This window comes from Clupea harengus, chromosome 20 (genome assembly GCF_900700415.2).
Source record: "Clupea harengus chromosome 20, Ch_v2.0.2, whole genome shotgun sequence".
NCBI classification, from domain to species: domain Eukaryota; kingdom Metazoa; phylum Chordata; class Actinopteri; order Clupeiformes; family Clupeidae; genus Clupea; species Clupea harengus.
This window is the reverse complement of record NC_045171.1, coordinates 9,182,909-9,254,997: the sequence shown is the minus strand read 5'-3', so window position 1 is coordinate 9,254,997 and position 72,089 is coordinate 9,182,909. Positions and strand designations below refer to the sequence as shown.

At 45.6% G+C, this 72,089-nt stretch overlaps 2 protein-coding genes across 2 annotated transcripts; both read right to left on the bottom strand.

Moving 5' to 3' along the window:
* Positions 1-15,393: 15,393 nt before the first annotated feature.
* Positions 15,394-33,988, bottom strand: tspan17 (tetraspanin 17). Its single transcript, XM_012830736.3, has 8 exons — positions 33,407-33,988; positions 28,017-28,067; positions 26,537-26,683; positions 21,200-21,370; positions 20,487-20,612; positions 19,433-19,480; positions 17,001-17,117; positions 15,394-16,297 (listed from the first exon to the last, which is right to left on the bottom strand). Exons 1-8 carry the CDS (start codon positions 33,491-33,493, stop codon positions 16,232-16,234), a joined length of 813 nt encoding a protein of 270 aa, XP_012686190.1. The 5' UTR covers positions 33,494-33,988; the 3' UTR covers positions 15,394-16,231.
* A 1,234-nt stretch (positions 33,989-35,222) lies between these two features.
* LOC105903028 (synaptopodin) lies at positions 35,223-53,900 on the bottom strand. The gene is made up of 4 exons (XM_031557936.2): positions 53,466-53,900; positions 48,365-49,894; positions 40,167-42,259; positions 35,223-38,082 (listed from the first exon to the last, which is right to left on the bottom strand). The coding sequence occupies exons 2-4, from the start codon at positions 48,609-48,611 to the stop codon at positions 37,459-37,461; spliced, it is 2,964 nt and encodes a 987-aa protein (XP_031413796.1). The 5' UTR covers positions 48,612-49,894; positions 53,466-53,900; the 3' UTR covers positions 35,223-37,458.
* Positions 53,901-72,089: the final 18,189 nt, after the last annotated feature.

Genomic DNA, 72,089 nt, shown 5'->3' with positions numbered 1-72,089 from the left:
GATCTTCCCCCAGCGACAAGGCAAGCTCAGTCAGGAGCTTTGCCTGGTAGCGCTGTAGCAATGCAGCCGTATTGGTCGTGCAGGCAGCCTGCCCTGCAGCCAAGTAGGACTACTCCGCCCGCTGAGCCTGGTGTCTGCCCGCGTGGGCAGGAGAGGCTTCTGGCCGAGACGCATCGTGGGGGATGCGGGCGAGAGGTAGCCCGCTACTGCATCCTCCACCTGAGGAAAGGAGAGGTAGCCCCTCTCCTTAGCCATGTGGAGCTGCATGTAGGGCGCGAACCCCGGCAGTAGGGTATCGCCCATGTCGCCTGCAGTTCCTCGTGCACCTCCTCAAAGAAGGGGATGCTGGAGGGAACTGACGTGGCGGAGCCAGCATAGAACTCCCCGTCCAGCAGCGAGGACCGCACACTGGGAGGGGGAGGGAGAGGGAGCCTGAGGCAGCTGGCTGCTCTCAGCACAACCTCGTGGAGCTGCTGGCCCAGGAGCTGAGACGAGGTAGGAGGTGTCTCCACCCGCAACCTGACGTCATGGCTCGTCTGCATTGTTTCCGCGATTGAGCCGTGCTCATCGGAGAAGTCTAGCAGACTATCATCATCCAGGCTGATGTCCAGCTCGAGCGCATCGTGGGGGATGTGCTGGACACCGCTTGGTTGAAGCTCCTCAGCCTCGCTGCCCGCAGCCCCAGGGCTGACAGGCGGGGGAGACGGGGAGAGACCCGGGAGCGGAGCTGCCGCCGCAGGGCGACTGCTCACGCTCACCAAGTCCAAGGCTGAAGACGCACTCATTCCTACGGGGGCGTCAGCCCCGGATGGAACTAGTGCCGCCTCCTCGGCGTCTTTGCGCTTCCAGAACGCAAGGCGCCTGGTAGCCTTAGCTAGCGGGAGGCTAGCACAGATGGGACAGACAGGGGCTTCGCCTAGGCAGGTCACGCACCGACGGTGGCGGTCGCCCTTGGGACGGACGTGACCGCAGTCGGGGTAGTGTCTGGCCATCTTTTATCAATCTGAAAGTAGAGAAGAATGTTAAAACACAAGCACACTATCTGCAACGAACACGTTGTTAGCAAGCTAGCAGGCTAGTCAGAGACTTAGCCGGCCAGGCAGCAAGGATAGCAGCCACTACTTTCAAAATGAAATTAAGCCAATGAATTTCGTAGCGCCCTGAGCTAGTGAGGGTTAAGGAACCCGATAACTCACCAACCCGTAGAGACCGAAAAGCACACAAAACTCTTTTGACTGTGGTAGAGCGTTTGAGATATACTCAGAGATGTTCACTCCGTCTTGCGAAGTTTCAAAAGAAGAAGATCTGAGGGCGCGTAATGATATTATAGAGCTCCTGGAAGGCGGGGCCAGGAGCGCGCGCTGACAGATCTCGCGGCCTTTCAGGCGTGAATAGATAAATGCTTCGATTTGTAGCCATGACTTGACGTCATGTACCATTGTGTTATATCGCAGTGAACTGCGATAAGGAACTATGTGTATGTAGACGCAGAGGGTCTGTGTGTTGTTGTGTTAGCACTGCCACAGAGCCAAGAGCTCCATCGTATTGATCAAAGAGCCGGGGGAGACCACAGGGACGACTTCCTGCCTCTGCCTCTCATCAGGATGCCAGCACATGGTTTCAGTGTGCCATTTCAGAGACAATGGCAACCGTGACAACCGAGATGATAATAAAATGCTGATAATAAACAAGGACAACAAAGCAAATCAGCGGCATTAAAAACAACTAACAACAACAGCAAAAAGCACAAGGATTTAAAGGTGAGGTCCTTGATCCGGGCGGAGGATTGTTGACATTTGAACTCATCAGCCAACCAAATTACAACACTACCCTGGGGGCACAAGGATTTAAAGGTGAGGTCCTTGTGTTGCCAATTGGCTGGAATAGTTTACGGAGCCAGGACTGCGCACGAACATCTGCATTCTTTTGAGCGCACACACACCGAACAGACTGCTAGAGGATTATGAGGAGCCATTCGTGTGCACACACCTTGAGTACAGAGCTGTGTTTCTGGTGCTTTCCTGCCTGACATGGAGTAATAACTGAATAAAAATGAAAATAAAAATAAAAAAAGATACTAACATCATGTGCAGCACTCGTAATTCTCTTCCAGCATTTCCTTTAGCATGACAGAGCATATTTTCTTTTGTCTTCCTTTCTTTTTTTTGCGCTGACATTACTCGACATGTTCTGGACTGTGCATGTGTTTGTATCTGTATCCCAATATGGGCCAGCCACTGTTTTTGGCATTAAAAACAGGCTCTGTGTGTGTGTGTGTGTGTGTGTTTATGTGTGTGTGTGTGTGTGTGTGTGTGTGTGTGTGTGTGTGTGTGTGTGTGTGTTTATGTGTGTGTGTGTGTGTGTGTGCCCCTCAGTGCTTCCCGCTATGCGTGATGCTCTCATGCCCTTGTGCCAGCCTGATGTGATCATGTGATCTGATATGGATACTATGAGCAGAGCGGCTTGGCCGGCCGCTAATAAGGCAGCCCAGGAGGCCTCTCGGCATTGATCGCGGTGGCCACTAGACTGGTACCCAGATGATAAATCATGTGAAAAACGTTTGTGGGTGGCAAGAGACACAATTAAATTGGAAGTTTGCGGAGCAATCTGTAAACAGGAAAGGGCAATGGCTCCCCCGAGGGCCTAGTACGGAAGTCTCTCACAGAGGCCTGGGCGAAATGTGTTGGAAAGCGAAATACTGTTTGGTCAAAAAGAAGGGGAGGAGGGAATGTGTGTGTGTGTGTGTGTGTGTGTGTGTGTGTGTGTGTGTGTGTGTGTGTGTGTGTGTGTGTGTGTAGGGGGGGGGTGGACGGACATGAAAGGCAAGTCTTGGAGTGTTTAATCTACACGAGCACCGAGAGTGATCATCAGTCTGTGGACATGGCCCAGAGGATGCTTCTCAATTTGCTGGCGCAGAAGTGGGGCAGTCAATGGAGAAACCTGAGGTCAACAGCAGGCCGGGCAGGTAGCGGGGCTATTGACGGAGGCAGACTACGCTTGCAGACATTCAGAAGAAAAATAGCGAACAGAATACTTCAACATGTAGATGTGTAAATGTCAGTGTGAGAGAGGGAAGGTGCAGAGGAAGACTCTGATATTGCACTGGAGAAATATATATGAAATTGAAATCAACAGATAAAATCAGTCAGATAAAAAAAAATCTGGCCAGGAATATAAGCATCCTGGAAAGTGAAGAATATATTCATAATATATGTTATTATTATTACTTATATTACTAATGATATATGTTATCATATTTTCACCACTATTCAACACTAAGTGCAAATCTACCACATAACTGGCATTATCACCAAAGAAAAGGAAATAGATAGATAGAAATGGAGCAGAACAGAATATAAACAGAAAATGTTGTGTTATCAAGCGATTTAAAAGCCATCACAACTCATTACCAGTCTATCCCTGTATGGTTTGGTATTTTGGAGTTGTTTAAATGTCAGAGGAGAGGGGACAAATGCTGCATGTGTACTGCCCAGTGTTAGCTCACACAGGAGCTATATCTTCTGGTTCATGGTTTCTTCATGCACCTATACTCTTTAAAGGACTCCAGCGAAACCCTCACCTGCCCACTGCCTAGACCCCCAGAGAGACCACCCCACCCCGGAGCATTCTAGGGTTGCTTTAGCAACCTGACTGGACAAGATCACAAACATTTCAAAGTGCATTAAAATTGACAGGAGCAGGACTGAAACCGTTCCAGGGTGTTTAAAACGCCCTGTACATCCAGAGGGCCGTACGACTCTAATAAACAGCAATAGCAGCTACACAGCTCATGAAGACGTTACTATGCTATCCATATGGAAGATTCTCGCAAAGAGGCGAGTAAGCAAGTGTTTATTATCCGCCCTCAATCAGATTTATGGATAGTGCTAGAAGTATGCCTGCACACGTGAACCTTAATACGCATTGAAATGCATGTTTATCTCATACCCGCATCATGTGGTTGTTTTGTTTCTTGTAAAGGTGTCATGTGGTGAGTATGTATTTATATATTTATTTGCAGCTTTGTATGTTTTGTAGAAAGAATGTGGAGGCACGTGCATTTCATTGGATTTTAATGGTATGTGGTTGGAGTGCCTATGAAAGTGAAAGAAGTCATTCAAAGTAAATTCACTTAGCAAAATCCAAAAAAGCGTCCCAGTTACGCAATGCATTGATCTGGCAACAGAATAGGTTTAACAAGCACTTGTTTATCTTTTTTGAGGGTTTACTAGTAGTATTGAGAGCATCATGTTTTTCATTACACATTTAGTCGCTGGTTCCTTCCCAGGAAAAAATAAAATGACGGGGGGAAAAAAATTACCGTTTGCCCAGACAAATACGACTACAAAAAGCAGGTTGAAAAATCTTATCTATGTGTAATCCTATTTAAACTTGATCATCTGATACGCTACCTCGCAAATGCAGGCAGTGAATATAATAATAGAGAATAATATGGATCACTCCAACTCAGCTTTAGGGTCTGCTCATAATTCACGACCAGACGTTCCTTGATTGAGTAGCCTCGATAGGCAAACCATTTAATAATAAATAACTTCCATTTCACGCCCTGCAAGGTTAGTTACCTCAGATTTATGAATATATAACCATTCCAGTGAAAGAGGTAAAATCTGTTAACAATCAGTAGGCATCCTGTTTTTGTTCTGGTTTTTATGTATTGTTATTCTTTCAAAGACAGGTCTGTCAAAACAGGCCAAAAGGTCTTTAAAGCTTATCATGTAGGTTCACAGTGTAAACATCACCATCGGCTAGAGAAATGACACCTGTCAACTAAATAGTGGTGTACAGCTGTGCCATGTAACAAGAGAGATTTTCTTTTGACTTTGACTTTGTTTTAACCTCTTGGCTCCAAATAAATCTTTTTTTCGCCTCTCTGTTCCAGAGCAGAAGCATCGCTCTGTTGTGTGCTGTAAATAAAAAGTGGTCAAAAATTAGACCCGAAACCCAGACCAGGCAACGTTCAGGTTCAGGAAATCAACCAAAAGCCCAAACCCTGAGAAACCCCAAGTTACTTGTTTGCATTTCAATCTGTCTCATCCAACTTTATTTTAAATTGCCTGAAAAAAGCAGAAAATCTGAAACATTCCTCTCAGGCCGAGACCCTTTGGTGCCAGAATACAACCTTCCTCTGCTTTAAAGTAGGAACCACTGGTGGTAGGCTTTGTTGTTGCTACATTGTATTTTGCCCTTTAGACTGTTTTGCAAAACATTATTTTTAAAATGTCCTTCGTGATTGTTTATATTTCTCTCACCAAAGCTGTAGAGGTTTGACAGGCTTCTCATGAACCTGCACACACATGGTCATTTGTGAGCTTTGTGGGGACTCCCCAAGTCTTGCATTACTAAACCAATTGGCTTTCCTGTGGAAATATTTACGGGTGTTTTCAATTGACTACAGAAGCTAACAGGCTTACAACGGCATTACACAGGGGAGGTTGAAACTTTAACAACATCAGCACAAATGCATCAGAAACACGTGGCAGTGACTGTATTTAGGTGATGCGATTCCATAGATTTGCCAGACCGTGTTGATTGCGACTTGTGGCAATACTTTTTGAGCCGGAGTGAATCGCATTAGCTCATCTTCCCATTAATTGAAGAGCACTGTGATTCAATTGATTAAAGCTTCCTGGCAAAGGGATTGGAAATCCAATTCAATTATGCAATCATCCAATCAGTCCATTAGAGTCCATAAATGCCATGAACTCTGTCTCTAGCATCATCTCACACGGTGGCGGACAGTCAACTGCTGTCAGATGCAGCGGCGTGTGGAGATGGAGCAGACAGAAGAGGGGGCGTTGGTGGTGTGTGTGTGTGTGTGTGTGTGTGTGTGTGTGTGTTTGGGGGTGGGATGTGCATCAAAGCTCTTTCAGGTCAGTGACGGTGAGGGTCCACCACGGAGGGCTGTAACGCGGTGGGATGCGCTCAGGAGTCATGCAGGGGGTCACAGGGGGGCACAGGAGAAGCCAGCTACCTCCTGTAGAGTCCCATCTATTCACAGCCAGGATTAAAGCTCTGTACACTCAACACACACACACACACACACACACACACACACACACACAGAAAATCATATACACAGACTTACACGCACAGTCACACACACACACATAGAAAATCATATACACAGACTTACACACACACACACACAGACACAGATACAAACACACACACGCCCAGACAATCATATACACAGACTTCCACACTGACTCACAGACTTACAGACACACAGACACACAATCATACACACAACCTTTCCTGACCCCATCACTACCTCCGAGGGCTGAGTGATCTTGGCTTCCAACTGGATCCCTGTATAGTCCTAAGTTCCTTCAATGGGTCTGAGCAAAACAATCCTATTTCAGCGTGCCCTTCATAAGAGAGAGGGTGACTGAGTACATTCTGTCTTTTTTCCAAAAGCGTTTTTTTTTTTTTTTTTTTAAGACTCGGGGGTAAAGTTGAAGAAAATTGTTTTGTTTACTGTGACTGTCACCCTGCAAAATCCAAGTGTTCTCTGCCCGCCCGCCACCCCCACCCCATCCCTTAACTTTTTTTTCTTCCTTTCCTTTTCTGCCTTTGACTGCACGACTGTTGTTGCTGTGAAAGAAGCTCTCAGTTAGCACCCACATGAAAAGGAGAGGGGCTGAGCACCGTCATGTGATGGGCCTGTTACTTCCAGTGAAATGACGCAGTTGTGACCACCCGACACACTCAATGAAGGCCTTTCAGAGCGTGTGAGCCAGGATAGGTTCACGCAGCTCATAAATACAAACCCATCCCTCCCGGTGGATAACTGCGAGATCAATGGAATGATCGCTGTGATATGTATGTGCGCGCGCGTGTGTGTGTGTGTGTACTTGCAGACGTTGTCTACCCATGACATTACCGTGTCACACTGAATTGAATTAATTTTTAATTCACTTTTAGGTGAACGCTGAATCCTTCAGAGAAAGCTGGGTGAACTGAGCTACTTCCAAAGTGGCGGGCTTTCCTGCCAGCCATTTATTTCATGTGTGCACAACGCATGTACGTGAGGTGGGTAGACTCTTACACTCCCGCACTGACTAAATCTGACAACAGTTAGCAGGGTATATTACCTTTGCATTCAATACGTGTCATTTAACAAGCAGTGAGAGGTTTATTAAATTAGCTATTTCATAACCACCTGCTTTCATTGAGCTAAGGGGGTAAAAAAGCCTCCGTGAAAGAAGCACAATTATGAGAGAGGCACCACACCAATCAGCTAGAGGCTGACGTTTATAGTGTTTTAGAAGACATTATGCACTGTCATGAACACATGCTGTCAATGGAGTCATCTGTAATGTCATGACTTTGTAATACATGTATTATAAATGCTACTTTGTGCCTTCTATTCTTAGTTTTACTGGTATTATAATCATTTGATTACAATTAATATGTCATCCTTACTGAAATATTGGTGTGACTACCACTTCATCTTTCAGTTTACTAGTCTTTGGAAAATGAGAAATCCCTTCAAATATAGTTTGGAAGTTTTAAGTCTTTACAGCCAGTGAGGATACTTGGAGGAATAAAGACACTGTGGTGCTCTGTAATCCAATTGTCCGCCAGGCAGGACATTCGCCTTGTGTTCACTGAATTAAACAAAAAACAAAACAACAAAAAAATATATTGCAGATGACCGCAAAGGGATTTAAGACATGCATGTAATTCCTTAGAGCATGATGTCATTTCATGAACAACATTTATTATAATACAAAATCACATTATCCAGCCCCATATGACACAGAGAAAGGCATTGCTATCCAGCCGGCAGCGATGCTCTCTGTGATTTAAGCAATTCAAAATGGTGTACGACAGTATAAAAAAAAAAAAGGAAAGAGAAAGGAAAAACACAGAGAGCACACTAACAGACCCACAGAATGGATACTACAGCGCTGGGCAAGAGAGCTGGCGACATATTATATAACGGGGCTTACATGGAAAGAGCAGCAAGGCAGCACATGGGTTTCTTAAGGCCCTTCTTATCTCTCCGTTAAGGTTAGCTCCCTTCGGTGGATTGTTGGGAGAGCGTCTGGAAAGTCCAGCTAAGGCGGCGGGGAAATGCCACAGAGCAAACCCTGGGCACGTAATGATACCTGGGATCGTCTGCCCGCTCAAAGGGCACAGAGGATGTCTCACAGCCAGGGCCATGTGCCAGATACTGTAGATAGAGAGGATGGGGGAGAGAGAGAGAGAGGGGGGAAAGAGAGATGGACTGAGAGAGAGGGAGGGAGGGAGAGTGAGTGAGAGAGCAGGATAGAAGGAGAGATAAATTAAGAGAAGAGAAAAAGAGAGAAAGAAAGAAGGAGGAAGGAAGGGAGAGAACAGTTGAGAAGAGGGGGGAGAGAGAGAGAGAGCAGGAGTAGGCTTCATCCTCCAGGATGGCTGAAACGCCACCGCTCTGGTGATCTTTATCAGCCCAAACATTTCATAGACAAGCTTCAAAACAGCAATCTGAGGAGAGATAGTCAGCGATAAAGTCAAGGTTCTTCGCAGAATGCTATCAGGGCTTAATCCAGCCTCCAGATTATTAGATTTGGAGGCAAATGACTAGAATGGAAGATACACAACATTTGTCGTGCCCGTGGTCACTGCCATGATGTAACCGCGATGAAACGCTACTTTGACCTGCCTGCTGATATACTTCACGGCTGACCACACACGCTGGATCACTGACATATGCATGGGGACAGCTGCCCAAACAAGACAAACGCACAGAGCTGGTCATCCCAGTGTGAGCAGATATCCCAAGTTGACATGCTTCAGTACCACGATTCTCTTGCCTCAACAACAAACTTGGGCAATGTAGTATGCTGACAGAGGTATCATGGGTCTACGAGTCATGTAAGAGAGAGGGACTTTCTTTTTTCATGTATCATTTATAAGCTCGAACAATAACAGGAACATACTTCCTGCCTCTGTATGTGACCTCATCAGGTACTGTCAGCTTGGGAATTGAAAATAAACGAACTCAACATTCAGTGAAAAGAAAGCCAATCTCCACTGTGTGAGAAAAGCTTGGTGCCTAGATGTATTAATGGACTCTTGACGCACGCAAACACACGCACGCACGCACGCACGCACACACACAAAAAGGAAATCTGGGGAGTATTCCAAGTACATGGTTTAGTAACAACACCTGGATAAGTTAACTGTGAGTAAAACAATAGGGCTCTTCTTTTAGGAGGTTAATCACTTACTCAGAGTTTAGTACTTCACTTGGAATACCCCCGGTCACATGTTAACTCACAGCTGGAGCACTCCCCCAGTGGGTCGTGTGTGTGTGTGTGTGTGTGCCGCATCAGCCGCATCACAGACACAGTCAGTAGTACAACACTCAGCGGCTGGTTTGATGGACTAAGCACAAACCACACTACACACCCCCATCATCTGTTCAAGCCTGCCAGAGAGATTGGGACTATGACTCTGTGTGTGTGTGTGTGTGTGTGAGTGTGAGTGTGAGTGTGAGTGTGTGTGTGTGTGTGCGTGTGCATGTGTGTCTCTATAGTCTTCATCATTTCTTGACCTTGCTTTGTATGCATTTTCAGTCTTGAGGATGTGAACTTTAAATATATTTTAGTTTTGATTTCAATTTCTTTATTTTTCTATGAAATATATATATATATATGTATACAGTGCGTGTTGCCTTGTATGTTATGTGTTTTAGTATTGGTGTTGGGCTGAAACGCACATCACATCAAAGTAAACAGCACATCATAAGAGTAATTTCACAGTTTGTGCATATGTGTCTTTGTCGACAATTTAAATGTAGTACAAGGGCATGTGTCTGAACTCCAGGGATGCAGGAATAAAGAGTGACAGGATGCTTCAACCCCTAGTGAACACGACATGAACCACCCACAAGATGAAACAGCCTTTTCAGTGTAAGGACCCCTTGCTAAGACACACATTTGTTCATAGGTCAACTCCTACAAACACACACAAAAAAAATGAATCACGAGCTTAGTGTGTGCCCCCAGCATCAAAGCTGATCATCGCCGTTGTCCGGGCGACAGGGCTTTTAGCGGGAGACCGACTGCAGAGACTGCAGCAGCAGCAGAGTGAAGACGCAGACTGCCGGTTGTTTGTCATCCTCCAGTGGCTGGACAGCGCCACTTCAGGCCAGAGACACAGGAAGAGTGACAGGACAGAAGAGAGGACACAGACAGGTAGGCTAATAAAAAAGAGACTCCACCTGATTGCCTTGAGCTACTCCCCAGTTCAGCGTTGGTTCCCCAGCACTTGGTTTCTAAAAATAGCTGCCAGAAACGCTGGCATTACCGATCTTTTGGCTCTCTTTTTTGTTGACAGTGTTGTTTGTTTATGGCCAATGACAAGGTCTTTCACTCTCCAACTATGTTAATCACATCAGTCACACTACATTAATCTTTTCGAGGTTTAAGACACCCCTCGCACTAAGCCATTCCACCAAAGATAATTGTTAATGCCTTATCCAATACACTACTAAAACTAAAAGGCGAGAGTGGTCCAGAAAAAGCTAGGCTTAAAACATTTGAGATCATCAACCTTTGATGAGATGACAAGGATCTGGACCAGCTGATGCAAATGTAGTCTTGGCCGCTGTGAGCTATAATGTGCAGTAAGACTAACAATCATTACCTCCTTTGCCATGGTTGAGGGTAGACTGTTTCAGACCTACCTTCTAGCCCAGGCAGACATGAGGAGAGACAGCTGATGAATTATGCCTGTAAAAGATCAGCCTCAATGCTTTATTCTCCTTCATTCGCCTTGACTCTGCTGAACCGAGAGGAAGTCCATTTATTTTCCCCCCAAGACACCAGTAAAGGCTTTGATCAAGGTGGGTGTGTTTTTTTTCTTTGTCATAAATTGTTTTATTTAATATGAAAAAAGAAGCATATTTGTAACAATATACAGTGTAACAGACCATGGCCCACAATCAAAGTCAGGTTTGCAAATTGCTCAATAAGGTCAGAATATGACAAACCAACGTAATGAAGACATTTCTTGAAGATTCTTGTCTTTTGCAATCATGACAACTAAACAATAATAGATTGAAAGAACAATAACCTTCCCCCCAGGAAACATAGGGGATGGGGGGCTAGAAATAACGTGGTTGCTGCAAAGCTATGACTTTAATAGACAGGGGTTAGTAGACAAAGGAAAGTTTATGAGTTATTCAGTTTGTTTTTCCGGGAAACATTAACTGAGGCAGAAGATGGGGAGGACAATTAAAGCCCCCCCACTTTGAGACTCTAACGACAAACACCACTGAACAGCTCATGGAGTTCTTTGCTATGTACTGGCCTGGTTTATCTGGTTTATCTTTCAAAGCAACAGGAGTCAGGAATGACATTTGAACATCACATCACAGGGTGACAAGCTGTCCCCTGAGAGAGAGCAAGAGAGAGAGAGAGACTGAGCCTCACTCAAAACAAACGATATGGATTTATTTTGCGAAGAGTGGTTTCTCCATTTCACAAGCTATACTTTGTAAACCACAATAGCAGAACTCGAGAGTAAAAATAAAACCCCTCTGAACGCCACAACCTGGAAGTTTTACGGCTTCGTAAGACTCTGTGCGGCACTGCAACAATGTCTGATTAAGAGCTTGTGACAAAAAAAAAAAAATCACACCCACACACACACACCACTGCCATGCGATTACATCTGGTGTGTTGGAATGGGGACATGACAGTTTCATGAATCACTGCGAGACACTTCTGCTTGATGAGGTAGACTTCAGTGCTCTGAGGGAACAAGGAAAGCTATTGTGGGAATGTAAACCAAAAAAAAAAAAACGAGAAAACCACAGATTCTCCCATGTCTGTTTTTTTTTCATTCTTTGTTTGCTGAAAGACAATGCTCATGATGAGCACTACTACATCAAGTTTTATTAGTTATTTTTTTACATTACGAGACCAGCTTCAGGCATATGGTAATGCAGGTCTGCCCTGGGTATTGAAATATTCATACTCACTCTAACTCACCTGGAAGAATAAAGCCAGACGTTTCATGTTATCAAAAAGTTACACTCCTAATCGTCCTCCACTGTAACCATGGCTACCCCCCCTATGTAAATGTGCTTTGGATGAAGCAAACCCAGAGATGGAAATGAGTCTCCTAATTATCGCTAGTGCTAAGATGAGGACTCTGAGGAAGGCAGATAGTCTGACAAAGCTTTGAAAAGACCCACCCGGAGTATTAGCTTTGGAAACTGAGAAGGGCAGAATAATGGGAGGGTGGAAAAAAAAAATGTTTGCATTTCCAAGGGAAAATGATTGCACACAAAATGGAATGTCACCATTCTCTGCTTTTATATACAAGAGGATGATTTTATGTCTTTATATAAGATTCATATTCTAATGCCTAACAATATAGACGAGTATTCATTTGAAATTCACATTACTTTAGTCCACATCCACTGTGCGTTTGCATTTTGAGTGTTACACCGATGTCATCTCTGCAAATAAAACTGAGGGAAAACGGTGGTTCTGGTAGTTATACATTCATGATAGCAGGAAGTTCTTTTCAGGAATGTCAATTGCAATCTTGTCACAAAAGCATGAAAGAAAAAAAAAAAGAACAGTTATAAAGGCCATTTTCAGAACAAGAATGCATCAGCAGCCTATAGCAAAACTCAAAGCAACAGGAGAAAGAGAGAGAGAGTGTGCGTGAGAGAGAAAGAGGGTAAATAAACTTTTCTTCTTGTTAAGTAACAGTTAACAGTTAATTTTCCTTTTTCCCAATGTGTCTGCATAAAACATGGCCCCATCATCCCATGACCTCTGAAGCGTTAGGACCCTGAATATGTTGGCACCCATGGCAAGGGAAACCTTGTGTCCAAGAGACTGCTAGAGGCCACACAGGAAGAGCAGAGCATGTTGGGTACTAGGCCTAGGCCAGATCCTTCCTCTGACGCACTGCAGCAGCAGACAACATCCAAGAACATTGCAGAGAAAACAACACCACTTGGATCCACTCAAAAAGGCAGATAAAGATATATACAATCTCTTAAAAGGTAAAAAAAAAAAAAAAAAAAAAAACCTTGGTGTTTTTTTTTTTTTTTTTTCAAATGTTAGGTCCACCACAGAATAATCTGACATGCAATATCCTTTGAATGTAAAAAGGACCACGCCAATATGGCTTGCTACATTGTTGACTAAAGTGAAACAGACAATCTCTATGCAGGCTATACATCGACCTCGCCATCAAAGACACACGGTTCTCCTCTTTCTTGTGTTTCTCTTTTTCTGTTGATTTTCCTCTTCAATTTAGTAAGACTGAAGCTCAACAGAAAACAAACATACACATCAGGAGGGGGGAGGGGAGAGGGTCCCATTACGCTTGTGCTGTCATGCTTTTATCTAAGAGCATGCAGGGATCCTTTGCTATTTTACCACAGGAAAAAGAGATTTGTTTAAATACAAAAAAGAAAAACTAAACTAAAGCACTAGTCTGCCACCGAGCTGGAGCGTGCTCTGCACCACTGCAATGCCTGCCCCTCACCTGAAGAGGGCGACGTGCAGGCTGGGTGGGAAACCGGGGGCCGTATCGCACAGAGGGAGAGAAAAGCTCCAGAGAAAACGTGCGCTTCAAGCAGTGGTTTATCATGATTATATGCCTAGAAAAGAACCCTGGGCAGAGTACCAAGGGGTGATGTCACATCTCTTTAGCTATATATATATATATATATATATATATATACAATATATATAACTGTAACATGGTCTGGTTCCCCTGGTACATTATATTCACTGAATCACAGCTAAATAATATAATAATAATATTTTCTGTGATAATGCTTTAAATATATGAAGGTTGCGATAAAGAAGTAAAGTGTACAGATGTATTTCTGTCATCATGTAACGGCTGTGTGTTCATTCAATACCGAAGAGGAGACAACCTCCTTGCCTCTCTGACAGGCCTCTGGGTGTTCCTCCTCAATAATATAATACAACATCCTTCTTTCCAATAAAAATTAAATAAAAGAAAAAAAGAAAACTCTGAAAAACAGACACTTTTAGTTTCATGTCTTTCCATACATAACACAAACGTTGCTTCCGATTCCAGGAAAATGTACATAAGAACATTAGAGTTTACAGGCAGAACACTGTTCTCAAGTGATGATTCTATTTAAAACAGAACCCTGTTCTCAAGTGATGGTTCTACTTAAAACAGAACCCTGTTCTCAAGTGATGGTTCTATTTAAAACAGCACTGCTGTTGCTGGAAGAAGTAACATCACCACCTTGGCACCCAGTTCCACCCAGAGAACCACACGGGCATACAGGCTTGGCTCAACACAGAGGATACACATCCTTTTCTTGTGTATATATCTATGCATATGTGTCTGTATGGTAAGCTTATCTGGTGTGTATGCGTGAGGTTAAAGGTTTAAAGTATGCCATGACGTCAATGACACACAGCACATTCAAACCTGATCTGTTGTTTTGTCACGGGTGGTGTGTGTATGCGTGAGGTTAAAGGTTTAAAGTATGCCATGACGTCACTGACAAACAGCACATTCAAACCTGATCTGATTGGTCACGGGTGGCAAAACTGCTTCTTTGATGCATTCAGAGAACTCCACGCGAGGGTTAGTAGAGTACAAATCTAATAAATTCTAAATAAGACTCAAAGCAGCTTCATCTGTATAATTATACGATTTTTTGTTAATATATCTATGAATGCCATTCCCTAGAAAGCGGAAAAAAAAAAAAAAAAAAAAAAAAAAAAAACAGTTAAGCAAAACAGAAATAGCGACGTTAAAGAGAAAGCTACTCCTTGGAGATTCATTTCAGGAAAGTGGAATCCCACAAAGAAAAAAAAAACAATTACAAAAATAAATTTTACAAATTGAAAAAGACAGAAATAAAAAGATCACAGCTAAACACAGACAACATTGATATACATCTTTGTTTCCGTTGCTCGAATCTAAGTGGTAGAATAGTGGTAGAAACAGGAGAAACAATAATAAATGCACAAGTGTCATTCTCAAGTAAAAGGGGCTCCTTCACAGAAAGGTCCACGTGACAGAGCCACAGGAGCAGTGGCCAAGGTCCATTGGTGGCGGGGGGGGGCAGGTTTGCACTCCACCCAGCCCAGTTCAGTGACCTCCACAGACAAAGAGGAAGTGGAGGAGGAATAGATCAGTGATGGCTTCTCCCATGACCCCATAGGCTGGTGGGGCGTTGGTTATTCGTCACGCAGCACAGTTAAGGCTCAGAGGAGGACGTGTCCTTACAGTCAAGTAGAGCTGTGCTGCATGAGAGTGAGCGAGAGAGAACCAGAGAGCCCAGTCCGCTCCCAGCGTGCAAACCTCCTCACACACTCACACACTCACACACTCTCACACAGACACACACACACACACACACACACACACACACACACACACACACACACACACACACACACACACACACACACACACACACACACACACTTCCCCCCCTAACCCCTCTAAATGTAAACCCACATCCACTCCCACACACACAGACACTTCCAAATCCCAGACCACTCCAATTAAGAAGAGGGTAATTGCCTGCTACTCAGGACAACATGGTAATGGCATTTAAGAAGTTATCATTCAAGGAGAGAGCCTGGAGACTTCAGTAAGCAGTGATTACCTCTGATATGAGAACCATAAAAACGAGTGTGTGTGTGTGTGTGTGTGTGTGTGTGTCTGTGAGTGAGAGAGAGAGAGAGAGAGATAGAGAAAACTCTACTTGTGTGGCTTCCCATGCAGGCCATCCCTCCAGCACACAAATGAGACAACCAGAGATCAGTCTGAACCAAACACACACACACACACACACACACACACACACACACACACACACCCCCCCACCCCAACCCACCCTTAAACAACACAGGAGCCAAAAGAGACAGAAAGCAAGAATAAAATAATGGAATGGAATAATTCCGGGATAATGAAAACAAATCCTAAATCCGCTTGTGAAGTGGGCCTCCATGGCCATGGATCCTGGGGAGCTCCCGTGCGTGGGTGTTTGGCCTCTGTCCTTTGTGTAGACAGAGCTCTGTGTCCGGGCAGGACACGAGAGGAAGGAGAAGAGGAAGAGGGAGAAAAAAAGACAGGAGGGGGTAGAGCAGAGAGGGGGGGTGGGGGGTTGGGGTTGCCCCCCCCCCCCCCCCTCTCTCTACCTCGCCGCTGCTCTCACTCCGTCTCACCTCTCCTCCAAAACCTCCTGTCACCAGTTGGCCTTCACCGCTTTGATGTCACTCACCAGGTTCTGGGCCAGGCAAATGCCGAAGATCTGTGTTGAAAACAAACACACACACGCACACACACACGCACGCACGCACACACACACAAACACACACACACACACACACACAAGCGAGCAAACAGACATGAGGTTAGATCAAACATGAGAGAGATCGAGGAAGCATCCTGATCAATACTCCTGTCCGTGTTTGGTGATCAACGCTCCCAGGCTTCATGTCAGCATGGATGAATCTCTAAAAATGTGTGTGTGTGTGTGTGTGTGTGTGTGTGTGTGTGTGTGTGTGCGTGTGTGTGTGAAGAGAGAGCGTTTCTGCAACTACACTCACAGAGTACAGTGCTAGTAAAATCCCAGCCCCACAAACAAATAAAACAGATGCAGTGAAACTGAAAGATGTGTTAAATAACTGAGCCAGTTTTCAGCGTGCAGAGACTCTCAAGGTGTGGATAACCCATAGGGCCAGACCAGGCCAGCCACAGAGGCATACCCCTCAGTCTTGTCCTACATTAGTCAGATGTTCAGTCTCAAGTAGAACTACCTCAGATTTCCATTCCATTGCATTATTTTTAACAAAAAACACAGTTTATTTCTCTCATTTAGCCTAACACCACAACATGTAAGAAGCGCTTGACTATGGAAGCAATGGCCTGCAGGTGGCACTGTTGAGTCCATAGCTTATTTACATATGCAGCAAAGCTCAACGCAAAAGAAACATAGGCAAATGGGTGGATACCTGGAGCAGTGCAATGCCCACAAAGATCCCGGCCACAATAATCAGGTTGTCCTGGAGCCACTTCTCAAACTGGCCCACACAGCCCTTGGTGTAGATGTATTTCTGTTGATCCAATTCCTAACACAGGAGGAAAGAGAAAGAGATTGACTTTGTATTAATTTATTTATGTTGAATGACATGCTTGTAACTTTGTCTTCTGCCTGAATATCTCTATGCACTATCCGTAGACTCACTCACATAAGTATTATTATTTGATTTTTTTTTGGTGGGTGACCTTTCCACGCTAACAGGAACAACACGGTGGCCTTCACCTGCACAGACCTTGTTATGCAGGAGATGATGAATGGAGAGCAAGCCTCTAGCCCACGCTGCCCCGCCCCGCCCCGCCCCCGCCTTCCGACAGCAACACCACCCTGGCCCTGTGCCAGCTCACAGTCCATGCCAACAGGTCAGGGCCTCTTATAGCCAGAGCCCATTCTGCCACCAGCACTCAGACAAAGTTTATGCCATGTGCCCGGCAGCCAACACAGAAAGAGGATGTGTGTGTGTGTGTATGTGTGTGTGTGTGTGTGTAAGAGAGAGATTTAAGGGTGTCTGTGTGTGAGAGAGATTTAAGGGCTAAGAGTGACACTGTGAAATGTAGAATGGAGGACAGACACACACAGACACACACAGACACACACAGACACACACACATTCCCCTTTTGTTTAGCCAAACAGGCATATCACCAAGGATCCCTTTGTTTTCTTTTAACAAGGGGGGGGGGGGGGGAGGATGCACATTTATCGGCTAAGAAAAGCAGAGCCAGCCAATCCGACCTGAGCGGAACTCCCAGGGAAGCCAATGAAAACAGCACAGGAAGAGCAGGCCGGCTGGGCGCTGGACCTCAGCTGCTTCACAGCGTCTTCTTCCTGTCTAGTCTTTCCTGTCTGCGTCTCCTCCGACCCAGCAGCCCTGGCCAACTCACCCCACCATCTGCTTTCATCGCATTTAGTTTCAAATGCACCCATGAAGGACTATTAATAAATAAATACGCAAAAATTTCATCACAAACGTCACAATGTCAAGGCAAACCTGTCGGTGAAAATGTGATTGTCGATCAGAATTGTCAAGGCCTTTTTTCGACAACGTTCCAACAAATAAAGATAAAAAGGTAGGTTTAAACAGGAACATTAGCTGGCTGCTTTCGCAAATCATGGTTAGCTGGGGGAAAGAAATGTGCACATAGAGTATGATGCCACCCTTCCTCTGCTTTGACAGTGTCACCACACCCTGACACACACCACAGCATAGACACATCTACGCACACACACCACAGTATAGACACATCTAAGCACACACACACACACACACACCACAGCATAGACACATCTACATATACACACACACACACTACAACACAGTATGTGTACACACGTACACACACACACACACACACACACACACACACACACACACAGCGTGACTCTAGGCTGGCAGAGGCCGCTCACTGAGCTCCCAATTACAGACCCAACTGCCTTCCCGAGGCTAAAAACAGGAACCTAATTATCACTGTTAAAAGCTGGTACTGTTATTAAGGCCCTGGGCTAGGAGAGCTCAGACACACCAGTCATCCACATAAGCCCACATGGTGTGGACATGTTCACTCTCTCTCTCTCTCTCTCTCTCTCTCTCTCTCTCTCTTTCTCTTTCTCTCTACTACGCCTTCTGTACACATTTCCCTCTCATCGCTGCTTCCATAATTATCACTCACTCGCCATCCCTTTTGTATTTCTGTATTTATGAACACACTACTCGCACACGGGCCCTCGTCACTTTTGTGTTCTTCCCAGGGTGTGATGAATATAAATAAGTAACGAGCGACAGCACTGTGATTGCATTAAGTTTAGGGCTAGATTCATGAGCAGAAGTTGTGTTTTTTAATATGGACCGGTTGGGAGTTGGGATTCAATATGCCAATCTAGTGCTAGGGAGGACTTCATAAAATAATTATTATTGACAGCACAGAGCCATCAAGTGTCCAGTCTAGCATTTATTATTTATCATATCTTTTCTATCAGATAATCAGAGGGGAACTCTGGGTCTGCGGTGCAGGATGCTGTAGTGTGTGTGTGTGTGTGTGTGTGTGGGTGTGTGTGGGTGTGTGTGGGTGTGTGTGGGTGTGTGTGTGTGTGTGTGTGTGTGTGTGTGTACACTGTATCAGCCTGTAGAGAAGGTTTTTTTGTACTACTCCCATCCTATGGCCAGCACACACCCCTCTCTAGCAACTAGTCTAAGCTTCTGATAAATAAACTAAGGCGTTGTCTGTGCCTCCTTCTCCAGGCGGGCAGGCGGACAGGCTTGAGGGCCCTCCACTCCGCCGTGGTGGGGAGAGTGCGGGCTGAGCATTTGCCCACTACAGAGTAGAACATGGAGCGAAGAACAGACTTACCCCCTGAAGCCGCACGTCATATCCACACTGTGTGTTGAGCACATCCTCCTGGGGACAGAAATACAGAAATAAATAAAAAAATCTCCCATTAGTCCCAGAGGACCGTAGAGGTATCTGGTCACTGCATACAAAAATAATACTGCCCACACCCACCACTTTGTCATGTTGATGGTTTCAGCCATTAAACTCGTTCTCGTTTGGGCCGGCATTAAGGATCTCTTAACTGATCACAAACGGTGCTTTTGCCTGATCCCAAATCATTCCATCTCTAAACTGAATATTTCTTTAGTACAAATGCTTCTCACAGTTGTGATGACCTCTGACCCCTGGTTCATCTTTGTGGACAAGCTTTCTCTATTGAGTTTCTGATCCAAGATCATCTCTATGCGAAACATTTACTCAGCGTAACCACATCTGCTTGAGTTTTGCTTCTGCCCCAGAAGTGATTTTCCAGATAGGTTCTTATCTGCTGTGCACTCACACGTCCTTGTGGGAGTCTGCTCCTTCGAGCGCGCATTCATGCGTCTGGGTGTGTGTACATGCACAGGACTATGAAGGGGGTTGATGCGTGAGTGTGTGTGTGTTTGTGTGTATTATTCTTTTGAGATATCCCAGGAATACTAAGCGTGTGTATATAACAGGATAGACTGATGTAGGTAGGTAGGTATTGATTTCTGATATGTGGGTACAACATAAATAAAGTTTCTCCTCAACACCGTATTTATGTTTTTAAATATATATATTGTATTTACTAGATAGCATGCATTTTGTGTGGATAGCAGGCGCCAGCGTTTGTGTGTTCACTATGAATATGTCTATTTGTGCAGGCTTTTGTGTGTGTCTGTGTGTGTGTGTGTGTGTTTGTGTGTGCTTTTGTGGATCAGTATGAATTTGTCCGTGTAGTCTGACGGGTCTGTGTGTGTGGGTGGGTGTGTGTGTGGGTGTGTGTGTGTGTGTGTTTCGGTGGTTGCTGCAATCACGTATGTGTTTGCCCACACTCAAGTGAGCGTGTGTGTGTGTGTGTGTGCGTGTGTGTGTGTGTTTCTGTGCTTACGGCGGGGTCTTTGACACAGCAGGAGAAGGGTACTCCGCAGCGCTCGCGGCTGGGGTTCATCTCGGTGCAGTTGAAGTAAATGTTCTGGTTCCAGTCGTTGGGCCCGTGAGCTCCGCAACACGACCACTGCAGAACACAGAAGCACAGAGGCCCCGCAGGTAGTCAGCACCCAGCGGACACCACTGATATCTGTATCTCTCTTTACACACACACACACACACACACACACACACACACACACACACACACACACACACACACACACACACACACACACACACACACACACACACACACACACACACACCAAAGCAGACACATCTACGCAAACACACACACACACACACACACACACACACACACACAGGTCTCTTTAAAGCTCCTCAGGCCGTTACAGGCTGCCAAGGTTGAGGCCTAACAGAGCTGCTGAGAAGCCAGGAGAGTCTGGATCAGACAGGATGTAGAGAAGACAGGCACAGATAATACACCCGCAACAGAAACACAACTCCAGTATGTGAGGCTTTAAAGTGTTATTCTTTGGGTGTCTGTGGCACCTCTTTGAGAGATAGAAAGAGGGGGGAAAAATCAAATCCGCTGGAAGAAACTCAAGCATAAGCAAACAGACAAAGAAAAATAGAATGGGAATCAGAATAATCAGAATCAGATCCATTGAGCTCCAGAGAGAGCGACGGCAATGGGCTAGGGCCACTCACATATTCCTGTGCAAAGTCAATGAGGTTCTGCAGGTCAATGTCATCCCGGTAGGCTTTGACGTTGTTATTGATGAACAGATTGAGCTGGTCTTTGATCCAGTCCTTAAACACGAAGGCCAGGATCCCCGCCGTCAGCTCCAGGAAGAAGATGAGCCCCAGGAATACAGAGAACTAGGGGACAAACACAGACCAGTCATCACAATCAGAATGGACACAGACTATTCACTACAGCACAGCGATCATTAGACTTCTGCAGGGATACCAGATGCCCTTGTGACTTCCTGGGCCCTAATTTAATAAACGCGCACTATAGGTTCTAAAGTGCCACGAAGAAGGGCATCGCGTAAAGCTATTTTCATTACTAGGGCACATTCATCTGGTAACTTCATAACATGCGCAAAGAGTTGAGTGCCTTCAAGGGCAGAGCGACACAGCATTTTGGTGTGTCTGATCAAAACAATAATCGATTCGAGAACGATTCAAAGGGCAACGTTTCGATTAGAAAATGATTCACGATGCATTTTGCCCTTCATGTTTTCTTCTCTCAGATTTGAACTCTATTTTCGCTTTGAACTTTTTATTAAACAGCCGTTTAAAAAAATAACAAGGACTCACATTACATAAAAAGCTGCCTCTGTAGCCTACTGCACTATACAACTTCTATAAAAATGTCATTGTTTTCATATTAAAACAAATTAGGCCTACAAGGTAATACAGTTAATGTGCTATAAAACAAAAGTTTAACATAAAAACAGATGGCTCTTATGAGATCAAACATGATTATCCACATCACAAGGTAATAAACAGACATTCATATGTAGGCTTATCTGTGGTAAATACATGTAAAACCTATTGAAAGAAGCGTGGATTGTATTTGGCTAGTATGACACTGCAGGAAATGGTAGCAACTCATGTGCTGTTGTAAACAATGCAACTAGTGGAAGCGGCAAGGTGCTCAGTATTGCCAGATTGGAAATGGCGAAGTATCGTACCAAATGCTCAAAATGATCGTCTTTTGAGGATAATTACCGTGCATCTGGCAACACTGAGAGGGCGGTCGACCAATGACAGTTCTCTCTAGTCAGAGCTCGCGCAAGAAGGTGGAACATAAGGGAGATACCCTTTCCTAAACTTGTAAGGGCATAAAAACTAGTTTGTGAAAGACCCAGAGAAAGACAAATATCCGACGAGGCAAAATCCGGGACAATTTTGGAATCTCTGCCGGACACATTTTTTAGGTCTCGAAAAGAGGACATGTCCGGGTAAAAGAGGACGTCTGGTCACCCTATACTAAAGCTACTGTATATGTTCATTCACTAATAGGATGACTGGACAATTGCATTAAAATGTGTTTAAAATATGATCAAACTATCTTCTTACTGTACCTGACAGCATCACCTGACTATCTTCTTACTGTACCTGACAGCATCACAACAATGGATTGTGTACAGTATGTCACTGACAGTGACAGTGAAAAGATTTGTGTACATTAACTGTACTTGACTAGAATCACAAGAAGGTGTGATATTACGGAGATATTATGGATAATTGCCGTAAAATGTTCACTTCGTTTTATCTGTCCATTAAATACATTTTTCATTTTAAATTAATATTTTTTTGCTACCCCAGAGGCTACTGACACTGATATACAAGACAAACGTAGTAGCACACAACCACATAAAGCTGTTATTTTATGTAAAACACAAATAGAGCCATTGTAATAGACCTAATCAGAATGTTTGTAAACAAAGGTTGCCAAGGTACTTCCGGGTGGCTAACTGTCATCCTGTCAACAGTTGTTAGTATAGTATCATAGCATAGTAGTTTATAGTTGTTCTGCCTCTAGGCATTTAATTTGAATTGTCGAATTTGTAAAAATTTCAGTCTCATCCAGACTTTGATTTTGACGTTGTAATTTTGAGCCGTGCAGGAAGTAGGCAGGTAAAATTGTTCAGAATAATGTAGAAACTGCAGGCTGACGGTCATTACACCGGAGAGATTCCTTATTACAGGTTGATTCCCCAGCAGAGGCATCGCTGTATCTTGTTATAACTAAGTTAATTTCATTGTTTAAAAACGTAGTTATAATGCTAAAAAAGGCAATGTTAAAACGTGGATGCTATTAGGAAATGTTAACAGTTAGCTTAACATGTGCTTTCTTTACTTCATGGAACTAGGTGACTTGGCTAATTGCAACATTTAGCTTTTTGTGTTCTAGTTTACTCTTTCACCCTTTGATCACTTGAATTTATTGTCGTGGATTCAGTACAATTTGAAGAATAAATCTGCAAACAAGAATACAAGACATTCTTCATCTTTATGAATATAAGAGAGTTTAGCTCGCTGTCTAGTTGAAGTTATCACACCTCAACGAGGACAGTACAATAGTAGTTAATTTACGAATCGATTAACGTCATGCCGAAGACGTGTTGTGTTTGGGGTTGTAATACCAGATGTACCAAGGAATGTAAAGAATTAGGTTTAGGCTTTTTTTCCGTTTTCCCACGGTAAAATCTAAATCGACCCAACAGAAAATCTGGATACAGAGACTAAGACAGGTGGATAACGCTAGCACAGATCCAGCCTTAGTACGTTTACCGGGCGGTCTCGTTGCATCTAACGGTACCAAACTGTGGACAGGCTGGCAACCAACCACTCATGACCGGATTTGCGGAAGACATTTTCTCACAGGTCATTTATAAAACGTTTTTGTTGGGTTGCTGTTGGGTAGCATAATGGTAGCATAACGTTGGGTAGCATATCGTGCAAGCTTGCTAGCGTGAGAATGCTAGTCCCGTTGTTGTAAATAAACAAACCACACACAGTGGCGTGATCTGGCTTGGCTATGATACGGTTACTTAATCTTTTTTTATAATGCAGGTCGGCCAAACCCTGCTGATCACACTGATTTTGCCCAATCACAACACCTGGGACCTGAGTTAGCTAACTCCAGTCCAACCACATCTGCTAAGAGAGCACAAACCCTCAAAACTGCTCATCTACAATACAATGACAAAGTTTTCAATACTGTCAATAAGATAGATAGATATGTACTTTATTAATATCTGTATGGAAACATTATTGTGTCCAGACAGATAGCTGGAAAGCTACAAACAGTCCTGAAAATTGTTCATCGTTAAGTTGGATATTGTAGCGATCTCAGTCACTACGAGTTTGATACAATAAACCATTACAATATGACCGTTACTCGCTAACAAATATCAACAGCAACGACATCGGGAACGTCTCTTTTTTCAGTTCACAAGATCATACTCATAAAACGTGTTGTTATCATATTCACAATTATGAATAAACGTGTTTGTAGCCTGGTTAAATTACATGGAAAATCCTGTTGGTTTGTTAAGGTTTACTATGGGCAGGGGCGACGTTAGCCACCCGGAAGTAAGTTATTTGTTGTTGTGACGTCACGTTGAATTGTCGTATAGTAATAGTGTCGTGCAAAAAGCGCCTTTTTCATATAGGTAGCCCAAAATAATAAGGTATTTCCCTATATATGCCACAAACACAGACAGTCGGGTCAGATGCTGTTCTATTTTTCCTGTGTTTGGTCTCACAGTCAAATCCATCTAATTCTATGTTTTGTATAAAAGGTCATTTCAAATGTAGAAGGCAACACGCCACATCCAAGTATTAGAGAGCAATGAGCCGAAGCAGATGATACATTTCCTTCCCCGTCATTCCCTTTTCACCGTCACACACCTCTTTGACCTTGTAAGCCCAAAAAAGGAATTAATCGAGGTCGACTCCAAAACAATTTAGCTGATAGTTTCCAGATACGATTTTAACCTTCGCTTGTCTTATTGGCAATATTGGTATTTACTTCATAGTTTCACGGACTTCTTTGCTTTTTCCTGACAAGTAGTAAATCCTGGCTGATTTACACACAGGCTTTACTAGTCGTCCTATGTGTGCATACATGCCAATAGCAATTCCGCTCCGCCTGCCTCTTTGATGTTGCCCTATTTCAGCGATATAGGAACGCCACAGCGCCTAACGTAGGGCTCACAGCCTTCCAAATCAAATTAGGGCCCAGTTTCATTTGCATAGTCATACATGCACAGTTCATGCCAATTTTGTTTGTTTTTAGAATGGAACGGAAGCCCCTGAGAGACTTGTTGGTGGTGGTGGTTGTTTTGTTGTTTGATAGATCTCTTTGTTTGAGGCGGTTTTTGTGCTACGCGCCTTAAGTTTGCTTCCCAAGAGAACCGTCAACGTGCCTCTTCTCTCCAGGCATGTACGTATTCACTAAACACATCCGGGACTCCAAGACACCTCTTGAAGAGGGATCCAGTAAATTCTACATATTTAATGTGATGATAATGCAGAGCGAAGTGCACACATAACAGGCCTCACACTGATGAAAATTGGATAACAGTTTTCTATATGACTCATTACACAGACTGGTCTTGTAAATGATCAATTAGGCTTACAAAAACATTGCAACTATGGCACAAAATGCACAGAATGCACGCGCACACAAACACACACACACACACACACACACACACAATTCCTCTGTTGACGACCTGCGTTTTAAAATCAATCTGCGGTTGGTTCATTTCTGCCAGCTAATTTGAACGGGATCCTGCAGGGGAGAACAAAGTGGTTGTTGCAGGGAGACCTATGTGCATAGTTACACTGCTTGGGGGTATCATTACTCCTGAAGCCCACCACATTTGGCTGAGGGGGAATTAATGTAGATTCATTTTCTTCACGGCTGCTTGCGCTCAGGCAAAGCACATGGGAGAGCAAAGGAAAAAAAGAAAGAAAGAAAAAGAAAAAAAGGAAAGAAAAGAATCACACCAATAAAGACCCTGAACAACAATTGCTGGAGAAGTGTCGAACCTCCTGATTGGTTGAGTCAAGTTTAGAGGGGGAGAAAGGACCAGAGTCAGCGCTTTGAGAGAAGTGTCTAGACAGTGGGACCTCCGAGAGGGCATTAGGAGGGGAGGCTATTAAACCAGGAAGATGGAAGTTATCTCTCAATACGGCTCTTCTAACAGACAGGGTGGGGATGAAGTTTGATGGCCATTCTATTGCAGTACGCCTCCGGTGAGAGAAAGATGTCTAGAAATTAAATCTCTGTGAGCCTATACAGCCACACGGCTCTACAAGCCTCAATCTGTTCGAGATCTCAAAGAGCCCTCACACACTTTTGAGGAAAATGGAGAATTGGACCATGATGGAAGAAAGAAAGAAACACAGAAAGAAAGAGAAGATGGAATGTAAGCCATGGTAGAATATATATATCGAGTGTGAAAAACAAAAGAAAGAGAGAGATAGATAAGAGGCTCAATGGATCGAGCACAGACTCACAAATTTGAGCAGGACTGTATTTTCCCGCAGCGCTCCGATGCAGCCGGCAAAGCCCAGGATGAACATCACCGCTCCCACCACGATGAACAGCCACACCGGGTCGAACCCGCCCAGGTCCGTGATGGACGAGATGTTGGACAGTACTCCCTGTGGGCCAGACAACCAGACAAACAAAACCTCAACAAACCATCAACAACAAGCCCTACGTCCACGAAGCACAACACCACACTTCCACACTTTCCAGGCCCTCGGCTCGCCAGGTAACCCGGTTAGATTAAGGTCGGTGAGGTGGGTCGTATGCAGCGGTCCACGGCCATCTTGAGGGAACGCGGGATCAAAGAGATCACCACAGCGCCTGCTGCACATTACCGGTGTTCACACCCGTACGTGACGAGCTGCTCACGTCCCAAAGGAACACATCTCACACACAACTAGATAAAGAGACAAAGCTAGTGGATGTCTTTTCCATCACATACAATTTGCTGACATGAGTGGCGTCATTGACTAAGCAATGAAAATCTACAACCCACTTAGTTACATTAAATTAGTGAGGTAATTCAAGAGGCCATATGAGAGAGACATTAATATTACGTTTCACCATATAGTACAAACTCTCCTGTGCTAGCCGATCAATTAGGCACTTAACTGGTACAACTTCCAGCTAATTAATCAGCAAATTGACTGTTGTTGCCTCAGTGTAGTCCACGCGAAGGAGAAGCCACCCATGCCTGCATGGCCGGGCGATGTCAGAGCTGACCTTTTTGGTGTAACAGTGACAAATCGTGAAGGGCCCCGTTTGGCTGTGGATGGCTTTGCTACAGATGACTCGGGGCCGTGAACCGGGCGTGGTTGTGAACTCGTTTGGTTTCGACTCGAGCTCAGTCGGCTCGCTTTCTCAGCGCTTTCTGCGCGTACCAGTCTGCATAGTTGTTTGTTCCTGTTTTACAGTCTAATGAAACCCATGTGGTTTCTAATTTACGCGCATGTGGGTTTTAACAGGGAAACACACACCCAGACTCCCAGAGCATGTGAGAACCACTTCGTCACTTAGGCCCTCTTTGTCCAAACAGCGAGAGATCAAAGCCTTTTCGTTTTTGTTTTAGTTTTTTTCTTCTTCTTGGTATCTCTAAATTGTATCCCACTGAGGTTTTGGCATGCAAGCTTGTCATAAAAAAAAAGACCATAAAACAACTCAATATGACGGTCACATTCAATATACGAACACTTGTTTCACAAAATGCACAAGCTAAAGCTGATTTCCTGATCTGGCTTTAATGGGAGTGGAGACAGAGAGAAAGAAAGAGAGAGAGAGAAAGAGAGAGCGTGAACAGGAGAAAGTGAACAGAGAGAGAGAGAGAGAGGGAAAAACAGGCCTTGGCTGAGGAAATTGACTATGTTGCTTTGGAAACCTCATAAATAAGGCGACGGGGAATCTGAGGTATGTGAGCTGTGTTGACGGTCTGCGGTGCTGCCTGCTCACCTTCTCAGCCCATGCCCAAAGTCCAATGCCAAGGAAGGCAGCTCCCAGCAACTGAAAAACACACACACACACACACACGAGGAGAAGAAAATGTCATTAGTATGCAAAAGAATGACAACATAGGATTCATAGGAAAGACGGCTGGGAGAGCTACGTCGTACAGTTATTACGGCACAGTTGTCAGGATACGGGGACCTTACACTTGTCATTGCAACAATGTTGCAAATGGCAAAACAGCATACTGATACTGGGAGTGCAAGTGTGAACGTGTGTTGGGAATCTTTCCGTTCAGGCGCATAGCATAGCAACCACAGAGATATTTTCAGACAACAGGGGAAAAAAGGAAAGAGGGAGTCCATCCATCCATCTATCCATCCATATCTCTCTATCTCTATCTCCCCCTCTCTCCCTCTTTCCCCCTCCCTCCACCGCCACCAGCCAACACACAGCAACCATTTCGGGCGATTGTCGTCAGTCTATGATTGAATCACCGAGACACACCACTTCTCTTAACAAACACTTTCCGTTATTTCATTTGCTCATATTCTTCTCCCAAGGTTAGCTATTGTGCCCGTCCTATGATTCTCATTATCTCATTGGGGACGGAACAATCTGGGATGGTGGCCCGGGGCCCAGGGTGGAAAGGCGCGGAGGGGAACGAGAGGACGTACACAGTACACAGAGGTCAGGTATCAGGGGTTGGTCAGGGCCAGTAATCCCATTAGCCCCTGGCTCAGCCTAATCCGTGGGGATTAGGAAAGACATGCTGCTGGGAGAGCATTCATACCTTTAGAGCAAGCCCTCTCTCTCTGTCTCTATCTCTATCTCTCTCTCTCTCCCTCAGTCTCTCTATCTCTCTCTCCCTCTCTGCTCTGATCGCATCACTCTCCCTTTCTCTCCCTTCCATCCCATCCCATGCTCATTCACAATAATCTGCCAGCACTCCTTTTCTCTCGCTCCCCAATCCCTCATTTACTCTCTCAGTTTCTCTCAATGTTCCTTTATCTGTCTCTTTACCCAACCTCATCTTCATATGCCTGTATAGCCGGACTGGTGACTGGTAGTATTGTGCTTCGGCATAACTCTTAGTGACTTTTAACCCTCTGGTTTGCCTAAAGAAAACCTAAGGGTTAGAATGTTGTATATTTAAATATTTCCATGTCTTTCATATATTTCATGTCTTTCTTTCTTTCTTTCCTTCCTTTCTCTCTCTCTTTCTTCATCTTCCTCTCTCTCTCTCTCTCTCTCTCTCTCTCTCTCTCTCTCTCTCTCTCTCTCTCTCTCTCTCTCTCTCTCTCTCTCTCTCTCTCTCTCTCTCTCTCTCTCTCTCTCTCTCTCTCTCTCTCTCTCTCTCTCTCTCTCTCTCTCTCTCTCTCTCTCTCTCTCTCTCTCTCTGCGGGATGCTGTGCCTGATCCACGTGGATGAAGGGATTAGAGGTAGTCACTCAAGAGAGACATCAGCGGCCTCGTCAACACCTCATCCCATTATTCTCTTCGTGGGGGGGATGTCCAAGTCATCCAGGGTCAATGACAGAAGAGCTGTCAACCAAGGAAATGGCCACAACTTGTAGCATAGCACTGGAAATAGTGTCATTGGAGGGGAAATATGGTTTGTTTGGTTATGCATACAAAATGGCAACGTGAGTCACCCTGCCCTGAGAGCACTTTACTCAGTAACAATGCCATCTAATTCAGACATACAAACCATTCTCTTGGCTGCGTGAAGAGGCCGTTAATGTTAGTGTTGAGCTAAAGTGGGGAGAGATATTTTCACTGTGATCAACACAATGTGATATAAGCCCATACCTCCCCACCTCATTTCTAGCAAATCACAATTTTAACAGGGGGGGGGGGGGGGCACAAATTGGCGTGTTGGCATGGGATATTAAACAAGCCAGATATGCTGCCTCCTGCTCTGCCTCATTGCCCTATGCGGAGTGGAGATTCAGGTGTACCCCCTCATCTCCCGTGCAGATCATTGTTAATGGAAAAAAGAAAGTTTAAAAAATAAAAAGGAAAAGATGAAACCACAGCTGCCATTGATCGCCAGCCAGCAGCTCAATATCAGCACGTTTGCTCTCATCAATAATTTATAGAACCTGTGAAAGTGACTCAGAGTTCCTGGCTCATTAGTTTTTTTTCTCTTCTCTCTCGTGCCACTGAGTGTCTGCGTGTGTGTGTGTGTGTGTGTGTGTGTGTGTGTGTGTGTGTGTGTGTGTGTGAGAGAGAGAGAGAGTGAGAGTGTGAGTGTGAGTGTGAGTGTGCGTGTGTGTGTGGGTTTGCGCTGTCGAGTGAGTCAAACGGAAGGGCGAGGGGCTTGCTGGGAAGGGGATGGAAATGTGCAAACGGTGCCATGGTGCAGAGCAGGATGGGAAGAGGGAGAAACGTGCATGTGGTTCCCATCTGCTAGATGGACCCGGACCCAGACAGGATGGAAAATACAGATATGCTCGCTCACTCACTCACTCACTCTCTCTCAAACACAAAAACATATCCAAAGCCTAACACAGCACACGAAGAAAAACAACTAGGCCAACAAAACACACTCATGTGTGTGCCATTTGTTTGCTTGCAAAACATATGGAGATTACGCGCATTATAATCTGGTGCAAATGCTGCCTTTGGTACAACTTGTGTTGTTTTTGAATGTGCTACATGACTAAATGTGACTTGACAAACAAAACACATACCTATCCAAAAACTCAACTCAGAGACGGCGAATAGTTTACTCAAGATATAAATGGGCCGACATAAAATTGTTAGACGCATACTTACGATCCACCCTTTCTCTACCGCAAGCACGCACTCAAACAGGCACACACACACACACACACACACACACACACGAACGTATACAAAAAGGAACCCAACCACAAAACAATCCCTGCTGTCCTTTGTTTCCGCGAGAGAAGCCCCATGTGACAAAGCCGTCACACAGGCGGACAACACAAAGGCCTCAGTGCTGGTGAAAAGGGCTGTCTTGGGAGGACGGGAAGGGCAAAGGGGAGGGCAGGAGACAAGGGGGGGGGGGGGGGCATTCTCTCCCTTCAGACTCGACTGTGGGAAGGTCCTCACTCCCACACGCCATTCCTTCACCCTGATGTCTTATTTGAATACGAGTTTCGGAGGGGAGGCGAGGGTTGGGGTGGGGTGGAGTGTTGCCAGGGCAAAGTGACACTTCAGCTGCCACGGGGGAGACAATTGAGGGTGTAGGCGGGAAAAGGAGCGAGGTTGGGGGTGTGGACAAGGGCGCACTGACTAAGGGCTAGCATCTCTCAAACACTCCCCACGGAGCCTGAGGAGTGCTTCTTAAACTGGCAGCTGGGCAACGGGGGCACTGTAATTATGGGCAGTTTCACAGCGCCCGCCTGTATATTTTCAGCGATGCCAAGGGAGGGAGGACAGGTAAGGGCTGACGAGGGTCAAGCCCCCCTGTGGGGCTCCTGAAATACAACAAGGAGGAGAGACGCCGCAGCTCCAGACACCTGTCAGACAAAGGAAGGCGAAAATAATACAGTGCCCTCAGGCAGCCCAGGGGGAGAACAGCTCCATGTCAACTTTGAGGAAGTGACATACGAACTTTGTGCATAGCCTACCAATTTGTGAAAAGCACACACACAGACACACCACACACACACACACACACACACACACACACACACACACACACACACACACACACACATTTTGATGAGCCAAATCCTCGTCTTCTTTTCAATTAAAGTACCTTCGGAGGTTACTTCCACTCAGTGGAGGCGCCAGTCTGTGCTATTCTCAAGTTCACACAGGCCAGCCGCCACAGACCTACAGGCGACCCCCAGAAAACAATGCTGTGGGTGGGATGGAGACTTGGAGAGCAGGGCCTGGAAGGCTGCTGACAATCCCATTCACATGGACCTTCATTATGCAAGGTTAACATTTGGAGGGTAGGAGGGAAAGGGGGGTGTCTCACAAACATGAAGGCCAGGGTGGGGGCCATGGTAGCAGTGGTTGTGGTTGGGTCTGGGTGTGGTTGTGTGTTTCTGTGGAGGGAAGCAGCCCGCTTTCAGGGACAGCCCCACACACACACACACACACACACCTCTGTCACCAACACCCTTACAACAACAGACAAGGCTTTCATTGCTCATCGCTGGAGAAACAAAACCGCAGTTGGACTGGAATTTATGACACAAGAGGCTCCTCATTATCAGAGGGAGGGACTCCCAGACTCTGCACACACTCCATCATTTGCTGGACACATCGCTTCCCAGCAGAGGTGTGTGTGTGTGTGTGTGTGTGTGTGTGTGTGTGTGTGTGTGTGTGTGTGTGTGTGTGTGTGTGTGTGTGTGTGTGTGTGTGTGTGTGTGTGTGCATGCTATTGATTCATGCAGTGTAGATGACACAAGCAGCAAGATTACAACATGCCATTTCCTCCCTGATAAGTTTCAGTACAATAGAAACACTGATGCTAACTACAGACTGTTACGCAGTAGAAGACTGCTATCACTAGGCAACTACCCGTGGGCGAGAGAGAGGTGCTGACAATAAGAAGAGTGGGTTGATATACCAGTTCATCATACAACCATACGAGACAGCTCCCAGTAAGGTGTTCCCATAACAGAAGTTTTCATACAGATGTTGTACACAATCCCACCAAGACGTTCAACTAAATATTTTACCCTCCCCAAAGTTCCATCTCTGAGTCACATTAAACAAACAGCCATATGTCCAGTACTAACACTTCATACAGAGTGTAATCTAACAGGATACGAGCAGATAACAATGACATTCAAGTGATGTCTCTTGTCTTCTTCTGGGCAGTTTGGTGAAACAGTGCCGTGAATATGACACTTGAGACTTGGAATCCATTCCTCACAACTAACCATTTGGGGTTTCACAATAATTAGTTTTGAAAGAACAGTCACCCTACAACAATAAAATGAATACTGTCGAATACAAGCTAGGTAGCTAGTCAACTACCTCTAAACTTGGGCAATCTGGAATTTAAACAGCATTGTTGAGAAATAAAGCACATTCACTCACGACTCGAGTAAGTGGCGACGCTATTAACATTTTAGCTTACTTCATTAGCTAACGATAAGTAGCTTATCTTACAGTGTGACTTAAAGTTTCAATGTTGTTGTAAGGTAATAAATGAATTATAAGATATTCTGATACAGTTCATATAACTTAGTATAAGACACGGTACTAGCACCCCTGTGGACAATCATTTCGTTCAGTTTTGTAAAACTAAGTTACTCTAGGTAGTCAGCTAATGTTGTTTTTGTGGTTTCTCCAGCCCAACGTTAACTAACAAAAATACACAGTACTGTCTTGTTAACTACCATTTTGGACCAAAATGACATTGCTACACTTGCTACAAGACCAAGTAAGGAACTGGTACTTACCCAAAATATAATGTTGAATCCGAATAAAAAATATTTCACACAGCAGCTTACTTCGGCTCCTTTCAAATGATGGTGTTTTCTGCTCATTCTTCTGTGTATCGAGGCTAGCTGGCTAGCTAGCTAAGATGCAATTGTTTGGTTTGTTGTCAGCAATTAGCCGTAGCAAGACAGCTAAATTAGTTATGATTAGTTAGCTGCTTAAATTTAGAGTCAAATACATGAAATAAACAGCTAGCTAGCTAGCCAGCCAGCTAGTAGCTAGCTGAGTCAAAAATACATACCCAGCTATCTTGTTCAATAACGTTAGCTAGCTAGCTAGCTAGCCAGCTAACAACAACCAACCCTGAGATTTTAGACATAGAAGAGATGCATCATCTAGCTATCGTTTCAGGAATTTTCCAAATTTCCGATTTGCTAGCGCAGTTATCTGCTTGCTAGCAAATGAATGTAATCGTTGAAGAAACGCGTGTTGTCATGGACGCACGGACAATTGTTCCAGATGGAGGCATTTGCTTGTTTGATATTTCAACCTTGTTGTGAATGTTCTGAAACAACAATCTGAACCAGCAGTGCTGTCGTACAGGGAACGCCATACAAATCACCTTCATTTTTGTTAGAGGGACCTCTAGTGGCACCCAGACCAAGTCGTTACTTCGAAGTTATTAGTGGGCCTAATTGAAAAGGAATAGCCTAAACCACTTTTTTGTTGATAGTGGTGATTTGTTGTTATTTTATTATTTGTTTATTTGTTTGGTTGTTCATCTAAAGAATAGCAGTTGGCTGACTGAAAAAATAGTCTTTAAGCATTATCAATTGTTGGCTATGCATTGTAGAATCTAACAATAAAGGTTGATCTGATAAAACATTAGGCTACTCTATAGTTGTGGTTGTGAACATAATATTATAAAATATTATAAAATGAATACATGGAAGGCTATTAAAAACAACTACATGCAGACTGACCCCTGGGAGTTTCCTTAAGGGACCTACAGATGGTTGTGTACACAAAGTTTGTGTAAGGCAAGGTCATAGACACGACAATAATTAAAAAAGTTCAACTGAAAGCACAAAACACGAATAGCTATGAGTTAAATTATCTATTCTCGATAGAAGATGTCCCTTCTGTCGGTAAAAAAACTGAATTTGATCAAATAACTGGATGACTTCATTTGAATCTATAACCTCACAGAATGCTAGTATGGCGTTATCACGATTCAACATATCAAGTGACTTTTATTATCGTTATTCCAAAACAATAATGGTTACTTCACCCCAATTTTTAGCCATTCAGAATTACTATTTGGATGTTAAATGTATGTATCAACATATCAAGTGACTTTTATTAAATATAAGGTGTTTTCCAAATTAGATATTCGCTATGTTGCCAGATTTAATGTTGCACTGTTGCTGTCAGGCAGGCTTGGGTTCAGATAGACTTGGGTTTTCCTGATGTTGTTTTCACAGAAATACATTGAAGAAAATAGCATATAAGTAATTTTCTCAAAACATTCTTCAGGCTCGATTGTGTCCTCCTGGGACCTTAAAGTGAACTATAAAGCATTATCTGGTAATTTACTTGGTAAAAGTAAATGTAAGGGGAATTGAAAAATACATTTCTTTCAGATGGAGAAAGAGCCATCTCAAAATATGTGTAGGAACCATACTGACATCTTGGGGAAATCATTTAGATGTTATTGCTTTGTGCTACTGTAGATACCCAATGTTTTGCTTCATGATTGCAAGGGAATTGTATGGAAACCTAATTACGATCCAGAATATGCTGCCGGTTGATCCACAGAGACTCAAGAAACAAGTGTGCAAGTGCCAACGCTTTTATTTTTGTGTTTACTTAAATAACAGCATCCAAAGGGGTAAGGATATATAATGAGAACAGTTGATTACTCAATTGTGACAGTAAGCTCTATTCAATAAAAAACTAAAAAGAATAAGCAATTCCCAATCCCGATCAAATTTCTCCATGACACAGGGTCACCTGAAGGATTGCATAGGGTCATGAGGAGGCTGACCAGCCAAGGCACTAAGAAGGCTATTCTAGTCAAAGGTGCCAAGTCACTATGCAGCTGGTGTCTCCGTCAATCAAAGTATGCACACATGTAAATACTCAGAAATCTGCTGAGGCACCGACATAAGGTGCCAATGGGCTGCCACGACTGCGGATGAGACTTGCTTTCTGATCCCGTTGCCCACAACAAGCCAGTGAGACCCTAAACGAGACACAATACACCAAGGAGGAAATACAATCCACGCAAACGTACGCCGATGCAAAGATTACCATGTGGTGCCAACTGACTTTGAAAAAAAATCAATAGGCATTGAGAGTATACAGAGCCAAAGCAATCAAATAGGATCTGTGACTCCTGTTTGTGGAATACAGCTGGTCTGTCATATGTAATCTGTGCCATACAATTGAGTAATGAAGTGCAAAAGTTAATCTCTTAAAATGACAAAAAAAACTAACATGTGCACCTGTGTGGATTATATCCAATAACATCTAGTCTATTATAATCTGACAACTAGTACCATTTCAAACCATTTTAACACACTCTCATTTGTCACTGTCATATCTGTAATGCATTGCAAGCACTCAAAAAAATCTTTGGTCACTCTCTATACTAAACAGGCCTTGCTACAGTGTAACTATGAAATTAAGTACAGTGTAAAACATGAGCAACCAGATATTGATACTTTGCACTTACATATTGTATTATTAGGGCTGGAGTTATGTAAATACAGAAAATCAATGTGCTGTTACACAGTAATAATCACTGTTACACTGCATTTAACGGTATGGTTACAAGGTATCAGGTATATGTCATATAAAGTGTTACCAAATCTCTGCTATAGAAACCACGGTATAGAAAAGCGATCTATCTCGGTCACCCCCTTTGCAATAAAACCATTTATGTGTGAGAATGAGTATGTTACATTTTAAGCATGTCTCAGTGAAACATTGTTATTACAATCAAGTACAGCTTGTGATCAGTCAGACAACATTCAGTTACTACATACGCTTGTCAATCTTTTACATACCACTTTTCCTTCACCTTTACCTCCTCATCTCTCAAACACTACACATTCAGTAAAACAAACCTGCATTTAATTAATGTTACGCTGCATTCTGGTGTTATAATCTGTGTATTGCACTTGGCAGTTATAACAAGCACCAGCATGTACTTATTCCTATCTATTTAAGATGGGGACAATTAACACTCAGCAATACAACTGAAATTAGTATTCCCTGCAGCAAGCTGAGCCCCTCTCCTCTCCTCTCCTCTCCTCTCCTCTGCCTGGGATATAAATGTTGTTTGCAGAGGGAAATTGATTTCCTTGAGGCTTTTATTTATGATCAATTACAGTATGTCCCTCTTCATGATCATCAATCTGCTCCACTAAGAATAGAGCGGTAACTGACATATTTACACTGCCCTGACTCCCTTCAGTTCCAATGCATTCTGATCACTGCGTTTTCTCACCTTTCTACGGGTTGTGTGTCAATACACTGCATATCTACATTCTTTCCAAGCGTTCCAAACGTACACCCAAAGGCAAACAGAAAAAAGAATGTGGAACATTTGAACATTTATAAATGCAGGTGGACAAAAGGAAAAAATAATAAAATAAAAGGCAACATGTAACACTGTTTAAGAGATACTGCATATAGGAATATAAATGATTTCTTTGGTCCCAAGAGCCAAAATGGCATCTTTGGTATAATTTGATCCGTCCATTTTTTGCGAGCTCTTTTAAAAGCCATTTCAGAACTGAAGAAAATTGCAGCCAGGTGCAAGGTAATTAGAGAGCCCCATTGGGCTTATCCGTATTAACATTGTATAATCAATGCTTACATAACTGCACACAGTCGCCAGAAATGTGCCGGAGCACTATTTAATTTCAACTGTTATTTTAATGCCAAATTGTTCAGCCTTACATTCAATGTTGTGGGGTCAAAATAAAGCCATTTGTTCCAACTAAAACAGAAGATAAGAGTAGGTTAATTTTCTTTCCTTTTTAAAAGACATTTTCGCCATCCTCTACAGGTCAGCATGAACACTTCCCCTCTTGATCCTTAGACTGCCTCCCCAGCCACGTGGGCAGGTGTTATAGGTGCGCACCCCTGGTGATCGCATTCCGGAATCTTCCGACTCCACAGAGGCGTCGGAGTCGGTGAGGGAGCGTGTGTTGTAGAGGCGCACGGGCGAGCGGATCATGCGTGTGGGCGTAGGCGGCGGGCTGGTGAACGTGGGCGACTGGCTGCCCAGCGAGCGTGGCTGGAAGGGGCTCAGGGGCTTGTGTTCATAGGACAAGATGCCCCCGCCGCTGCCTCCACCAGGGGGCGATATGGGCAGCCCGTGGCCGCTCAGCGCGCCAGGAGAAGGGCTGTTCTTGCGCTTGGCGGCGTTGATGATGTTCTTGGCCAGCAGTCGGTGGTTGGCTTTAGTGTCCTGGCTGATGATGGGGGATTGGCACCTGGTCTCCCACAGAGGAGACACAGGGGAGGTGGTCATGGCCCGGTGGACTGGTCTTGGAGAGGGGGCGCTTGTTGTGGAGGGGCTGGGAGACCAGACTAAATTGGCTGGGCCTTCTGGACTGCTGAACCTCCTGGTTAAGGTGGGGGTCCTGGACGCTGTTGGCATGGCTGGGGTCTCTTTCTTAGTCTATGAATGGAAAACACAAAAGCACAAATGCTGTAAACATGTAGAGTAATATCAAACATTTGTGGAATGGATCTTTTTCTGTAGGCTCTAGCAAGTCCTGGAATGCACATCACACAAGTAACACTACCCGCCCAGATTTATTTTCGCATGCAACGGCACAGTTTATTATAGCATACGTCTTTCATTCAGCTAATGATTTCAGCACATGCCTGGTCACCCCACTCATTCAAGAGGAATCAAACAAAACCAACAAGTAAAAGTTTTTTTTTTTACAAGCAAGTTTCAAATAAGAGGCTACTTGTGGGAAATCGTTCAAAAGAAACACAACAGGTGACGTTAATGACTACAAACACCTATTTCCAAGGTTAAGTCTTCATCGAAGAGCAGGCATAACCCCTAAAGTCCCTCAAGCAGATTTAAAAATAGAGTCCCTTGCATTTGTTCTCTTTGTCAGATAAAGGTTGCAACACACTGGGGCTTCATATGCAGTTCAGGTTACCCCACATGCTGCACATCCAAGGCGACTAACCTTTGCAGAGATATGACTTTACCCTGCTGAGGTTGCTGGGTAGCTTTGCGCCCCAAGCTAGAGTGTGCTGTCACTGAGGAAGAAGGGTGGGTGGGTGGGTGGGTGGGGGCTCTGGGGTCATAACATTCATCTAAAAGTCCAGGCCCAGGGGGCCTGTTACAACTCCGACTGTTTACAAGGGCAAGGTAGGAATGTGCAGAGAGCATTCATATTCAGCCCGCGTCTGGATATCTCCACGTCAGTTTTCAGCATGGCTGGGTCACACTATGGCATCCATTTCTGAGTGTTTTTCCACCTTCTACAGAGCACTACGTGGCCGCATTAAATGGCTCGATTTGCATGTCTGTCTACTTGTCTGTAAAAGCATTACGGAGAGAGTAATGGTTGAGGAAGCAGAAAATTGCAGAGGGGTTCATTGGGGAAGCACATGTGCACTAAAATCAATGGCAACAAAACGAAGAAGGTAAGTTGCCTTGACAGGAAAAAAAGAAGAAAAGACCAGTCAGTAAGAAGAGACAATGAAAGGGTTCAGAGAAGGTTTTAATAAGAAGGGAAGGCAGAGAAGGGTAATTTTAACAGCCTAGAGAGAAATAAAGAACGGAAAGAACATTGAGAGATGAAGTAAACAAGGAGAGACGTTAAGTGGCCCTTTTCACTTTCATAACAATGTCTGAGACATTCTGTGTTTCATGTAATGATATTCATGAAAATTCAGCTTCACCTGGAACTGCAGCTTTGCCAAGTCGAGGGTTTTCATAATTAACTGGTAGAATTAGCATGCACTGTTGACTACACATATAAATCAAACAGGAGCACACAGCATATCATTTAACTTAAAGCATGGATACAGTGCTCTCTGCCAGGAAGGAAAAAAACAGAGACATTAAGGGAGTTCCCTCACTTCTACTTTCAAGTCTATCTTCCCATATTAAATTGCAAATTATAGATCTTAAACCAAAGACACCATCTGCTAAAGTGCTTTGCAAGCCGGTACCATCCTGAAAGTTTAAAACTTGGAGGCATGCGGTGGAAAAATTCACACTAATATTATTTGTTTCCGACAAAAATACAGGCAACACTTTTTTTCTAAATAGTACAAAGGCACTCTATTGGCTATCAATTTAACATCTTGTAATATATTTAACAAATGCAGCAATATATTCAGCGAAGCTCTATGTCTTGTGCTAACCACTGCCATCTAATGTTAAATCTAGGAACTACACTGTTAAGGTATTTCTATCGGCCAGTTGCAGATTTGCATCCTTATTCCCAAGGAAGACAAACTGAGGGCCGTATTTATTTTTTCATGAAATCAGAAAATAAATGGATACCTAAAACCCTAATATGAATAACATGTTTTCTGAGGGTATAAAAATAATCCCTGGCGCGCCTACTGGACCAAAACCAACAAACACACGCTGACAAACAAAGTATTACACAATCAAGTCAGCATGCAGCATCTGATCCTCTTTCTAGTGGGTGTGCTTTGGTCTGTATAGTGTGTATCTGTGTTTTAGTGGTGTGGGCTATAGTAGTAGAAAGATGGTCTCCACACCTGTGCTTCAATCCCTGCTTTCCTGGCAGAGAACGTGGGTCTGGGCGCTTGCCCAACGGCCGAACGCGGAGAGGCGACCCGCTCGGGGGCGAAGGTCATCACGGGCAACGTGACCTCTCTAGGACTGAGGGGGAGAGGTGGTGAGAAGCACGCTGGTCTGTAGTTGACCGGGGCGCTGAACTGAGATGGGACGTGCGTCGGCAGCGACGTCTGCCTGGCGTAGGACTGTCCCATGACCACCGGTTTGGGTGGAGGTGCGCCCCTGGGCAGAGAGCTCAGGGGATCCTTGGTGGGGTTGAGGATGAAGAGGGAGGAGTTGAGCTGGTAGGGCTGATGCTTGGACAGCTCCATCTCCATCTTGGTGCAGCCATTCTCCAGGACGGGGCTCGGAGGGGCGGGAGCCGGGGCCGGAGCAGGAGCACGTGCTGGAAGGTTATTTTTCTGGGTGGCCTGTTGTGCCTTGAGGGTCTTTGAGATCTGCGTGCTGACATTGGAGGCGGTGGCGATGGCCTTAACTCGACCCGGCATGTTCGAAGGAAACACCCAGGACGGGGGCAAAGACATGGTCGGGGAGGGAGATCTTATCTGTCCGTCTCTCCTTGCGTTTTCCAAGACATATTTCTCTACCCTGGACTGCCTCTTGGCGAACAGCTCGGCGCCCTTCCCAGACACGTTGGTCAGAGCTTGCTCTGGCTTGTGCTCCACCCTGGCAGCGGTCCTGGAGCTCTTCAGGCACGAGGACCACGCCGGGGCCATGTCCTCCACCACCCTCTCCTCGCTGGCCAGGAAGTTGGAGGCCTCGGCCCCCAGGGCAAGGAGCTCCTCCTCGTGGACATTCTCAGGCAGAGGCCTCTGCTTCTTCTTCTCGTCCACCCCCTGCACCAGGGACAGGAGGTCTGGGTTGGGCGAGACTTTGGGCTTCTCCTGGAAGGTGAACATGGACTTGCGAGTGCCACGCCGCGCCGCGCCCTCGTCCAGGATGCCCGATCGGATGGGAGTCTGCGGCCTCCTCTCGGTCAGCATCTGAGGGATGTAGGTGGGCTTGGGCGCAGTCCGGGGGATGTAGTGAGCCGGCTGAGGTCTGGGTGATGGACCAGGCATCGTGGCTGGGGGAATGGGGCTGCTGTAAGACGGCAGCGGAGGGGTCGGGTACGATGGGGCAGGAGGTGGAGGGGAAAAGGCCGGCTTAAGGGGTCCCGACCGGGGCGGCTCTGAGAAAGCGTGCAAAGCTGGATCCACCGCATACGTGGGGGTAGGAGGCTCAGGGAAAGCCGGGAGGGGGGGCATGGAGTAAGAAGGGGCCGGGGGGATGTCCATCGCCGGACTGGATCCAGGGGAGATCTGCACAGTGCTGGGTGAAAAAAACGGACGAGCCGTCCTGTTGACGATGGTGGATGATGATTGCTTGGCCACCGATGTGAGGGGTTTGCTCGGGGAGTCATGACAACCATTCGATATCTCGCCAGGAGTCTCCACAGAGGCTCCAGCATACGCTCCATTAACCTTGCCTTCTCTTTGGCCGGCGCTGGGCTGAGCTGCACTGTTATTGTCATCCTTGACAGTCACCTCCTCCCTCAGCACGTCCGCGGACTCCTCTTCCTCCTCCTCCTTCTCCTTGACGGGAAGAAAATGTCTCTCCTGCACACTGTTGTCAACATCCTCCACGTCATGGACGGCTTCCCCCTGATCCTCCATGATGCTGTTGCCTCTGCTCTGGAGTGCACACGATGACCAAGGCAGCTTGGCCTCACTGTTTCTATGGTTTAAATCTCTGTCCTTGTTCTCAGCGGTCTGCTTATTTTCCCATGTTAGCTCTGAGCTCCGAGGCGAAGTGCCAAAATGTTCACTCTTGGACTCTTCCTCTTCTCCTCTTCCTTCTTCTTCTCCTTCTCCTTCTCCTTCTCCGTCTCCTCCTCCTCCTCCTCCCTCGCCGAAACTGACCAGGGTAAAAGCGTTTACTCTCTGCCTGCGGCGGTTGAAGAGTTGGACACCTCGCGAGTTGGACGGCACAGAGAGCTGGGCAGCGATGATCTGGCTCCTCGACCGGGCCTCTTTCAGCTCTTTCTCAGAGAGACTTGCACTTCTGCTGAGGTCTGCAAGCAGAAAACAGAGTAGAAAAACATATTATGAATATTTTTTGAAGCCAGAAATTCTAGAAAGCATGTAAATATTTGCCTTGCAGTGCAACATGCAACACTGCCACTACAAATATGACACACACAGAAGAACCTACTCAAACAGGCTCATAAATGTGTGTGTGCATGTGAACCACCAAAAACGAACACTTTTGCAGGTCGCAGGAGGCGCATAGAGTGCTATTTTAAAGCCACATAATTGTTTCTCTGGCATATGGTTTTGATTGCTACATAATTCAACCAGTGCAGCCCAAGACGTAATACAGTCATAAGTTATTTGGTGAACCAACTTGAAGAGCTGGAAAACCCTGTAGTCTGCTACATTACGTCCATTAACCTCATCAGAATCAGTGGTGTGCATCATTAGCACTGTCATACCAGACATACCTGCAGCAGCCAATACTAATTTCTTTCATGTGTGAATAAAATAGCATAATGTGCTTATTCATAGCTCCCACTCTCACTCTCTCTCACACACACTAGCACTCTATCTCTCTCTTTCCCTCTCTCTCTCTCTCTCTCGCTCGCTCCCTCGCTGTCTCTCTGCTAGGATCTGTTTGTCTTGCAATAGAAATTCCACAGTCAGCAGTTAACACCAGATCTAAAGACAGAGTTCCAAAGGGGGCATTAAGATGGAAAGGCTGTAAGCTGCCGTTCCATTCGGCCTTAATCATAAACAAATATGCCTTTCACTGCGCCAGGCATATGGAAGAATCAGGTCAGGCAGACTGACACAGAAGGGCAGCTTTGCAGGCGTTGAAGGGTGAAAGATTTATACTGGTAACACTGATTTAAACAGTTGTTGTGTCTGAAGAGAGCTGTACCAAATGTGTGGAATGACATACATGTCAAATGAACCAAATGAGATGTTTAATGTTAGCATGGAAATACCTTGTAGTTTTATGGGAAATCATATATCCCTGGTATATTTGTTCTCATTAAGGTGCAGATGAAGATTGAAACAGAGCTTTTTTGGTTGAAAAATGGCAAAGGTTTATTGTCTGTGCTTAAGACCTTCATTCCAGGCTACACAAGTATTTCCTTTACCATCGGCAGCAGTCCCCTCCCAAAGCATTCCTCAACTGCCGAGAAAACTCCCGGCCTGAAAAGTGCTGCCACACACTCTCAGAAATATGTCTTCAAGGCACCACACACACACACTCACGATTCATGACACACTGACACATTTACATTCAAACATCCGCAGTCCCCGAGCAAACTATGCGTTTAAGCTCTTGAACTTTGACCTGGGGTGTTTAGTGTCTCACAGATCTTGTAAACACATTAATAGGGTCTATCTTCACCAAGGGGGTAAAAACAAGTCAACTAAAACCAGCTCTGCCTTAGGTAATAGTGATCTGCGCAGTTTGACATTCTCTGGCCCCAAACTATTACTCCACTCCCTTCACGTTTCGGTGTTATCACAGAGTAAATTAGTTTGTGATAATACGCTCATTGCCTGGTTTACTTAGGTCCATGGAGAATAGCAACGTTGCTCTGGACTAAGCTGATGACTGAATCAAGGCTGTGGGTGATGCTGCTTGAAGCGAAGCAAGAGCAATCCATTTTTTTTTAATGGAGCAGTAATTACATACTTGTTGAAGACCCATCCCCTGGGAGTTTGGCTTTCAACCTCAGCAGGTTTAAACTATGTCCTGAGGGACTTGGTCCACAAATTCTGAACAGCATCTTGAGAAACAAACAAGGATAATCCTAACAGGTGTTCCTTTTATCCCAGGGATACTTTGTTTAGTCATATGAGACATCTTTGTGGAAAGAGAGTGGGCTGGTGGACGTGCTTTCCATTCGAGCGTTTGAGGAGCTCAAAGGATCACTCAAATAAAGTACTATGAGACATATACAGCTGAGGACACAATACTGTGCATCTGCCTCTAATTGGGTACTCATAAATTCACCCCTCATTGCCTTGAGCCACGAAACACAAAGACATCAAAAAGTAACCTCAAAAATGCTAGTCCACAGTTTCCAGTACAAACAGCTTAGCTATTTATCTCCAAACCTGCTTTTCATCTCATTTACATGAATTGATTACAAAACACATTTTTTCGAAGGTGATAGGAATTTTGTCATGACAACATTAATGTTGAGAGGGTTAGATACGTGCAGCTCAGGTAGTGTTTGTCCTATTGGCTAACGGTGTGGATTACAGCTGCATACCTTGGACTTGAGTGACAGACGCAGAGGTGCTTATGCACACAATAATAAAGTCTGCATACGGGTCGGCCTATACTGAAAGACGATGAGACACATTTACAAGAACATGAGATAGATTTACACATCTGTCTTTCTACGTGTCACTATTATGACACCTATTTGGCACCAAGACTATTTCAAGCCACCATCAGGGCACTGTTTTGGTACACTCACGTTGGAATTGCCAAATTAGCGGTGAATTAAATTAGGCAAAGTATCATCATCAAGTATGCGCCAGCTGGTATGTGCGCACTATTTCAAATGTATTACCTATCTAAGTTTATAGCTAACTATTCTTCGCACAGCCTAAATAATCTCTTGTTGCAAAAGATACTTTCCTCCGATTTATCCAAAACTCAACCCGAGTGCCTCCTCTACTTGGTGGCATGGCTGCCTACCGTCTCACTTGAGTGATTCTCGTACAATGTTAACTTTTCCTCACTGCATGTCAACATGCCATTGAACAAAAGACAACACAACCTGCTTTCTGAGACACTCGTTACCCCTCTGGACATGCTTTTCTTTTCAGTTTTGTAAACAAATATTTCTACAACCTGTACCATGTGACATCATACCGAGCATCTCAAAAAGTCATGGGTCTTCTGGGCGTACTTTCATATGGCTGAAGTTCAAGTTTGCACTGAACAATAGTAAACGCTAAAATTCAAAAACCTCAAGGAATAACTGTTTATAACTAGTTTCTGAACAACGCACAACAGCATCAATGAACCTTCCAAACTTTCAAGCGGGTCAAATCTGTCTAAATCAAGGGTCTCAAACGCAACTGGTGTAAATCTTCTCTAACGGGTTTTCTTTAAAACCGGTATCCAATTTCCTTACCTTTTGAAATTCAGAACTCCGTTCGCTTTTTGCCGCTAGTCCCACAAGCTTTTCTTATTTAACTGTATCTCTTTCCTCCACACCCCCTTTTTGCAGCTCTAACTTGGATCGTATTTCGTTCCGTTGCAAATGATGGTCTCTACTGCGCGCTCGTGCTTCAGCCTTCTGACGCTGCAGTCTGCCGAGCAGAGAGGCTACTAGGCGAGGCTTAGTTGGATCCCGAAACGTTTGTTAAACCACTGGCATCAGTTTTTCACATTAAAATGAGAACCACTCCTTTACACGGAAGTTTTAGAAAGGGCAAGACAGAAAGTACCTAAGTAGTTGAAGAGGGAAGTCCCCCTCTAACTACAGACTTATGACTAATTCGTTTGGTTTACCAACTCAGTTGAAAAGATATGTGTTTGTGTGTGTGTGTGTGTGAGAGAGAGAGAGAGAGAGAGAGAGAGAGAGAGGAGGGGGAGAAGACAGATTGAAAAACACAGAGATGAATGCTAGTGGTCCTCTCCTGACCATCCACCAGTCGGTTATACATCCATTTATTTTTAAAGGCAACCACTCAAAGCTGTGTCATCACCTTTTATGAGACCCGGCAGAGGTGGGGAACAAATTAAAGCTCAGAAGATAGATGACAGGAACCACAGCAGGCAGACACACCTGACCTTGTGGACGGTACAGTGGGGCTGTGTTTGATTATCTGAACAACCCCTTCTACACTGACTGATCGTCCCCCAAAAGCCCCAACACTTAGGGAGGGACAGGAACTTCACTCTCCACCAGGGAATGTGGAGGGAGGGAAAGACAGAAAGAGAGAGAGAGAGAGAGAGAGATAAATGAGCATGAACTGAAGTGAGAGAGCAAGCGAAAGAGAGAGGGAGCAAGAGCAAATGAGTGAAAGTGAGTAACAGGAAGGGGGATAGTGTTTAGGGATAGTGTTTGGTTAGTGTGTGTGAGAGAGAGAGAGTGAGAGAGAGAGAGAGAGAGATGGACATTACAGAGTAAAGAAGAGGAAGGGTAGAGAGCATGAACTTGGCCTCTGGCAAAGCTGTGAGGGTCTCTCTATGGCCTGCTGTCTTGACACGGGCAGACAGACAGTCCGACAGACAGATAGTAGGGAAACTCCCCAAAGCAGAGGGCTTGAATCAGATCAGATTACCCTGTCGGATGTTATCATTCATAGGGGGACAGGGTAGGATGTCCGTGCTCTCCCACTGGGCAGTATGTGTGTGTGTGTGTGTGTGTGTGTGTGTGTGTGTGTGTGTGTGTGTGTGTGTGTGTGTGTGTGTGTGTGTGTGTGTGTGTGTGTGTGTCTGTGTGTGTGTGTTTGTGTGTGTGTCTGTCTCTGTGTGTGTGTGTGTGTGTGTGAGTGTGTGTGTGTGTGTGTGTGTGTGTGTGTGTGTGTGTGTGTGTGTGTGTGTGTGTGTGTGTGTGTGTGTGTGTGTGTGTGTGTGTGTGTGTGTGTGTGTGAGAGAGAGAGAGAGAGGTGGGGGTTGATCTCCATCCTTGGGCTTAAAACTCAAAACTGTTGACTGCAGTTTGACCTCTCTTAAACACTCCAGGGGGAAACCTGCATAGGTAGAACAATGAAATGCTGTTCTGAATTAAAAAAAAATGGTAATAGTTTATCTTCTCTCAGAGTTTTAACACACTGTTGCCCTAGGCCCTGTTTGTAAATACAGATGTGTTCAATACACTCAACTGTGGCGAAATTCAACCCTTGATGATTAACATGGGGGGAAAATCTCCTTTCCTATGGTTGTGGCCAAGTACCAGTCACTTCTCTGGAATGGGCACATTAGTTGAAGCTGGGAAAACTGGACAAAAAATGTGTTCCTACCCAAATATGTGTCTAAAAGCGTGTTGTGTGACTGAAACGGGCGATTTTCTGATTATCTGAAAAGGCCACAGAACGACGCTGTAAGGCTCAATTAGCGTGCATGTAATTTTGTTTTCCATTTCGAATTTACAACAAAACTGCCTCATCATTTTGGAAATCTAGGAACAAGGAGAATAACAGGTTTGAATGATCATATTCTATACGTCATCAGCTTGTTTCATTAGTTAAGATGTAACAAGGCTGGCAAAACTTCACAAATGTTTTACTAAGGAAATTACGTATTCTGTGGGGTGTTTTTACTGTATTTGCTCTTTTTTACAAGCAGACATTTGTATTGTCATGAAAAGAAACCGTTGACATACACCCTCAGCAGTCGAAAATTATAATGGATTTTTTCCACTTAACTTTTCCCACAAGTCTGTGTGTTATGGTCACTGAGAATGTAGTGTATTGAACCCCCGCCACACACACACACACACACACACACACACACACACACACACACACACACACACACACACACACACACACACACACACACACACACACACACACACACACACACACACACACACACACAAAGAGGGTTGCAGACCTGATTGCATTTCCATTGCCATCAAGTTATTCCATTTTAACTACAAGGAAACAGATGTCTGGTTGAGGCCTGAACTGTCGACACAAACTGTGTTTGCGTACAGAGGGGCGTGGTGATCTCTTTTCCCTGTTTGTTCATGCAAGTGCAAAGCAACAGTGATCTTTTCCTCAAGATAAGTCAAGACGCACTCTAAGTTCTAACGCCCATCTGTAACTGTAGAGGGTGTTGTTTTACAAAAGTGCGGTCCTCGACCACAGAGAGCCTCACTACGCACCACCATTCCTGATGCGCCCCCCCCCCCCCGCGCGCACAACCTGATGATGTACACGGTGAACACCCTCAACTTGCTATGTTCATGGCACTTCCCTAGATCATTTTTCAAATTCAACCAAACATAACAGAAAAGCATGAGGCCCAGCCTTCTACTGAAGCTGGACTGCTAGACCAGAGCTCTGACAGTGACAGGGTTTCGAGACTCTGCCGAAAACTCTTCATTGCCCTGTAAGTCACTATAAATAAAAACCATCTGCTGACTCTCACCGAAGCAATGTAAACAAAAACACGCATGAATATTTACTTGTTTTTCGTCCAAGTTGACTGTCAGCGGAGGTCACGGCTGGCTTCCCTTTCACCCAGCTGTGCTTGTCCTTCTTCCAGCTGTCGGCGGTAGGGCTTGTCCCAGCCTGCCCTGCCAGCTCTGTCCCCTGCCGGACTCCCCTGCTGCTGAGGCTCCCTGGGCCAGAACCGGGGCTCTGGTCCGGGCCCGGACCCCCTCCAGGCAAGCTGACCCCTCTTCTGACGGGCTCGTGACCTCTCGTCTCCATCTTCAGTGACGTCCCGTGGCTGGAGGCTGGATGAATCAAGGGGTGTAATCGCTAACCAGTAATCACAGGTTTGGGCTTTTTTTTTCTTCTTTTTCTTCCAATCACAGAGCCCTCTCTCGCAAGCACCTTGAAGGCTCTGCTCGAAGACTGTCTGTATCCACCACAGCGTCCGTGTCCGTTCCTCCCGTCTCTCTGTCTGAAGGGTGGTCAGTTTGGCCTGAGAGGAGGAGGGTTCTTGGCTCCACTCGCTGAAGGAGAAATGTGTAACAAAAACAGGACCCAGAAGTGGCAGGATCAGACCTCCATCTGAGGTTGAACCTTACTCGAGAACATGCTCCGGCACGGCAGTGTTCCCCCGTCCAGTGGGTGGAAAAGACGCTGCTGACGCGCTGACCAGCGGGGAGCACTTTTACTTTCGTCCACACAATGCTGTCTAAAAGCTAATATGACCTCCCAAGAGACGTTCCCCCTAAGATCACTGGAAGCGTTCCCATGGAGGTTTGCCAAGAAAATTTCACAACTGCAATGTGCTCCGCTGCAAATCCCGTAAGCGCTGAATCACCATCCAGTTTTTTTTTTCTTGTTTTGTTTTTGTTTTTTTTGTTTTTTTTCTACTTAAGTCTGTCTTCAAACTCCAATCCAGACATTCTTCCTCCTCATCTCATATCCCCGACACCAAAAACATAACCTATCCTGACACAGCGAGCGTCGTAATCTCAGACAGGCAGATTATTTGTCTTTTCGGGGAGACACAAGAAGCTCTTGTTTTTAAAATGTCATCATGACACAACAATGCCTTAGACGTATGCTGTGTGCTCAATCTTCCCCTTAGTTCATTAGTGCCCTGGACAGAAAAAAAAGGCCAAGCTAATTCCAGTCATGCAGAGTCAGAACGCAGTGAGCACTGAATGTTATTCTTGAGCAGTTTCTTTAGCGTGTATTTATTTTCCCAGCATATGGCCTTTGTTATAATCCCTTTGTGTCTGCGCCCCCTCGCTGAAACGAAGCCCTGGGTGGCTTTGCCCCGGGTTCGACGTGCTTTTCAGACAGGCACAGAAGCTGACAGTTGGTTTATTTGGACACTTCAGCTTAGGTCCAGTTGAGTTCACTCTCCAAAGGTCTCGTCTGAGTATGATGTCTGGAGCGGTTTATCTGAATGCGTTCACTGTGTGAGGTGGCAGAGGTGCGGGTCTCACCCCTGGCAGAGAGGAGGATGGGTAGGTAGGGTGTGTCTGGGGGCGTTTGGCATGGCCTCCTTTTGTCTCTCTCTGGGCCACAGTCACCTGAAAAACAAACAGAGTGTTGACTGAATTTGTGAGAAATCTTTGCCTTACATGAGATGCAGGAGCTTAACACAGGTGCAACAATGTATAGTACAGGCATATTTGAAAGCGGTTAAAGCTTTTTTTTTTTTTTACTGAGAATGGATATGAAATGTTCTGGGTACTGGGGTATACACTATTGCTGCAATTACTGAAAATATTTTATGTTCCACCAATTTATTCACACTTAGGAGACCAGGCAGCACTATTCTTCATCCCCCAGTATGTGCAAAGTTACTGGCTGTGTGTGGAGGTTCATGCACCAGAAAATGGTCACAGAAGATTCTAACGATGATTACCGTGGCAGCAATATCACCACCACAGTCTCCTTTAAGAAATACAAAACGGATAAATGATCTGCACCCATTGAAGTGCTCAATTTTCCATTCAAAGACAATAAAGAATGCATTGGCAGGGGTGGAGGAAGGAACAAGGAGATGCCTAAATAAAAAGCCACAGAGTTGAGAAAGGACCGTCTCATTAGATCCTGGATTCAAGAGATCCTCCTCATTACTTGCCAAAGAAATGACTGCTGGGGGCTTGCGCAGCAGCCTTAAATTAATCCCAGGTTTGGCCGTCTGAGTGAGGGACGGTGTGTGCTGAGCGACATCGACTGTTCAAATATGAAATGTGTGGCGGTTGCCAGAGGGTGCGACTAAAACAAATGAGACCGAGGACTCTAGTGAGACTCCCAGACACACGTCATCTTTCACATCCTGTTTGAGTAAGCTTCAAGGTAGGCTAGCTTCAGGGAGGAAAAGAAGGCCTCGTATGTCATCTCTTTTGAAGTCTATGAGCTAATAGACTGGAGGAAAAATGGCCGCCTGTCATCTGTTTGATGTATCCTGTCGTGCTAGCATCTGACAGATCTACGTCCCGTGGGGCCGTCATGGCCGGCGTTGTTGTTTTTTTGTTTTTTCTGTTGTTTGTTTGGATTATGACTGGTAGTCCTATCCCCACCCTCCATGCCAGCTGACACAAAGCAGCACACAGAGAAGAGGTCCACTGTTCGTGCCCACTAGACGAGCCTGCTGTCTGAAACCACAGACCATCGCTCAATCCAAACCCCCTCACTCTGCCATGGCTCGCCCTCGTGCATTTTCACACCGACCCCCCCAACTGGGTTCCCCCCTCCTTCGAAACATCTCTGGGTGAAGAACAGCTGCTTTGTTCTCTGGCAACAGGATGTTTGTTTTATCAGAGGATGGTTCTTTAAATTTCCTAAAAAAAAAAAACTCCCCCCCCCCCCTCCTGCTACAGCATCGATGCTAATCAAGGTGTTTATCGGTCTGAAGTTGCAACATTTCAACATGTCTCTCTTGTTTACTTTAACGAGCGCTGCCTCGAGAGCTGGGTTGTTAGTATCAGTCAGATGGATCACAATCCCTGTCTTTGTCTTTGAGCACATCCTTTGATAGTCCAGGGGAATTATTCATTGTGTTCAGGGTGGGGAGGGAGAGGGGGTGGGGACCTCAGCATGCAAGTTTAAATTACTCATCTGCATCTGAGTCAAGTTCAAACTTTCCCACCACTATCCAGTATAGAAATGAGTTTTCCAGACTGTCAAAGACTGTCATGATTAGAAACGTTATAAATCTATATTTGATAAAAAAAACATGTCTATAAATCAATATTTTCTTGCGACAGGGTGCTCTGCTCTTAAACCCTTTTCTGCTCAGATGCTGTTTCATCTCTGTCATAACTCAACTCAGGCAAAGAAATAACAAACAAGGTGACACTAACATGGACAGTGACAGAGCTGACAAGTCCTGACACTCTTTGTCAAGTATGATCCCATTTTTATGACTCTGTCACAAATAGATCACACACCATGTCAAAAATCCCCAAAACTTTTTTCCCCCTCTTCCTGTCACTGCATAGCTTCTCGTTGGTAGACCTTGTGCGGCCAAGTGTGAGATGATAAGTCTGTCACCTCCGAGATCCCAAATGGCCCACAATGCATTGCCATCACAGGTGTGCCCAGTCTCTCCCCCCAACACACACACACACACACACACACACACTCACACCATTCTAGCCAGCTGCCCCCTTGTGCAGACTTAAGGAAACGTGATAAGGTGCACAGCAGGTAAAGGAAATTCCTCCAGGACGTTCAACCGTATCACTTACAGGCAGCCATAACGAGGCGGCGTATCAACACAGAGGCTGACACATCTAGACAGCAGCCCTCGGGGCCCGGGGCCCGGCCCTCTAGTCTCTCCTATCCATTACACTCTGGCAGGCACAAATCATCGACAGGGGCAGAAGTACCTGAAGTTTTTTTTTTTTCTTCAAAAGGGGGGAGAACCTGCTCTTGCTCGCCAACACACACACACACACACCCACACACACACACACTCCAAAAAGGGCCAATTCAAAAGACAGCACCTTCAGAAGTGCTGGAAAATAATTTGAGGGTAGTGCTCCGGATTTTCGCATTCCAAGCCACATAAGTCCTCGCCAGCCAGCCAGCACGATGGCCAGCATGCCTTAGCATGCGCGGTGTGATGACAGACATTCAAAAATACAGGCTGGTCACACACTTCAGTGAGCTTCAGAAATGACTGGGGGCTTCCTTTCAGCCTTGGCAGCCGCCCTCCCAGCGGGCCCATAGGAATGATTAGGGGAAGGGAAAGAAACACAAGATCAAGGGGAGATATGAAAGTCAGCCCTGATCTATTGTTCCAGGTAACTACCATGCGGGTTTGTTTTCAAAGTAGACAACATTAAAAACACGAGAAAACACTAAAACTACCATGAGCCTTAAAGAAACTGGCTCCTTTACACTCACCACAGAAAAACACAAAGTAACGAAAAATTCCATGTTCATGTATACTGAGATATAGTATATTCTAATGCATACAAGTTCAATATGTTTTCGACTTTCCAAACTGAATGAACTGCAATCAAACCACCATATGCAAAACACCTCTTCATTTTCCAATTATTCTATGAACCAAAAAAAGACACCAATTAATTTGAAGGAGTTTCTCCCAGATAATCATTATTGAGCCAGTGTTGCTGCTGCCTACAGAGGCTGAGAGCACCAGCAGCTCTCTTTGTTCCATGGGGTCTGTCAATAATACATAAGAAATTACTTTCTCCAGGGCAACCCTGCATTAGATACACGTTCTCCTCTTTCACGAGGGGGTCATTTTGGCCAAACACATGCACACCATTGCACAGATGGTGACTAACATCTAACATCTTAGCACTCATCTAATCGACAAACAAAAACAGACATGCACTGTCCAAATGCTTAAAATACAATTTTAAAGTACATCCAGAACCACAATCCATCATATAAAAAAAAATAAAAAAATATCTAACATTTAAACTTAAGCCTTTCATTTTCAGCCATGTGTGAGCTAAGAGCTAAGAGCTGGAGGAGTTTCCTTTGAGATGAGCCTGACAACAGGTGATCATTTACAGCAGGGCAGTCCAGCTTTAAGCCCCTCCACCCCCGGCGGCGTGCACCATAAAAACCTCATGGCCGGCCGTAAAGCCATTAGGCAGCACCCACGGCACTCACCTGGACTCCCGTGCGGCAGTAGTGTGCGACGCGACCGGTATCCTCTGCCCCTTTTCAGGTCCTCCGTGCGTGCGCACACACACTCACGCTCACACACAGCAGAGCACGGCACAGCACAGCACAGCACACCACACCTCCCCCTATCTATCTTTCCCAAAGAAAACTCTCACTCTCCCTGCCTCTCTCTCTCTCTCTCTCTCTCTGACTCTTCCTCCTTCTCTTTCTCTTTCTCTCAATCTGCTTCTCTCTCTCTCATTCTCTCTCTCTCTCTCTCCTAGACAGAAACAGGGGAAAGGGGGTGTGGACCGCCAGCACTTGGAACACAGAGGGCTCTTTGTCTTCCTGTTTCATATGGTTTCCTTCAAGCATGCATACTGAACACATTATGCCATTATATATTTTCATATTCAACACCGGGCCGATTTGAGAAACCTGCATACTTTTTTTGACCCCCTCCACCCCACCCCACCCCCACCACTCCCGCCCCCCGCCCCCCAACCCCCATCCTCTATATTTTCTCTCTCCTTAATTTCTCTTAACTTACTCAAGGGTAAGAACAAGGCAAAACAAAGGATGATATGTGGACGAGGAAATGTATGCTAAACTCACTGCCGGCCCGGAGCACTTGTTTATACTACTCCAGACTGCTGTGAATTCTAAACGTAACCACGGCGAGCTCGGAGCTCTTCCTCCTGAGACTGAAGCCAATGGGAGCATGTAAAAAAGTAGCACAAAGGGCCTTACAGATGGCTTTTGCAGATCTGCCCTGGGCCCTAGACGATAATTCACGGCCACTAATACACGTCTAAGTAAAGTAAGGCACTCCGGTCCGCTGTGGGATCGAACCCAAGACCCTCTGATCTCCTCCTCGCTGGGGCCGTCTGAGGCCCAGAAATGAACTCTGAAATCCTAACCTTCAGCCACAGACTAAACTGTGCGAACACACACTGATTCATACCGAGAGGTGTAACGCTGTTTTGTTTTCTCTTTCATTCATTATTATTATGAAGGAATGAAAGATGGCTGCTATTAGGACAAAAACATTATAGAGCTGTTCAACAGGACACTACACAGCTGTTGGTTCACATAATTTCCTCGCTGCCATTACTCTTCCCTAACGAAATAATTTTGTAAATATGCAACCGAAAGGTTCATTCAAGGTTCGCCCCCGGACAAAAACAAACATCTGTATGATGTGGACATATATCACACATTTCTCTCCATCTCTGTTAGGTTTAACACAGAACTATCAAATATGCATGGGTCTCTGGCACGCATGTGCGGCTGGGTAATTTGAGGCAAGCGGACATAGTTTGCCGGTGAAGGGAGCGTACCAGTCCCAAGACCAAGGGCTGGGGCTCGGCTGCGAGGCATTTTAAACAGAAAGTGAAATTCCAACGGGAGTTATTAAAAACGTCCAACAGACTCGTGGGTCAGCTACAGACGCAGTCCTGAGAACACTAACCTTTAAAAAACTTGGGCTGTTAATTTGGTCTCAAGAACATTTATTTTCACAATGCATTTTTGTAGTTTATAACAAGCCATAAAATGCACCACACCAAGCTAATCTAGGACATCTGCTAAATTTGAGCATTTATTCATTGTATTTACTCTAATTCATTGGGTACAAATGACAAATGTGGCAAATATACAAATGTATTCTGAGTTTTGAACCTCCAAGCAGATCACTTGATGGTTATATCCACAGGATGAATTTATTAATCCTTCATTCTAGTTATTTCTCTCTCTCTCTCTCTTTCTCTCTCTCTTTCTCTCTCTCTCTCTCTCTCTCCCTACTTTCTCTCAGCCTCCTTCTGTTTTTGTTTATCTTTGCCCTCTTCATCTCAATGGAACGGGGTTCTGTTATTAATACCCCATGCAGCTGGTATTACAGCCATTAAGCCTCTTCCTTTAGCAGACCAGTGTGACTTTCCAAAACAGCGACATTAACGTGTGTGTGTGTGTTTATATGTGTGTGTCAGAGAGAGAGAGATAGATAGAGTGAGTGTGCTTGAAAGAGAGGGAGGGAGGGTCTCTGTGTGTGTGTGTGTGTGTGTGTGTGTGTGTGTGTGTGTGTGTGTGTGTGTGTGTGTGTGTGTGTGTGTGTGTGTGTGTGTGTGTCTGTGTGTGTGTGTGTGTGTGTTCGATTTCTGTATGAACAAGCGAACACGACAGAGAGGGAACACAGAGGGAAATGTTCGAACATTCCATCAAATCTGGCCTTCTTCTTAAGCGAGCTGCGAATCATTTCCTCAGTGATCTGGTTTACATTCCCCCTTCTTGACTCCAGCCCATTCACCCAGACCCATTAAAGTGCGCCATGACTGAGCACAGATATGATTAAAATCATACTCAGCCAAACCCAGAACCCCCTTCAGAAACCCTTCCATCACACACACACACACACACACACACACACACACACACACACACACACACACACACACACACACACACACACACACACACACACACACACACACACACACACACACACACACACACACACACACACACTCACACTCACACACACATACACACACCCTCAGGACCACCAGCAGTACATTTCTCCTCATCATGTAAAATGGATGTGTGACACAGTTCAAAGAGTTGTCTATTTATGAACAGCCTTGGAGAGCGGGCCAGATCCAATATATAATGTCAGTGAGGACGCCTTGCTGTTTTAGAAGATTTACACCACAGGGTGAAAACAGCGTTGTCACCACCTCCATCTGTTGATCGGCTTTTAACCGAGGCCAAAATAGTCTGTTAGTATTATTGTAAATCACAAAAGGGAGCATCTCCCCAAAGAAAGATGGAGGCCCTGGAGGGGGCAACATGCAGACGGCACTAATGCCTAACAGCACACCATCAATGAGCTGAGAATATGCTTTGGACTTCAAACATGAACAAACAATCTTTCAGAAGCAGGCTTTCTTTGTGTGCAAATAAAAGCATTCTCCTTTTTTTGGCTTCCAAAAATGTCTCAATTTGTCTCATTAGATTAGGTTGGTCTAAACGTCTCACAAGATGGGGAGAGCACTAGCGTAGCGGTAGCGGCTAGGTCTGAGTCCGGCCTGGGGTCATTTCCTGTACCCACTCCCCATCTCTCTCTCTCTCCCCCCTCTGACTCCTGTCTGCTCCCTACGGTCCTGTTGATTAAAAAGACTAGGAAAGCCTGAGAAAATAAATATGCAAATAAAATAAAAACTTCCATGTGCCTGTGCTTGGAGCTGACTGTGATGTGGTTCCGGCCCAGTCGTGGGCCGTGTCTGGCTCAGAGTCGGAAGCAGTGTGGCCTGACTTGTGGTCTGGACGTGAGTGTACACTGTGCTGCATGCCCAGGCGTGGTGAAGGGTGTGTGAGCGGTGAGCAATGTCTCCAGACAGCTACAGGGCTCTTACGACTCCATGACAAAATGTGAGTGTGTCTGGGTGTGTGTGTGTGTGTGTGTCTGGGTGTGTGTGTGTCTGTGTCTGTGTGTGCGTGAGTATTTTTCCTTCAGTTTTGGGTAAAGGCGCAGGGCGTCAGCAGCTTGCTGCACAGTGGAGGGGGCATCTTTCTCTCTCCTTCCAAGCCGCAGTCGTCCCGCCGGCTCCCTGCACGGCCCTCAGAGTTTGTGGAAGGAGTAATAACTTTTGTTTTATGGAACCTCCTCCCTGCCTCTGGAGGTGCATTTCAAAAAGCTCCTGAAGTCTCTGCTTTCTCTCTCTCTCTCTCTCTCTCTCTCTCTCTCTCTCTCTCTCTCTCTCTCTCTCTCTCACACTGTTAGCCCAATGTATTCATGAAGCATTTGTCAAACGATGAAGAGGAAATAAGGGCCATTTATCTCCCATTCTTTCGAGTGTTCGTGAGAAACCACCCCTTCTGCAAATAAACCAGAGAGGGTGAGAGCTCTTTCTTTCACTCTCTCTCAATCTCTCTCTCTCTCCCTCTCTTTCAGTCTCTCTCTCTCTCTCTCTCTCCCTCCTTTCCTCTCTCTTTCTCTTTCAGTCTTTTTCACTCTCCTTTTCGTTCTGTGTTTCACTGAAGAGACAGAATCCAGCCCAGATGAATCAGCATAAAGAGGCCCAAATACTCATCGCTGGGGATGGGGATGGGGATGGAGCTTGGCAACTATCTGCCACTGGTTTCTTGTGAACCCTGCACTGTTTGTCCAGGGCTGTTTCAGAAACGTGACAGAGCTGTTCCGGCACCGAAAGCATAATCAACAACGTCGTCAAGACAGCCCTGTTTGGCCAACGCAAATAAACACCGGATGTTACTGTGAAACAGCACACAGAAAATCAAATCTGAAGCATGTATATGTGTGTGTGTGTGTGTGTGTGTGTTCCTCAGTTTTTATAACGAAATATTGTGAAACATCGCATCACCGCTTCAGCGCCTCAAGTCTTTCTCCCGTTTTGACAAATTCATGTCAGCACCTTTAGTACTGAATGTGAGCATTCATCCCTCTTTGAGGGTTGTCCTGGCCTCCGTCTCCGCCAAGGGAGAGTCCAAATCAATCTTAACGAGGGCTGCCTGCAAGACAAAACTTCTGTGCTTTTCATTCCAGCCTCCCTGAATCAATAACTCATTCCTCTCTGTGTTCTGAGGACTCTTTCATATCATCCCCACATCAGTCCTGACCACTACCCACACAGACATTCTTGAGCCGTGAGGTGGACATGATGTTGGCCTTTTGCAAACGGGATCTGATGTGAAATGCATGAAGCCTGTCCCGAAACACTCTGAAACAGTAACACTGCAGGTCCAGCTGGACCCACCTAAGAGTACTGCCTGCATGTTGCATGTGATGGAACCGTGTATTGATGTTTTCCTGTTCTAATTGGTTGTTACATGGTAATAGCTTGTGTGAGCATAGAAATGCTCATATGGGGGACTGATGAATCCTGACTACGTCTTCCGGTCCGTTCTGCAAGTTCGGCGTGCTCATTAGACTCTATCACATGCATGGTTGCATTCCAATATGGCTGCTGGTTCTGAAACGGGTCCCAGAGTCGGTAGATTGGTTCCAGAGTCGGTAGCGGCCCAAGTGCTGGAGCTACCTGGTTCTGTTTCATCCACTTCTCCTTCATGATATTTTTAATTATGGTGCCAACGTGTGAACAAGAATGAGAGGAAATAGGTGGGAGTGTTTGTGTGTGTTTGTGTGTGTGTGTGTGTGTGTGTCTGTGTTTCCTCCGTAGTGTCTGGGTGTGTGTGTGTGTGTGTGTGTGTGTGTTTTCTGCATCAGCGGCGATAAAGGAATGCTTCTTGCGCACATGAGTGGCTTTGCTGACATTTCAAAGCGAGTGAGCGAGAGGCAGTGGGCCACATCGGGTCTTTCTGCTCGTGGACAAAAGCCCAGTTCCACAAGATGAAAAGCCGCCCAGACCCATTTGGCCTGGCATGAGCGTGGCCTTTTCCCCCTTTTGTTTTGGTCAGTGCACTCGGGAATGTAATCGACATCAATCCAAACACGAAAAAATAACAACAAAAAAAAAGTTCAAAATAAACACAAACGACCAGCGCACACAGATGTTCACCCCACCTTGTGAAATAAGCGTTTAATCCGTGTCACACAGAGCTGATGTCAACCAAACATTTACAAACATTTACGCTCGCCCGTTGTCTATGCAGTAAATTAAATTAACCAATTTTACTCAAAATATCAGGCCTTGCCACCACTGCGATGTGGCATTCCAGGAAATCAATGGCTCCAAATGTGATTGTGCTGCTCCGAGTGTTTCTCTTATGCGAGTCTGTGCTTCCAGCAATTAGGAGAGGCTCCCTGCCATTGTACCCTACACCAGTCACTGACGATGGAGAGCAATTAAGGGCTGGCAGAGAAGCGTGTTAATGACAGCGTTCAGGAGACATACGTCATGCAACACTGCAGCCATCAACGAATGAACCCAGAGCCCCCCGTTCCATGGCCTGTTTCCCTGAATCTGCCCCCACCCCAACGCTTGCACCCTTGCCCCCCTGCCTGATTGACCTAGTTTGGGGCTTGAAGTTCCTAGCATGAAGCACGTTCATAACACCATAAAAAGAAAAAAAATAAGTTTGGAGGTCGACTTTTTCGACTTTCTGACCAAGGCAATCCTTTTCGTTTTATTTTTTGCTTGATGGCCTCCTAAGCAAAAGGGGGCTTCTCAGTCAGACCTGTGTTTGTACTCCACCCCCCCCCCCCCCCCCCCACCCCCCGGCTCTGGCCCCATCTGGGAGCAATTATCCAGCATGACTCCTGCCATTTGGGCTCCAACTTCTCAGATTTTTATTTTTTGATTTAACAAGCCCCTTCACATCTTTTCCTTTCACGGACTGAAGGTATTTTTATTCTCTGCTCTCCAGTCAGTCATTACACCCCCCCCCCTCCTCTGTCTGTCTGACGATATTTGACCCTTTTCATCACACTTTAGAGTGTAAGAGATTAATTTATTCTCTGAGAGCTGCAGCTCAACCAGGCAATGTGAGGCTGAGGAAAATTGTCAGGTTGAAATTACATTTTTTTTTTGTTTGCCTTTATTTATTTCACGGCAAGTGCAGAAGCTGTCATCGCTTATTTTATGTCGTTAATCCATTGGCCGCGTTCATAAAAGTCTATTATGAGATGCTAAAGTAACATTTGAAGGAGAAAACAGCCGTTTCTCCTCTTTTCCAATGCATACAAATGTCTGAGCTGAGAGCGATACTCCCTTATTAAGGTGGAAATTGCCGCTTGTAAGCAGGGAGTATTCAAATGAAAATATTCCACCTTAGGTTCTCAAAAACACCTCCATAAGATTGATGTATGAGGATAAAAACAATCGTTTTGCAATGTCATTCCATGGTAAATACAAAAGCCTAAGTCTCACTCAAGTTACTCCGTCTTCTCACCAGATTGTCTGTAGGCTTTGGGGTAAGCATTGTTTTCACCTCTCCTCATCTGTTACCACTGCTGCTGTTCCCAGTCCCCCCCCCCCCCTCTGATTAGGACTCCCAACAAACAGTCCATTAGTCTGCCTGCGCAGGCCAGGGCCTGGGTCACACACGGCTTTTCAATTACACCAAAACACAAGAAGGGAAACAAAGTGAGCGAGCAGAGGAACATAGACAGAACCATGCGCCTACATAGAGCAAGAGAGAGAGAGAGAGAGAGTGGGATGAAGATTATTCATCCAATATGGAATATTCGGAAAGTATGTGAGGAGGGGATCATACGCCATACTGTGCCCCCACACAGAGGCAGAAGGCTCTTTTCGCCGGAGTGAGATGAGTCAAATTTATGATTTTGATGAGGGATTCTTGGCTCCAGACAAGCGGGATGTAAACTCTGCTCCTCCTCATCGGGCTTCTTCTCCAGCTGCCAGGCAGATGGCCCAGCTCCGGAGGCTCTGGAGGTGACCCCCTTCTCTCCCCTCTCTCCTGGATGTTTCGGAGGATGGTACACAAACATCCATAATGTATATAAGGGCCCCACTGTAAAACGCTGAAGAGATGAAAAAGTAGCGCCTTTGCACCGAGGAGGAGGATAAAAAAAAAAAGAAAAGCACCTCCAAAGGAATGAAAAAGTATCGCTCCTTTCACTGATGGCTCAACCGGGAGCCGTAACTCACCAGCACAAGATTCATTTGTACGCAGGCACCTCTGTTATGTAGTCACCCCATCACCTCACAGCTCCTTTTTAGGTGGGTGGGGGATGCTGGAGAGGTTGGGGGTAGTTTTGGGGTTTGGGTGCGGGGGGCGGTAGGGGGTTTCATTGGGGATTAGGGCCCCAGTCCTCCTCGGTTGCTGTGGCTCCTTGCACATCAGAGCAGTGAGTGTCGGGGAAAGAGTGGATCTGCACGTCTAGAGTCAGGGTTTAAATCAGTCAGAGACTGAGAGAGAGAGAGAGAGAGAGAGAGAGAGAGAGAGAGAGAGAGCTGAGCTTATCTTCCTCTTCAAACCTGAACATCAAGTTCAAAGGCTGTTTTTAAAAGCATTTCTTGTACTTTACCCCACCCCCACCCCCACCCACCTCCTACTAACTTTTTGAGCACCTGTGATGTTTCCAAGGTTAACATTCTGCACAAGTGATTTGACATCATTCCACTTGACTTGAAGGGGAAGAACTGGGACTTTCCAACGACAAGGTTTACTGGCAGCACTGCAATTTGATAATGTTTTAGCTTTCTCTGTAAACACATGAGCAGAGACACCCACAGAAGCATGAAAACAGACTAAACTAGGTATTTACAAATACAAATATGAATACTTTTATATATACATATAAAGTGAAAAGGATAAAGAAGCACGGCGTGTGTGTGTGTGTGTGTGCATTGGTCTCGTCCTTAGATGTCTCTGGATGTAAAACTGAGCAAAGAGACATGATTTTAAAGTGGCAGTGTGATCAGCAAACAGTTTTGTGTAAAACAGTAGCAGCAGTGCAGTGTATCATTTGCAATTTAAGTCAGTACAGAACAGGTAAAGGAGCAGCTTCAGATGATTATGTTGGTAAATGCACACATATATTCACTTCAAAAAGGATCTTCTAGTCTTATAATCTGTGGTGACTTGGCAGAGTGGCTCAGGAGGGTTAGTGCCCTGGGGTAGAAACTGTTCCTCAATCTGGCAGTGCGGGCTCTGGGACACTTTTAGCGCCGTCAGAGGGCAGGAGAGTGAATAGGTGGTGGGAGGGGTGTGTAGGTTGTTGCCAATGGTGGCGGCTCTAGGGAGATAGCGGGAGCTGTAGTTAGCTTTGAGAGGTTGCTGGGCTCTGATGACTCTCTGGGCGCAAGCTGATGAACTGTGGCAGAGCTTGTCTGTGCTACAGTGCAGCTGGTGTACCGTGCCGAGATGTCAAGTATATGAGGCTGCTCTAAATGTACTACAGCGGTAGAAGGTGACGACCAGATCTTTGTCAAGGTTTCGTTAGCGATCTCAGAAAGAAGAGCCTTCTTTTACAGTGCTGGGGTAGTGGCAGTCCATGATACATCCTCTGACATGGAACTTAAATATCACACTAGGAGATGTGTATGTTGTATAGGCGTGTACGTTTTAGCGTACCACTTTTGCTAGTGGTGTTATGATGGATAGAGGGTATGCATTGACGTCACTTGAGTGGCGAAACATGCTGCAAAATGGCTGCCTTTTGTACGGGAAACAAGTGATTATCTGCTTACATTTAAGACAGTTGGAATTTTTTGGATTTTGCGATCTTGTGTTTTCACAACTTTCCTGCAATTGCAATTGTGGTTTGCAATTTTCTGTTATTACCACAATGGAGGGACTGGACAATTATCCTTACAACTTACCAAAGAACCAGAGCTCCATGGACATTGGCATGTGGCCAGGAATTGAGTTTCCTGACATTTATATGTACCTGATTTCGATGGGAATTGGGAATCAATGGGAAGGGAATGTAGAAATAAGTACCGTAATTTCACAGACTCAACGTTTTGATTTAATAGATGCTTAGACTGTTTGCCTTACCCTTTGGAATAGTGTTTGATTGTGGGATGATCATTGAGACTTTGAGGGCAACCTGAACCTTCTTATTATTTATGGGCTGGCAGGCAGTGCATATTTTTGTTATTCCATCAGTACTGGTGACAGGACTCTAAAAGACATTGCCCCTAAATACTACTCTGTACACCTTTCTTTCCACTCTCACCCAACTATTAACCGCAGGGCTGCAGAAATTTAGCAAAGTCAATGTATAAACCGCGGTTTATAGTCGGGAAATTACGGTACACTTTCTAGAGTCTGCTTGGATTCTGCTTTCTAGGGGGACATTCAAGTCAAGTCAAGTCAAAGTGTTTATTATCGCATACACCAAATTTCTTCAGTGCAGCGAAATTCTTACGACTTGGCAGCCAACATCTACGCAGTAGACGGCATACAACAGGTAACACAAATAACATATACCAAAATAACATATACCAGAAATAACATATAACATATAACATATACCAAGTAACAACAGTTTGAAATACAAGAAGGGCAGTTTCCAGGGTGGGGAATATTAAATTAAATAAGATAAAAAATATGTGTTTATATATATATATATGTAGCAAGTGTATTTGTATGGGTGTGAAGTACAAGGTGATGGCGACTGTTCAGTGTTGCTGATTCTCTGTGAACACGGCTCAACATGGCTTAATGTTCCAAAATAGCGATCAATGTTTTGCTTTTTTGATAGGAGATGGTACTTCTGACATTACATTTGGTGGCTATTGGAAGCTAAATTAGATGATTAAGACACTTTAAGCCTTTTCCATAATGGATGTCAATGGAGAGGAAAATGCTTAAAGTAATAAAATAATGTTCATTCTCAAAGGACTTCGGTTTAGTTTTTTTTGACAGGTGTAAGTGCTTATGACAAAGCGAGCACAAAACATCAGAGGGTACACAGACGTCCATACACAGCCGCACCCTCCAGTGACGACATTTACATCACCTCACGCCGACCCTCGTGTACTTGCGGATGCGTAAAGTATAATCAAACCGCGAGAGTCTAGCTGCAATCTGGGCACGCCTTTCAATACAGGATGCACTGGATGGTTGTATAACTGTTAGATGCTTTCCCTAATAACCCTGAGTATTGCAATGGTGACCTCATTCTTGTTCCACATGCCTTGAAGGTCAAGTATTTGCTTATAGCTTTTGTGTTCAGCCGCACAAGAGGGCTGTATTACCTTTACCGCACAATGTACAGTGTTGCTTTTAAAATAACAATACGCCGTGGGCTGGGTCTCCGAGGCCTGATTAGTGCCTTGACATACAGGAACCTGCCGCTGAATTGAGGAAGAGGTGGGAGGCTGGTTTGGGTGAGACCTTGTCAACAAGTGTTCCGCCGCGGAGCCCGAGGTCGAGAGGCATCGAGCGGCGGCGCGGGGCGAAGGCATTTCCTCTGTTTCAGTGGGCCGGGCCGGGTTGAGGGCCTGAACTACAGAGCTCGGGTTTTTCTGCTATTAGTGGCACAATGCAGATGATTAATTTGAGGGTGTCTGAGTGCGGCACCCTTGTTTTTCTTCGCCCAGTGACATATTTCTGAGGTTATTTTGTGACGGGTTTATTGCGTGCGCGTCCGTGAGATTAGACAGTTCGTTTTAATTTATTCCACGCTGGGTAGGAACTCACACGAGCTCACAGTCTCCTGTGGCCCAGCTTGCATTCCTGCCTTGGTGGATGTGGGCAATGTGCTGTTTCCAAAACTGCATTCCTCTCCAACAAGAGGACACAGACAGCTTCAGACTGCATGATGACAGACTCTATGCCCAGGCTGGAAGAAACTGCATTCTTTAAAATCAGAGCGTATGCACTTACATCATTCGGTAAAGTCCAAGCAGTAGTCATTTCTGCAATAACAGTATTATCAGAAGAGATCTGGAGGTCTTTTCTTCCAAAGAACACCTCAGCCTCGCTCTCTCTCTCCAGGAGCAGCCTCTGCTGCCGTCCATGAAGATTTAGTACATAATCTGGAAACCTTTAGTTCCTTTAAAGTCCTTGGTAACATCAAATACTTCTATACAAACAGTGGCATAACCTCTCGATCAGAAGAAAGGCAGACATAAAAGACACCTCATCGGAAAATACGAGTGAGCTGCCTTTTCATTAAAGCCTAGAACTATTTAGGAGAAAATGTCTCCTCCAGGAATCTTCCCCTCTATAAAAGTCTCTCTCTCTCTCTCTCTCCCTCTCTCTCACTCTCTCTCCCTCTCTCTCACTCTCTCTCCCTCTCTCTCACTCTCCCCCCTCTCTCCCCATCTCTCCCCCTCTCTCTCTCTCCCTCTCTCTCACTCTCTTAGTCACTGACTCTTTTCATCCTCTCAATTCTCTCTCTCTCTCCCTCTCTCTCTCTCTCTCTCCTGCTGCATTCCTAGTCCATGAAAGGTTGGTCTAGAAAAGCAGTGAATAGTTCAGAGAGTACCTCAGATGTGTGTGTGTGTGTGTGTGTGTGTGTGTGTGTCTGGGGGTCAGGTGTGAGTGTGTGTGTGTGTGTGTGTGTGTGTGTGTGTGTGTGTGTGTGTGTGTGTGTGGTATGTGTGTCTGTGTGAAAGTAAGTAAAGTGTGAAAAAGTATGTGTGTGCGGTGTGTGTGTGCCTCCCCAGGGTCCTGCCCTCGCGCAGCTCCGTGAGCACAAAGACGCAGCTGACCGCAGACGTGTCCTCACCCCGGACGTCTGGATCCCACATGCACCCGAAGACGAGGATGACATCACCCATCACCCTCCTCCTTCCTGTAAACCCAAACCACTGCTTTTCACATTACACACTCCTCCCTTCTCCTATCTGCTCAGCCACCTGACTACAAAACACCACAGGGAGCCTGGTATACCTGCTCGTGTATTTAATATGTATGTGTGAACATATATACCTGCATATAATAATAATAATAATAATACATCAGACTTATATAGCGCTTTTCAAAGTTCTCAAAGACGCTTACCATACTGTGGGATAATAGGGCATATTTACGATCCTTTAGTTTGATCGTAGTGTTTATTCACAGGGCCCGATTCGCTAAAGGGATAGGCATGTGAGAAAAGCCAACCAAATGGCTAATTACTAGTTGAACAGAAATGCTGAGGTCGAACGGCTGTATATTTTGAGTCCACACGTGTCCTTAGAAGAAGCGTACAAGAGTGTTTGCCCTGTCCAAGAGCCCCCCCCCCCCCCCCCCCCCGTGCTTAATCCTGAAGATGTCTCTATAGCCTCAGCCTTCTTCAGTTACATGTCAGATCAGACAATGCGGAGCAGCCTGATAACCCTACACCTGTTTTTTATGTGCCACTGGTGTCTCCGCTGACCCATATAGAGTGTTGTTGAGAGTGCTGGTTTTGACGGGGCTCAGAGAGGGAGTCATAAATAAAGTCCTTGTGCTTGCTGCCTTATCATAAGCCACCCCACCCCACCCCCCAAAGAGGTCTAAGCTTGGCTGACAGGGATCGCACCAGTGAGGAATGCAGAGAGTCTGAACAACGAATAACCATATTAGGCTTCAGCCATCCTTGTGCAGCACTACGAATGCAGTCATCGTCTCTCCATATCTCTCTCTCTCTCTCTCTCTCCCACTCTCTCTCTCTCTATCCAGATAAAATCATTCATAGAATCCGGAGCTGATGTACTGCTCAGAATTATGCCTATAAGGGCCGATAAGTGCCAGCGAGCAGCTCTGGGGTTCTTGCTCTTTCTCTCCTCTCTCCTGCCCAGTTTATTAGTCCTCTCGGCAGACCGCAGATGCTCTCAGGCTGCCAGACTCCTCCTGCAAGTGGCCTTCGCCTCAAAACCACCCATTAAAAAGCGAGGCTATTTCTGCAGCGCGGCCAGGGTCAGCTAAAAACCCGAGCGCCGCTCGTCCGCAATTTCCCCCCTCAGTTAGGCACATAAAAACTCTAATGCCTCGCCTTTTTTCCACCAGCTTCCAAGCATAACGGCAGCAGCGCAAATCAGATCTGGATCATCTTCGAAAGCAACTACCAAGGCGCTCTTGAAACGGGGACCTCAATAATCATGTACATAAACACAAAATTGCATACTTTCAGTGTGTTTGAGTTCTCAGAGTGGTTTTCCCTCTCTCCTCCTCCCAGCTTGTGATAAAGGCTTGTGTGTAGCTTGCTGCCGTGCCAAAATCTGTTTAGTCTGGGAGCAAACGGGAAGGCTTGTGGTTTTTGACGGAGATAAAAGACTACCTCCCCCGTCAGGAACACCGCCATGCTGCGCATCGCTTGTATTACATCACCCCTCTCTTCCGCTACGAGGCAGATGGACGGTTTTGTTGGAGGCAGCGGTGGGGGCGGTGCCCTGCTAGGTGCCCACTGCCCAGCCAGATGTAAACAGCTCTGTGCTGTGCCACCATGGCCTCTTGGAAAGGTTAAACATTAGGGTGGAGCACGATGCGACGCAACAGCCTTCCAAATCCTTGCCAGTGATGACTTTGCAGGCCTAAAGTAATTAAATATCTATAATGGCCAATAACATTCTTTCCTCCTCTCTCTCTCTCTTTCTCTCTCTCTTACTCTCATCTCTCTCTGTCTCTCTCTCTCCTCTCTCTCTCTTACTCTCATCTCTCTCTCTCTCTCTTTCCTCTCTGAGTCCCTGTCCAGGTGTGATGCTTCCTCCCTATCCCTTGAGCCCTGTGAAGTTCAAAGTCCTTCTGGTTCTGACTGCTGTGGTGCCTGGGTGTGTTCAGAGCAGGCCCCTTTTGGCAGGCTGGGAATCACCTGGAGTGGCTAATTAGGCAAGCGGTATGTCATTGTTGGCGTGGAGGCCGGGCTGCGGTCCGCTAATACCCGTCGCATTAGCTGCCATTGTGCGGCCGCAGCGCACCCAAAAAAATGCTGAGCTGCAGCACACTCACTCAGCTCCCTGCCCCTCCCACACCAACCTCACCGCCCAATCAAAATGCCCCGCTGACATAATAACACAAAACGAAATCCCCACACCATCGTGCAGTCAGAGGTGAGCAGCCAGAGTGGTTTGGTGAAGACAGTTTGTTCATGGTGGACTCATTTGTGGGACGGTGGAGCTTCCGATACCCTGTTGGGTAGGCCACTGTGGTCGGGTGGAGAAGGGTCTTACCCATTTGCTCCAGAAATGCCAAAGCGCACGTGCTTTAGTGCCTCTCCAGAGAGAGGTGGAGTATGGGTGTGGGGAGGGCACATGCTGCAGCGATTTCCCATTGTGAAAAAACCTCTCCGGCTTCTGACTGGCACTCGTTATGAGACAGACAGCTCCAGAAATAAAAGGGCAGAGGAAAAAGTCCGCTGTCCCCCGCCCGAAGAATAACACCGAAAATGGATTCCAGAGCCCCAGTCCGGGCTCATTTGGGGCAGCAGCGTTTGAGTTGCCACTCCAACACAGCTCTCTTTCCCTCCCTCTTTCCCTCCTTCTCATTCTCTCTCTCCTTCTCTTTCTCTCTGACATTCTCCCCCTTTCTCCCACTCATTCTTGGTTTCTATTTCTCTCCCTTTCTCTCTTTTTCCATCTCCCTTGGCTACTTATTCTATCTCTCCCTCTCTCTCTCTCTCTGTCCTACTCTAACATTTCCCCCCATCTTCCTCTGATTAGCTTTGCAGCTGATTCTCATTACCACTCTCCCGTATTATTCCAGCGCCAGCCTCGGAGCGGCAGGGAAAAAAACCTTGATTTTCCCAGTGGCCAACTCGTTTCACGTTGAAGCCCACCAGTAGTCCCGTCCTTCACTAAAGCCACTCAGCTGAGACAAAAGGTTGAGACAGAGACAGAGACGAGAGGGATCGTGTTTCCATTAACACTTGCTCTGCAGATGACATCATCCACGAGGACTAAGGGATATAAATCACATAATCCGACACTATTTGCATTATGCACGGCTCCAGTTGGCCCTGGGTTCTGTTTTGGATGGGGTTTACTGACAGCGCGCTTGAAACATCCCTCTCGCAGAATGAATGAATAATCCTGCCCCATTGTGCTTGACAAAAAGCTGCCCTGAGTATAAATTTTGTTTTTGAATACTTTTGGGAGACAGATGGGCAGTGTCTTGACGACTGAAAGTGGACCAAGTGTGAGAACGGATGCACTGTTTTGTCTTCCCTGGCCTAGTGTGAGTTCTGTGTCCATTACATAATCATAATAGTGACATCAAGGATACTGCTGATGCTTTCACAGTACAAGGCCTGGGTCTTTTATTGTTCCTCAGTGAAATGTGGACGGGGGGAACACACCGAAATAACCAGCAGCTCTGCTGCGAATCCGGAGTCGAGGAGAGTCGAGTCGTCTGTGGCATGCCTGAGCACAAATAAACCTCAGAGTGCTGGAAGTGCTGGGCTGGTGGTTGGCAGGACAGCGGGAAATGACATGATTAATCTCAGGCCGAGACAGGAAATGACATGGTGTGGAAAGCAGCATAGCGGCTGTATCCCACCGAGCACAAAGGCCAGAGCAGCAGATTCTATCTGGCCTGCCGGTCCGGGCTAAGCTGTGCTGCACTCCGTCCCAAACGGCGCTGATTCACTGGCCCAGGAGGAGCCGTGTCAAACAGGATGTGACCAGGAAAGAAATAAGCGATTAACTCGTAGTGATTCAGAGGAAATGATGTTGCAGCCATAAACACACACCTATCCTGTAGCCACAGCCCATGCTGACACGTCTGAATCACAAACCACGATCTCTCCGGGCTTGTAGGCCTTAAACTTCACTCGTAAGTCACACTCAGTACTCTCCTTGGCCTGCTGTAGGTTTCCCTGCTTTGTACATGATTAACACTTATCCAGAATCATATCAGCCTTATAATGAACTCTGCTGGCGGGTTTCTCCGGAACAGCCATTTTGACTTAATCCTGCTCTGATCAAAGCAAGGAGGGCCATATGGATCGTATTAAGACACACGCCCACTTTCCTACGGTTTCCCAGCGTTCATATATCAGGCACTCTCCAAAACACTGACAGCTTCTCTATTTTAGGTCCCATCCACCAACCCACAACAACCCATGCATGCAGTAATTTCTGTATTTCGCCAAGACTTAATTGTCTGGTTTAGCAGTAAACATAAATGTGTTGCTAGCCAGTCTCTTCAGTGCGGCTTCATCGCGCAGTGCAGACAGAAACATTTGCGTTGCCTAGTGAGAAGACAAGCGGCAAGCGATCCTCCGAGACGGATTGTGGACAGACTTGCGGTGGGTAGTTACCACCGAACGCAACAGACATGACGGGCCCCAATGGCAAGCCGTCTGCAGCGGAAAAACGACCAGAAAAAAACAACATTGTTTTTATTGTAAGGTGAAAATGACATGTTTTGGAGCTGTTCAAAAATATCGCCTTGTAATTTGGCCGTTTCAGAGTGGTACGGTACACAGCTCTGAAACGTGTCTCGGGTTTCAGGATTTGTACATCCGTGCAAACGCAAATATGCGCAGGCACGTTCTCAAGGCCCGTTAGCACAAAATTAGCTTTTCTGCCTCGCTCTGTTGTGGAGCCATCTGCTTCCTGTAGAAGGTCACCTGACTCTTCTCACGGTAATTGGTCAGGTGACTGAGAATGAGTGTTTTTAGCAGCAAGGCCACAACGCAAGGAGCTTCACTGTGTCTCATACTTGCACAGACACATGGACCAGGGAACACACACACACACACACACACACACACCTAGAGGGAAGGCTCGGATGTAGAAAACAAAGGGAGTAAGATAGCGCCTTACAGTTTCTTTAAAGAATTTTAAAAAATTCAGTGAAAACTCCTTCACCCCATGGATATACAGTTATATACAGCCAATATGGATATAATGTTCTAAACATCTTTCATTTTGGCAGTGCAAGCACTTACATTAGCTAATCAAGCCAGATGGAGACAATGAAATACAGATTCCACTATTTAGGGTGAACCTCTGTCTACCCCCCATGGCCAGATGATTTAGGATGGCTTCCCCGATGGAAAATACCTGTATTCCTACAGTAGGAAACTCATGGCACTAGCTGCCATCATTTTCAGCAGGACTCTCTCACTTCGTCAGTAAACTATCCCTGCCTTTCCTGCTGCCCCCGGCGGATTTAAAAAACCGAACGGTCGCTCGCCGCGTTCCAAATAAAACAGCGGTTACGTCAGCAGCCGTCAGTGCCCGGCTCTCCACACACACTGTCAAAGGGAAGGGCCCCGACCAGCGTGGAGATCCTGTTCAGACAATGCGGCGTTTCCCCCCGCTAACGCCAAATCAAAACAGCCTTTGGAGCAGGGAATGGGCAGTGAAAACAGAGGCCCCCCCGAGCATCAGTGGCGCAGGGTGAGGGTCTGAGCAGGGGTAAGGGGGGGGGGGGGGGGGGTGCATGATGGGGAGATGTGGGGTTATTGGTTGGGGCTGGAGAGCCTGGGGGGGGGGGGGGCACAATCTGGGATTAGTTTTCTGTGGACTGACAGGGATCCCGGCTCCAGCACCGCCGTGCACTTCAAAGGCCCCTGGTGTCAAGAGCGCCCTGCCCCTGTTACTCTAGCCTTTGTCTGGCCTTTCTCCTGGAATGTCAGAAATTTCATTTCGAGACTTTTTAGGCGCTGCTGTTGTTGTTTTTGTTGCATGGGTAACACAGTATGAAAAATTTAAAACAAAAAAACATTTGATAAAACATTCATATTTGGTAGAATTTTGATACATTAAACACTCTGAAATATGGAAATTGGGTTACTTCTGAAAAGCTGTTTACACAGAAATATTCAGTTTTTATTTTGCAACTACTCCTTGTCTTTTTCCCTCTCACTTCCTCTCTCTCTCTCTTTCTTCCCTGTCTTTCTTTTTCAACACTGGGCTTGAGAAAAAAACCCAGTGGCGGAACAACTCCATTTCACAGTGGAGATTTCACACTTCAGTGTATGCAGACAAACAGGTATTGAGATTCGGCAGAACAATATCACTCAGTGGCCTTAGCCAGAGTCCTTACTGCCCTCACCAGCGAGGGGGGGGCAGTTGGCCTCTGCAGACTGGCTGCTCTCCTTGTCGAAATGCCCTGACGGTTCTTAATCCAGTTCTGCCCCGTCTTGGCAGCGGTGCCAGGCCCTGACAAAGCCCTGCACTGTTTCCACAGATTCCACTCCACTGGCCCACTGAGTTCCTGCAGATGTTCTGAGGGAGGGGGATTCTTTCGGCTGCCGCCCTACTGGACGCTGGATACTAATCTGCCTTCTCAACGTTTTTTTGAACATTTCTAACCCTTCTT

Bases quoted from the DNA above. Each gene is read 5' to 3' on its own strand.
- tspan17 (XM_012830736.3), bottom strand. From the start codon at position 33,493: ATGAGCAGAAAACACCATCATTTGAAAGGAGCCGAAGTAAGCTGCTGT. The intron at 21,371-26,536 runs GTGAGTCTGTGC...TTTGTCCCCTAG, and splicing joins ATACAGTCCTGCTCAAATTT to TTCTCTGTATTCCTGGGGCT. The intron at 16,298-17,000 runs GTATCCACCCAT...TTTTCAACACAG, and splicing joins TGGGCATTGCACTGCTCCAG to ATCTTCGGCATTTGCCTGGC.
- LOC105903028 (XM_031557936.2), bottom strand. From the start codon at position 48,611: ATGGAGACGAGAGGTCACGAGCCCGTCAGAAGAGGGGTCAGCTTGCCT. The intron at 42,260-48,364 runs GTAAATATTCAT...TTCTGCTTGCAG, and splicing joins TCAACTTGGACGAAAAACAA to ACCTCAGCAGAAGTGCAAGT. The intron at 38,083-40,166 runs GTGTGGAGACCA...TTCCATTCATAG, and splicing joins AAGCAGGGATTGAAGCACAG to ACTAAGAAAGAGACCCCAGC.